At 36.2% G+C, this 72089-nt stretch overlaps 2 long non-coding RNA genes and 4 other non-coding genes across 6 annotated transcripts; 1 reads left to right on the top strand and 5 right to left on the bottom strand.

Annotated features, from left to right (window-relative positions):
• Positions 1-32405: 32405 nt before the first annotated feature.
• On the bottom strand, positions 32406-32566 carry LOC142179026 (U1 spliceosomal RNA). Its single transcript, XR_012707178.1, has one exon. It is a non-coding gene; the product is annotated as a U1 spliceosomal RNA (small nuclear RNA).
• Positions 32567-33566: 1000 nt separating this feature from the next.
• LOC142179025 (uncharacterized) lies at positions 33567-35560 on the top strand. The gene is made up of 2 exons (XR_012707177.1): positions 33567-33788; positions 33946-35560. It is a non-coding gene; the product is annotated as an uncharacterized LOC142179025 (long non-coding RNA).
• LOC142179027 (U5 spliceosomal RNA) lies at positions 33595-33711 on the bottom strand. Its single transcript, XR_012707179.1, has one exon. It is a non-coding gene; the product is annotated as a U5 spliceosomal RNA (small nuclear RNA).
• A 1469-nt stretch (positions 35561-37029) lies between the features above and the next one.
• LOC142179024 (uncharacterized) lies at positions 37030-39079 on the bottom strand. The gene is made up of 2 exons (XR_012707176.1): positions 38715-39079; positions 37030-37318 (listed from the first exon to the last, which is right to left on the bottom strand). It is a non-coding gene; the product is annotated as an uncharacterized LOC142179024 (long non-coding RNA).
• LOC142179031 (U5 spliceosomal RNA) lies at positions 37035-37152 on the bottom strand. The gene has a single exon (XR_012707183.1). It is a non-coding gene; the product is annotated as a U5 spliceosomal RNA (small nuclear RNA).
• LOC142179029 (U1 spliceosomal RNA) lies at positions 38940-39100 on the bottom strand. Its single transcript, XR_012707181.1, has one exon. It is a non-coding gene; the product is annotated as a U1 spliceosomal RNA (small nuclear RNA).
• Positions 39101-72089: the final 32989 nt, after the last annotated feature.

The following is a 72089-nucleotide window of genomic DNA, read 5'->3' as shown; positions in this document are numbered from 1 at the left end:
TATCTTTTGATTTTTTATTGACGGATTATCATGTTTGTTTAAGTCAGTACTAGTCTTCATAGTCTACCACTCAACCATTTAGATGCGCAATGTTCTGTCTTATCATTACCTAGTTAAGAAACCCTCGCTCGCCTTTGTATTACAATATTGGTCGGATGTGCACCCGTAAACTATTTTTTGAGATTTACAACAACTCCTTAATCGTAAAAACTATAGCTTCCTTTTTTTCACACAATTTGACGAAAAACACAGATAACTAATAGATGAAAGAAAGCTAGAAAGAAGTTGGATGAAGATTAATTTGGAATTTAAATAAGTTGTTTTCAGCTAATCCAAACAGGTTGTATGCTACTTTAATACTGAAAAAAGTTAAACATTTTTTCATTGTTATTCCCAAGTATTTATCTTTTGATTTTTTATTGACGGATTATCATGTTTGTTTAAGTCAGTACGAGTCTTCATAGTCCACCACTCAACCATTTAGATGCGCAATGTTCTGTCTTATCATTACTCCGTTAAAAAACCCTCGCTCGCCTTTGTATTACAATATAGGTCGGATGTGCACCCGTAAACTATTTTTTGAGATTTACAACAACTTCTTAATCGTAAAAACTATAGCTTCCTTTTTTCACACAATTTGACGAAAAACACAGATAACTAAGAGATGAAAGAAAGCTAGAAAGAAGTTGGATGAAGATTAATTTGGAATTTAAATAAGTTGTTTTCAGCTAATCCAAACAGGTTGTATGCTACTTTAATACTGAAAAAAGTTAAACATTTTTTCATTGTTATTCCCAAGTATTTATCTTTTGATTTTTTATTGACGGATTATCATATTTGTTTAAGTCAGTACTAGTCTTCATAGTCCACCACTCAACCATTTAGATGCGCAATGTTCTGTCTTATCATTACTCAGTTAAGAAACCCTCGCTCGCCTTTGTATTACAATATAGGTCGGATGTGCACCCGTAAACTATTTTTTGAGATTTACAACAACTCCTTAATCGTAAAAACTATAGCTTCCTTTTTTTCACACAATTTGACGAAAAACACAGATAACTAAGAGATGAAAGAAAGCTAGAAAGAAGTTGGATGAAGATTAATTTGGAATTTAAATAAGTTGTTTTCAGCTAATCCAAACAGGTTGTATGCTACTTTAACACTGAAAAAAGTTAAATATTTTTTCATTGTTATTCCCAAGTATTTATCTTTTGATTTTTTATTGACGGATTATCATGTTTGTTTAAGTCAGTACTAGTCTTCATAGTCCACCACTCAACCATTTAGATGCGCAATGTTCTGTCTTATCATTACTCAGTTAAGAAACCCTCGCTCGCCTTTGTATTACAATATAGGTCGGATGTGCACCCGTAAACTATTTTTTGAGATTTACAACAACTCCTTAATCGTAAAAACTATAGCTTCCTTTTTTCACACAATTTGACGAAAAACACAGATAACTAAGAGATGAAAGAAAGCTAGAAAGAAGTTGGATGAAGATTAATTTGGAATTTAAATAAGTTGTTTTCAGCTAATCCAAACAGGTTGTATGCTACTTTAATACTGAAAAAAGTTAAACATTTTTACATTGTTATTCCCAAGTATTTATCTTTTGAGTTTTTATTGACGGATTATCATGTTTGTTTAAGTCAGTACGAGTCTACAAAGTCCACCACTCAACTATTTAGATGCGCAATGTTCTGTCTTATCATTACTCAGTTAAAAAACCCTCGCTCGCCTTTGTATTACAATATAGGTCGGATGTGCACCCGTAAACTATTTTTTGAGATTTACAACAACTCCTTAATCGTAAAAACTATAGCTTCCTTATTTTCCCACAATTTTACAAAAAACACCGATAACTAAGAGATGAAAGAAAGCTAGAAAGAAGTTCGATGAAGATTAATTTGGAATTTAAATAAGTTGTTTTCAGCTAATCCAAACAGGTTGTATGCTACTTTAATACTGAAAAAAGTTAAACATTTTTTCATTGTTATTCCCAAGTATTTATCTTTTGATTTTTTATTGACGGATTATCATATTTGTTTAAGTCAGTACTAGTCTTCATAGTCCACCACTCAACCATTTAGATGCGCAATGTTCTGTCTTATCATTACTCAGTTAAGAAACCCTCGCTCGCCTTTGTATTACAATATAGGTCGGATGTGCACCCGTAAACTATTTTTTGAGATTTACAACAACTCCTTAATCGTAAAAACTATAGCTTCCTTTTTTCACACAATTTGACGAAAAACACAGATAACTAAGAGATGAAAGAAAGCTAGAAAGAAGTTGGATGAAGATTAATTTGGAATTTAAATAAGTTGTTTTCAGCTAATCCAAACAGGTTGTATGCTACTTTAACACTGAAAAAAGTTAAATATTTTTTCATTGTTATTCCCAAGTATTTATCTTTTGATTTTTTATTGACGGATTATCATGTTTGTTTAAGTCAGTACTAGTCTTCATAGTCCACCACTCAACCATTTAGATGCGCAATGTTCTGTCTTATCATTACTCAGTTAAGAAACCCTCGCTCGCCTTTGTATTACAATATAGGTCGGATGTGCACCCGTAAACTATTTTTTGAGATTTACAACAACTCCTTAATCGTAAAAACTATAGCTTCCTTTTTTTCACACAATTTGACGAAAAACACAGATAACTAAGAGATGAAAGAAAGCTAGAAAGAAGTTGGATGAAGATTAATTTGGAATTTAAATAAGTTGTTTTCAGCTAATCCAAACAGGTTGTATGCTACTTTAATACTGAAAAAAGTTAAACATTTTTACATTGTTATTCCCAAGTATTTATCTTTTGATTTTTTATTGACGGATTATCATGTTTGTTTAAGTCAGTACGAGTCTACAAAGTCCACCACTCAACTATTTAGATGCGCAATGTTCTGTCTTATCATTACTCAGTTAAAAAACCCTCGCTCGCCTTTGTATTACAATATAGGTCGGATGTGCACCCGTAAACTATTTTTTGAGATTTACAACAACTCCTTAATCGTAAAAACTATAGCTTCCTTATTTTCCCACAATTTTACAAAAAACACCGATAACTAAGAGATGAAAGAAAGCTAGAAAGAAGTTCGATGAAGATTAATTTGGAATTTAAATAAGTTGTTTTCAGCTAATCCAAACAGGTTGTATGCTACTTTAATACTGAAAAAAGTTAAACATTTTTTAATTGTTATTCCCAAGTATTTATCTTTTGATTTTTTATTGACGGATTATCATGTTTTTTTAAGTCAGTACTAGTCTTCATAGTCCACCACTCAACCATTTAGATGCGCAATGTTCTGTCTTATCATTACTCAGTTAAGAAACCCTCGCTCGCCTTTGTATTACAATATAGGTCGGATGTGCACCCGTAAACTATTTTTTGAGATTTACAACAACTCCTTAATCGTAAAAACTATAGCTTTCTTTTTTTTCACACAATTTGACGAAAAACACAGATAACTAAGAGATGAAAGAAAGCTAGAAAGAAGTTGGATGAAGATAAATTTGGAATTTAAATAAGTTGTTTTCAGCTAATCCAAACAGGTTGTATGCTACTTTAATACTGAAAAAAGTTAAACATTTTTTCATTGTTATTCCCAAGTATTTATCTTTTGATTTTTTATTGACGGATTATCATGTTTGTTTAAGTCAGTACTAGTCTTCATAGTCCACCACTCAACCATTTAGATGCGCAATGTTCTGTCTTATCATTACTCAGTTAAGAAACCCTCGCTCGCCTTTGTATTACAATATAGGTCGGATGTGCACCTGTAAACTATTTTTTGAGATTTACAACAACTCCTTAATCGTAAAAACTATAGCATCCTTATTTTCCCACAATTTGACGAAAAACACCGATAACTAAGAGATGAAAGAAAGCTAGAAAGAAGTTGGATGAAGATTAATTTGGAATTTAAATAAGTTGTTTTCAACTAATCCAAACAGGCTGTGTGCTACTTTAATACTGAAAAAAGTTAAACATTTTTTCATTGTTATTCCCAAGTATTTATCTTTTGATTTTTTATTGACGGATTATCATGTTTGTTTAAGTCAGTACTAGTCTTCATAGTCCACCACTCAACCATTTAGATGCGCAATGTTCTGTCTTATTATTACTCAGTTAAGAAACCCTCGCTCGCCTTTGTATTACAATATAGGTCGGATGTGCACCCGTAAACTATTTTTTGAGATTTACAACAACTCCTTAATCATAAAAACTATAGCTTCCTTTTTTTCACACAATTTGACGAAAAACACCGATAACTTAGAGATGAAAGAAAGCTAGAAAGAAGTTGGATGAAGATTAATTTGGAATTTAAATAAGTTGTTTTCAGCTAATCCAAACAGGCTGTGTGCGACTTAAATACTGAAAAAAGTTAAACATTTTTTCATTGTTATTCCCAAGTATTTATCTTTTGATTTTTTATTGACGGATTATCATGTTTGTTTAAGTCAGTACTAGTCTTCATAGTCTACCACTCAACCATTTAGATGCGCAATGTTCTGTCTTATCATTACCTAGTTAAGAAACCCTCGCTCGCCTTTGTATTACAATATTGGTCGGATGTGCACCCGTAAACTATTTTTTGAGATTTACAACAACTCCTTAATCGTAAAAACTATAGCTTCCTTTTTTTCACACAATTTGACGAAAAACACAGATAACTAATAGATGAAAGAAAGCTAGAAAGAAGTTGGATGAAGATTAATTTGGAATTTAAATAAGTTGTTTTCAGCTAATCCAAACAGGTTGTATGCTACTTTAATACTGAAAAAAGTTAAAACATTTTTTCATTGTTATTCCCAAGTATTTATCTTTTGATTTTTTATTGACGGATTATCATGTTTGTTTAAGTCAGTACTAGTCTTCATAGTCCACCACTCAACCATTTAGATGCGCAATGTTCTGTCTTATCATTACTCAGTTAAGAAACCCTCGCTCGCCTTTGTATTACAATATAGGTCGGATGTGCACCCGTAAACTATTTTTTGAGATTTACAACAACTCCTTAATCGTAAAAACTATAGCTTCTTTTTTTCACACAATTTGACGAAAAACACAGATAACTAAGAGATGAAAGAAAGCTAGAAAGAAGTTGGATGAAGATTAATTTGGAATTTAAATAAGTTGTTTTCAGCTAATCCAAACAGGTTGTATGCTACTTTAATACTGAAAAAAGTTAAACATTTTTTCATTGTTATTCCCAAGTATTTATCTTTTGATTTTTTATTGACGGATTATCATGTTTGTTTAAGTCAGTACTAGTCTTCATAGTCTACCACTCAACCATTTAGATGCGCAATGTTCTGTCTTATCATTACCTAGTTAAGAAACCCTCGCTCGCCTTTGTATTACAATATTGGTCGGATGTGCACCCGTAAACTATTTTTTGAGATTTACAACAACTCCTTAATCGTAAAAACTATAGCTTCCTTTTTTTCACACAATTTGACGAAAAACACAGATAACTAATAGATGAAAGAAAGCTAGAAAGAAGTTGGATGAAGATTAATTTGGAATTTAAATAAGTTGTTTTCAGCTAATCCAAACAGGTTGTATGCTACTTTAATACTGAAAAAAGTTAAAACATTTTTTCATTGTTATTCCCAAGTATTTATCTTTTGATTTTTTATTGACGGATTATCATGTTTGTTTAAGTCAGTACTAGTCTTCATAGTCCACCACTCAACCATTTAGATGCGCAATGTTCTGTCTTATCATTACTCAGTTAAGAAACCCTCGCTCGCCTTTGTATTACAATATAGGTCGGATGTGCACCCGTAAACTATTTTTTGAGATTTACAACAACTCCTTAATCGTAAAAACTATAGCTTCTTTTTTTCACACAATTTGACGAAAAACACAGATAACTAAGAGATGAAAGAAAGCTAGAAAGAAGTTGGATGAAGATTAATTTGGAATTTAAATAAGTTGTTTTCAGCTAATCCAAACAGGTTGTATGCTACTTTAATACTGAAAAAAGTTAAACATTTTTTCATTGTTATTCCCAAGTATTTATCTTTTGATTTTTTATTGACGGATTATCATGTTTGTTTAAGTCAGTACTAGTCTTCATAGTCCACCACTCAACCATTTAGATGCGCAATGTTCTGTCTTATCATTACTCAGTTAAGAAACCCTCGCTCGCCTTTGTATTACAATATAGGTCGGATGTGCACCCGTAAACTATTTTTTGAGATTTACAACAACTCCTTAATCGTAAAAACTATAGCTTCCTTTTTTCACACAATTTGACGAAAAACACAGATAACTAAGAGATGAAAGAAAGCTAGAAAGAAGTTGGATGAAGATTAATTTGGAATTTAAATAAGTTGTTTTCAGCTAATCCAAACAGGTTGTATGCTACTTTAATACTGAAAAAAGTTAAACATTTTTACATTGTTATTCCCAAGTATTTATCTTTTGATTTTTTATTGACAGATTATCATGTTTGTTTAAGTCAGTACGAGTCTACATAGTCCACCACTCAACCATTTAGATGCGCAATGTTCTGTCTTATCATTACTCAGTTAAAAAACCCTCGCTCGCCTTTGTATTACAATATAGGTCGGATGTGCACCCGTAAACTATTTTTTGAGATTTACAACAACTCCTTAATCGTAAAAACTATAGCTTCCTTATTTTCCCACAATTTGACGAAAAACACCGATAACTAAGAGATGAAAGAAAGCTAGAAAGAAATTGGATGAAGATTAATTTGGAATTTAAATAAGTTGTTTTCAACTAATCCAAACAGGTTGTATGCTACTTTAATACTGAAAAAAGTTAAACATTTTTTAATTGTTATTCCCAAGTATTTATCTTTTGATTTTTTATTGACGGATTATCATGTTTTTTTAAGTCAGTACTAGTCTTCATAGTCCACCACTCAACCATTTAGATGCGCAATGTTCTGTCTTATCATTACTCAGTTAAGAAACCCTCGCTCGCCTTTGTATTACAATATAGGTCGGATGTGCACCCGTAAACTATTTTTTGAGATTTACAACAACTCCTTAATCGTAAAAACTATAGCTTTCTTTTTTTCACACAATTTGACGAAAAACACAGATAACTAAGAGATGAAAGAAAGCTAGAAAGAAGTTGGATGAAGATTAATTTGGAATTTAAATAAGTTGTTTTCAGCTAATCCAAACAGGCTGTGTGCGACTTAAATACTGAAAAAAGTTAAACATTTTTTCATTGTTATTCCCAAGTATTTATCTTTTGATTTTTTATTGACGGATTATCATGTTTGTTTAAGTCAGTACTAGTCTTCATAGTCTACCACTCAACCATTTAGATGCGCAATGTTCTGTCTTATCATTACCTAGTTAAGAAACCCTCGCTCGCCTTTGTATTACAATATTGGTCGGATGTGCACCCGTAAACTATTTTTTGAGATTTACAACAACTCCTTAATCGTAAAAACTATAGCTTCCTTTTTTTCACACAATTTGACGAAAAACACAGATAACTAATAGATGAAAGAAAGCTAGAAAGAAGTTGGATGAAGATTAATTTGGAATTTAAATAAGTTGTTTTCAGCTAATCCAAACAGGTTGTATGCTACTTTAATACTGAAAAAAGTTAAACATTTTTTCATTGTTATTCCCAAGTATTTATCTTTTGATTTTTTATTGACGGATTATCATGTTTGTTTAAGTCAGTACTAGTCTTCATAGTCCACCACTCAACCATTTAGATGCGCAATGTTCTGTCTTATCATTACTCAGTTAAGAAACCCTCGCTCGCCTTTGTATTACAATATAGGTCGGATGTGCACCCGTAAACTATTTTTTGAGATTTACAACAACTCCTTAATCGTAAAAACTATAGCTTCCTTTTTTCACACAATTTGACGAAAAACACCGATAACTTAGAGATGAAAGAAAGCTAGAAAGAAGTTGGATGAAGATTAATTTGGAATTTAAATAAGTTGTTTTCAGCTAATCCAAACAGGCTGTGTGCGACTTAAATACTGAAAAAAGTTAAACATTTTTTCATTGTTATTCCCAAGTATTTATCTTTTGATTTTTTATTGACGGATTATCATGTTTGTTTAAGTCAGTACTAGTCTTCATAGTCTACCACTCAACCATTTAGATGCGCAATGTTCTGTCTTATCATTACCTAGTTAAGAAACCCTCGCTCGCCTTTGTATTACAATATTGGTCGGATGTGCACCCGTAAACTATTTTTTGAGATTTACAACAACTCCTTAATCGTAAAAACTATAGCTTCCTTTTTTTTCACACAATTTGACGAAAAACACAGATAACTAATAGATGAAAGAAAGCTAGAAAGAAGTTGGATGAAGATTAATTTGGAATTTAAATAAGTTGTTTTCAGCTAATCCAAACAGGTTGTATGCTACTTTAATACTGAAAAAAGTTAAACATTTTTTCATTGTTATTCCCAAGTATTTATCTTTTGATTTTTTATTGACGGATTATCATGTTTGTTTAAGTCAGTACTAGTCTTCATAGTCCACCACTCAACCATTTAGATGAGCAATGTTCTGTCTTATCATTACTCAGTTAAGAAACCCTCGCTCGCCTTTGTATTACAATATAGGTCGGATGTGCACCCGTAAACTATTTTTTGAGATTTACAACAACTTCTTAATCGTAAAAACTATAGCTTCTTTTTTTTCACACAATTTGACGAAAAACACAGATAACTAAGAGATGAAAGAAAGCTAGAAAGAAGTTGGATGAAGATTAATTTGGAATTTAAATAAGTTGTTTTCAGCTAATCCAAACAGGTTGTATGCTACTTTAATACTGAAAAAAGTTAAACATTTTTTCATTGTTATTCCCAAGTATTTATCTTTTGATTTTTTATTGACGGATTATCATGTTTGTTTAAGTCAGTACTAGTCTTCATAGTCCACCACTCAACCATTTAGATGCGCAATGTTCTGTCTTATCATTACTCAGTTAAGAAACCCTCGCTCGCCTTTGTATTACAATATTGGTCGGATGTGCACCCGTAAACTATTTTTTGAGATTTACAACAACTCCTTAATCGTAAAAACTATAGCTTCCTTTTTTTCACACAATTTGACGAAAAACACAGATAACTAAGAGATGAAAGAAAGCTAGAAAGAAGTTGGATGAAGATTAATTTGGAATTTAAATAAGTTGTTTTCAACTAATCCAAACAGGTTGTATGCTACTTTAATACTGAAAAAAGTTAAACATTTTTTCATTGTTATTCCCAAGTATTTATCTTTTGATTTTTTATTGACGGATTATCATGTTTGTTTAAGTCAGTACTAGTCTTCATAGTCCACCACTCAACCATTTAGATGCGCAATGTTCTGTCTTATCATTACTCCGTTAAAAAACCCTCGCTCGCCTTTGTATTACAATATAGGTCGGATGTGCACCCGTAAACTATTTTTTGAGATTTACAACAACTTCTTAATCGTAAAAACTATAGCTTCCTTTTTTCACACAATTTGACGAAAAACACAGATAACTAAGAGATGAAAGAAAGCTAGAAAGAAGTTGGATGAAGATTAATTTGGAATTTAAATAAGTTGTTTTCAGCTAATCCAAACAGGTTGTATGCTACTTTAATACTGAAAAAAGTTAAACATTTTTTCATTGTTATTCCCAAGTATTAATCTTTTGATTTTTTATTGACGGATTATCATATTTGTTTAAGTCAGTACTAGTCTTCATAGTCCACCACTCAACCATTTAGATGCGCAATGTTCTGTCTTATCATTACTCAGTTAAGAAACCCTCGCTCGCCTTTGTATTACAATATAGGTCGGATGTGCACCCGTAAACTATTTTTTGAGATTTACAACAACTCCTTAATCGTAAAAACTATAGCTTCCTTTTTTCACACAATTTGACGAAAAACACAGATAACTAAGAGATGAAAGAAAGCTAGAAAGAAGCTGGATGAAGATTAATTTGGAATTTAAATAAGTTGACATTTTTTCATTGTTATTCCCAAGTATTTATCTTTTGATTTTTTATTGACGGATTATCATGTTTGTTTAAGTCAGTACTAGTCTTCATAGTCCACCACTCAACCATTTAGATGCGCAATGTTCTGTCTTATCATTACTCAGTTAAGAAACCCTCGCTCGCCTTTGTATTACAATATAGGTCGGATGTGCACCCGTAAACTATTTTTTGAGATTTACAACAACTCCTTAATCGTAAAAACTATAGCTTCTTTTTTTCACACAATTTGACGAAAAACACAGATAACTAAGAGATGAAAGAAAGCTAGAAAGAAGCTGGATGAAGATTAATTTGGAATTTAAATAAGTTGTTTTCAGCTAATCCAAACAGGTTGTATGCTACTTTAATACTGAAAAAAGTTAAACATTTTTTCATTGTTATTCCCAAGTATTAATCTTTTGATTTTTTATTGACGGATTATCATATTTGTTTAAGTCAGTACTAGTCTTCATAGTCCACCACTCAACCATTTAGATGCGCAATGTTCTGTCTTATCATTACTCAGTTAAGAAACCCTCGCTCGCCTTTGTATTACAATATAGGTCGGATGTGCACCCGTAAACTATTTTTTGAGATTTACAACAACTCCTTAATCGTAAAAACTATAGCTTCCTTTTTTCACACAATTTGACGAAAAACACCGATAACTAAGAGATGAAAGAAAGCTAGAAAGAAGTTGGATGAAGATTAATTTGGAATTTAAATAAGTTGTTTTCAACTAATCCAAACAGGCTGTGTGCTACTTTAATACTCAAAAAAGTTAAACATTTTTTCATTGTTATTCCCAAGTATTTATCTTTTGATTTTTATTGACGGATTATCATGTTTGTTTAAGTCAGTACTAGTCTTCATAGTCTACCACTCAACCATTTAGATGCGCAATGTTCTGTCTTATCATTACTCAGTTAAGAAACCCTCGCTCGCCTTTGTATTACAATATTGGTCGGATGTGCACCCGTAAACTATTTTTTGAGATTTACAACAACTCCTTAATCGTAAATACTATAGCTTCCTTTTTTTCACACAATTTGACGAAAAACACAGATAACTAAGAGATGAAAGAAAGCTAGAAAGAAGCTGGATGAAGATTAATTTGGAATTTAAATAAGTTGTTTTCAGCTAATCCAAACAGGTTGTATGCTACTTTAATACTGAAAAAAGTTAAACATTTTTTCATTGTTATTCCCAAGTATTAATCTTTTGATTTTTTATTGACGGATTATCATATTTGTTTAAGTCAGTACTAGTCTTCATAGTCCACCACTCAACCATTTAGATGCGCAATGTTCTGTCTTATCATTACTCAGTTAAGAAACCCTCGCTCGCCTTTGTATTACAATATAGGTCGGATGTGCACCCGTAAACTATTTTTTGAGATTTACAACAACTCCTTAATCGTAAAAACTATAGCTTCCTTTTTTTCACACAATTTGACGAAAAACACCGATAACTAAGAGATGAAAGAAAGCTAGAAAGAAGTTGGATGAAGATTAATTTGGAATTTAAATAAGTTGTTTTCAACTAATCCAAACAGGCTGTGTGCGACTTTAATACTGAAAAAATATAAACATTTTTTCATTGTTATTCCCAAGTATTTATCTTTTGATTTTTTATTGACGGATTATCATGTTTTTTTAAGTCAGTACTAGTCTTCATAGTCCACCACTCAACCATTTAGATGCGCAATGTTCTGTCTTATCATTACTCAGTTAAGAAACCCTCGCTCGCCTTTGTATTACAATATAGGTCGGATGTGCACCCGTAAACTATTTTTTGAGATTTACAACAACTCCTTAATCGTAAAAACTATAGCTTCTTTTTTCACACAATTTGACGAAAAACACAGATAACTAAGAGATGAAAGAAAGCTAGAAAGAAGTTGGATGAAGATTAATTTGGAATTTAAATAAGTTGTTTTCAGCTAATCCAAACAGGTTGTATGCTACTTTAATACTGAAAAAAGTTAAACATTTTTTCATTGTTATTCCCAAGTATTTATCTTTTGATTTTTTATTGACGGATTATCATGTTTGTTTAAGTCAGTACTAGTCTTCATAGTCCACCACTCAACCATTTAGATGCGCAATGTTCTGTCTTATCATTACTCAGTTAAGAAACCCTCGCTCGCCTTTGTATTACAATATAGGTCGGATGTGCACCCGTAAACTATTTTTTGAGATTTACAACAACTCCTTAATCGTAAAAACTATAGCTTCCTTATTTTCCCACAATTTTACGAAAAACACCGATAACTAAGAGATGAAAGAAAGCTAGAAAGAAGTTCGATGAAGATTAATTTGGAATTTAAATAAGTTGTTTTCAACTAATCCAAACAGGTTGTATGCTACTTTAATACTGAAAAAAGTTAAACATTTTTTAATTGTTATTCCCAAGTATTTATCTTTTGATTTTTTATTGACGGATTATCATGTTTGTTTAAGTCAGTACTAGTCTTCATAGTCCACCACTCAACCATTTAGATGCGCAATGTTCTGTCTTATCATTACTCAGTTAAGAAACCCTCGCTCGCCTTTGTATTACAATATAGGTCGGATGTGCACCCGTAAACTATTTTTTGAGATTTACAACAACTCCTTAATCGTAAAAACTATAGCTTTCTTTTTTTCACACAATTTGACGAAAAACACAGATAACTAAGAGATGAAAGAAAGCTAGAAAGAAGTTGGATGAAGATTAATTTGGAATTTAAATAAGTTGTTTTCAGCTAATCCAAACAGGTTGTGTGCTACTTTAATACTGAAAAAAGTTAAACATTTTTTCATTGTTATTCCCAAGTATTTATCTTTTGATTTTTTATTGACGGATTATCATGTTTGTTTAAGTCAGTACTAGTCTTCATAGTCTACCACTCAACCATTTAGATGCGCAATGTTCTGTCTTATCATTACTCAGTTAAGAAACCCTCGCTCGCCTTTGTATTACAATATAGGTCGGATGTGCACCTGTAAACTATTTTTTGAGATTTACAACAACTCCTTAATCGTAAAAACTATAGCTTCCTTATTTTCCCACAATTTGACGAAAAACACCGATAACTAAGAGATGAAAGAAAGCTAGAAAGAAATTGGATGAAGATTAATTTGGAATTTAAATAAGTTGTTTTCAACTAATCCAAACAGGCTGTGTGCTACTTTAATACTGAAAAAAGTTAAACATTTTTTCATTGTTATTCCCAAGTATTTATCTTTTGATTTTTTATTGACGGATTATCATGTTTGTTTAAGTCAGTACTAGTCTTCATAGTCTACCACTCAACCATTTAGATGCGCAATGTTCTGTCTTATCATTACTCAGTTAAGAAACCCTCGCTCGGCTTTGTATTACAATATAGGTCGGATGTGCACCCGTAAACTATTTTTTGAGATTTACAACAACTCCTTAATCGTAAAAACTATAGCTTCCTTTTTTTCACACAATTTGACGAAAAACACCGATAACTAAGAGATGAAAGAAAGCTAGAAAGAAGTTGGATGAAGATTAATTTGGAATTTAAATAAGTTGTTTTCAACTAATCCAAACAGGTTGTGTGCTACTTTAATACTCAAAAAAGTTAAACATTTTTTCATTGTTATTCCCAAGTATTTATCTTTTGATTTTTATTGACGGATTATCATGTTTGTTTAAGTCAGTACTAGTCTTCATAGTCTACCACTCAACCATTTAGATGCGCAATGTTCTGTCTTATCATTACTCAGTTAAGAAACCCTCGCTCGCCTTTGTATTACAATATTGGTCGGATGTGCACCCGTAAACTATTTTTTGAGATTTACAACAACTCCTTAATCGTAAATACTATAGCTTCCTTTTTTTCACACAATTTGACGAAAAACACAGATAACTAAGAGATGAAAGAAAGCTAGAAAGAAGCTGGATGAAGATTAATTTGGAATTTAAATAAGTTGTTTTCAGCTAATCCAAACAGGTTGTATGCTACTTTAATACTGAAAAAAGTTAAACATTTTTTCATTGTTATTCCCAAGTATTTATCTTTTGATTTTTTATTGACGGATTATCATGTTTGTTTAAGTCAGTACTAGTCTTCATAGTCCACCACTCAACCATTTAGATGCGCAATGTTCTGTCTTATCATTACTCAGTTAAGAAACCCTCGCTCGCCTTTGTATTACAATATAGGTCGGATGTGCACCCGTAAACTATTTTTTGAGATTTACAACAACTCCTTAATCGTAAAAACTATAGCTTCCTTTTTTTCACACAATTTGACGAAAAACACAGATAACTAAGAGATGAAAGAAAGCTAGAAAGAAGTTGGATGAAGATTAATTTGGAATTTAAATAAGTTGTTTTCAGCTAATCCAAACAGGTTGTATGCTACTTTAACACTGAAAAAAGTTAAATATTTTTTCATTGTTATTCCCAAGTATTTATCTTTTGATTTTTTATTGACGGATTATCATGTTTGTTTAAGTCAGTACTAGTCTTCATAGTCCACCACTCAACCATTTAGATGCGCAATGTTCTGTCTTATCATTACTCAGTTAAGAAACCCTCGCTCGCCTTTGTATTACAATATAGGTCGGATGTGCACCCGTAAACTATTTTTTGAGATTTACAACAACTCCTTAATCGTAAAAACTATAGCTTCCTTTTTTCACACAATTTGACGAAAAACACAGATAACTAAGAGATGAAAGAAAGCTAGAAAGAAGTTGGATGAAGATTAATTTGGAATTTAAATAAGTTGTTTTCAGCTAATCCAAACAGGTTGTATGCTACTTTAATACTGAAAAAAGTTAAACATTTTTACATTGTTATTCCCAAGTATTTATCTTTTGATTTTTTATTGACGGATTATCATGTTTGTTTAAGTCAGTACTAGTCTTCATAGTCCACCACTCAACCATTTAGATGCGCAATGTTCTGTCTTATCATTACTCAGTTAAAAACCCTCGCTCGCCTTTGTATTACAATATAGGTCGGATGTGCACCCGTAAACTATTTTTTGAGATTTACAACAACTCCTTAATCGTAAAAACTATAGCTTCCTTTTTTTCACACAATTTGACGAAAAACACAGATAACTAAGAGATGAAAGAAAGCTAGAAAGAAGTTCGATGAAGATTAATTTGGAATTTAAATAAGTTGTTTTCAGCTAATCCAAACAGGTTGTATGCTACTTTAACACTGAAAAAAGTTAAATATTTTTTCATTGTTATTCCCAAGTATTTATCTTTTGATTTTTTATTGACGGATTATCATGTTTGTTTAAGTCAGTACTAGTCTTCATAGTCCACCACTCAACCATTTAGATGCGCAATGTTCTGTCTTATCATTACTCAGTTAAGAAACCCTCGCTTGCCTTTGTATTACAATATAGGTCGGATGTGCACCCGTAAACTATTTTTTGAGATTTACAACAACTCCTTAATCGTAAAAACTATAGCTTCCTTTTTTCACACAATTTGACGAAAAACACAGATAACTAAGAGATGAAAGAAAGCTAGAAAGAAGTTGGATGAAGATTAATTTGGAATTTAAATAAGTTGTTTTCAGCTAATCCAAACAGGTTGTATGCTACTTTAATACTGAAAAAAGTTAAACATTTTTACATTGTTATTCCCAAGTATTTATCTTTTGATTTTTTATTGACGGATTATCATGTTTGTTTAAGTCAGTACGAGTCTACATAGTCCACCACTCAACCATTTAGATGCGCAATGTTCTGTCTTATCATTACTCAGTTAAAAACCCTCGCTCGCCTTTGTATTACAATATAGGTCGGATGTGCACCCGTAAACTATTTTTTGAGATTTACAACAACTCCTTAATCGTAAAAACTATAGCTTCCTTTTTTTCACACAATTTTACAAAAAACACCGATAACTAAGAGATGAAAGAAAGCTAGAAAGAAGTTCGATGAAGATTAATTTGGAATTTAAATAAGTTGTTTTCAGCTAATCCAAACAGGTTGTATGCTACTTTAATACTGAAAAAAGTTAAACATTTTTTCATTGTTATTCCCAAGTATTTATCTTTTGATTTTTTATTGACGGATTATCATGTTTTTTTAAGTCAGTACTAGTCTTCATAGTCCACCACTCAACCATTTAGATGCGCAATGTTCTGTCTTATCATTACTCAGTTAAGAAACCCTCGCTCGCCTTTGTATTACAATATAGGTCGGATGTGCACCCGTAAACTATTTTTTGAGATTTACAACAACTCCTTAATCGTAAAAACTATAGCTTTCTTTTTTTCACACAATTTGACGAAAAACACAGATAACTAAGAGATGAAAGAAAGCTAGAAAGAAGTTGGATGAAGATAAATTTGGAATTTAAATAAGTTGTTTTCAGCTAATCCAAACAGGTTGTATGCTACTTTAATACTGAAAAAAGTTAAACATTTTTTCATTGTTATTCCCAAGTATTTATGTTTTGATTTTTTATTGACGGATTATCATGTTTGTTTAAGTCAGTACTAGTCTTCATAGTCTACCACTCAACCATTTAGATGCGCAATGTTCTGTCTTATCATTACTCAGTTAAGAAACCCTCGCTCGCCTTTGTATTACAATATAGGTCGGATGTGCACCTGTAAACTATTTTTTGAGATTTACAACAACTCCTTAATCGTAAAAACTATAGCTTCCTTATTTTCCCACAATTTGACGAAAAACACCGATAACTAAGAGATGAAAGAAAGCTAGAAAGAAATTGGATGAAGATTAATTTGGAATTTAAATAAGTTGTTTTCAACTAATCCAAACAGGCTGTGTGCTACTTTAATACTGAAAAAAGTTAAACATTTTTTCATTGTTATTCCCAAGTATTTATCTTTTGATTTTTTATTGACGGATTATCATGTTTGTTTAAGTCAGTACTAGTCTTCATAGTCTACCACTCAACCATTTAGATGCGCAATGTTCTGTCTTATCATTACTCAGTTAAGAAACCCTCGCTCGCCTTTGTATTACAATATTGGTCGGATGTGCACCCGTAAACCATTTTTTGAGATTTACAACAACTCCTTAATCGTAAATACTATAGCTTCCTTTTTTTCACACAATTTGACGAAAAACACAGATAACTAAGAGATGAAAGAAAGCTAGAAAGAAGCTGGATGAAGATTAATTTGGAATTTAAATAAGTTGTTTTCAGCTAATCCAAACAGGCTGTGTGCTACTTTAATACTGAAAAAAGTTAAACATTTTTTCATTGTTATTCCCAAGTATTTATCTTTTGATTTTTTATTGACGGATTATCATATTTGTTTAAGTCAGTACTAGTCTTCATAGTCCACCACTCAACCATTTAGATGCGCAATGTTCTGTCTTATCATTACTCAGTTAAGAAACCCTCGCTCGCCTTTGTATTACAATATTGGTCGGATGTGCACCCATAAACTATTTTTTGAGATTTACAACAACTCCTTAATCGTAAAAACTATAGCTTCCTTTTTTTCACACAATTTGACGAAAAACACAGATAACTAAGAGATGAAAGAAAGCTAGAAAGAAGCTGGATGAAGATTAATTTGGAATTTAAATAAGTTGTTTTCAGCTAATCCAAACATGTTGTATGCTACTTTAATACTGAAAAAAGTTAAACATTTTTTCATTGTTATTCCCAAGTATTTATCTTTTGATTTTTTATTGACGGATTATCATGTTTGTTTAAGTCAGTACTAGTCTTCATAGTCCACCACTCAACCATTTAGATGCGCAATGTTCTGTCTTATCATTACTCAGTTAAGAAACCCTCGCTCGCCTTTGTATTACAATATAGGTCGGATGTGCACCCGTAAACTATTTTTTGAGATTTACAACAACTCCTTAATCGTAAAAACTATAGCTTCCTTTTTTCACACAATTTGACGAAAAACACAGATAACTAAGAGATGAAAGAAAGCTAGAAAGAAGTTGGATGAAGATTAATTTGGAATTTAAATAAGTTGTTTTCAACTAATCCAAACAGGCTGTGTGCTACTTTAATACTGAAAAAAGTTAAACATTTTTTCATTGTTATTCCCAAGTATTTATCTTTTGATTTTTATTGACGGATTATCATGTTTGTTTAAGTCAGTACTAGTCTTCATAGTCTACCACTCAACCATTTAGATGCGCAATGTTCTGTCTTATCATTACTCAGTTAAGAAACCCTCGCTCGCCTTTGTATTACAATATTGGTCGGATGTGCACCCGTAAACTATTTTTTGAGATTTACAACAACTCCTTAATCGTAAAAACTATAGCTTCCTTTTTTTCACACAATTTGACGAAAAACACAGATAACTAAGAGATGAAAGAAAGCTAGAAAGAAGTTGGATGAAGATTAATTTGGAATTTAAATAAGTTGTTTTCAGCTAATCCAAACATGTTGTATGCTACTTTAATACTGAAAAAAGTTAAACATTTTTTCATTGTTATTCCCAAGTATTTATCTTTTGATTTTTTATTGACGGATTATCATGTTTGTTTAAGTCAGTACTAGTCTTCATAGTCCACCACTCAACCATTTAGATGCGCAATGTTCTGTCTTATCATTACTCAGTTAAGAAACCCTCGCTCGCCTTTGTATTACAATATAGGTCGGATGTGCACCCGTAAACTATTTTTTGAGATTTACAACAACTCCTTAATCGTAAAAACTATAGCTTCCTTTTTTCACACAATTTGACGAAAAACACAGATAACTAAGAGATGAAAGAAAGCTAGAAAGAAGTTGGATGAAGATTAATTTGGAATTTAAATAAGTTGTTTTCAGCTAATCCAAACAGGTTGTATGCTACTTTAATACTGAAAAAAGTTAAACATTTTTTCATTGTTATTCCCAAGTATTTATCTTTTGATTTTTTATTGACGGATTATCATATTTGTTTAAGTCAGTACTAGTCTTCATAGTCCACCACTCAACCATTTAGATGCGCAATGTTCTGTCTTATCATTACTCAGTTAAGAAACCCTCGCTCGCCTTTGTATTACAATATAGGTCGGATGTGCACCCGTAAACTATTTTTTGAGATTTACAACAACTCCTTAATCGTAAAAACTATAGCTTCCTTTTTTCACACAATTTGACGAAAAACACAGATAACTAAGAGATGAAAGAAAGCTAGAAAGAAGTTGGATGAAGATTAATTTGGAATTTAAATAAGTTGTTTTCAGCTAATCCAAACATGTTGTATGCTACTTTAATACTGAAAAAAGTTAAACATTTTTTCATTGTTATTCCCAAGTATTTATCTTTTGATTTTTTATTGACGGATTATCATGTTTGTTTAAGTCAGTACTAGTCTTCATAGTCCACCACTCAACCATTTAGATGCGCAATGTTCTGTCTTATCATTACTCAGTTAAGAAACCCTCGCTCGCCTTTGTATTACAATATAGGTCGGATGTGCACCTGTAAACTATTTTTTGAGATTTACAACAACTCCTTAATCGTAAAAACTATAGCTTCCTTTTTTTCCCACAATTTGACGAAAAACACAGATAACTAAGAGATGAAAGAAAGCTAGAAAGAAGTTGGATGAAGATTAATTTGGAATTTAAATAAGTTGTTTTCAGCTAATCCAAACATGTTGTATGCTACTTTAATACTGAAAAAAGTTAAACATTTTTTCATTGTTATTCCCAAGTATTTATCTTTTGATTTTTTATTGACGGATTATCATGTTTGTTTAAGTCAGTACTAGTCTTCATAGTCCACCACTCAACCATTTAGATGCGCAATGTTCTGTCTTATCATTACTCAGTTAAGAAACCCTCGCTCGCCTTTGTATTACAATATAGGTCGGATGTGCACCCGTAAACTATTTTTTGAGATTTACAACAACTCCTTAATCGTAAATACTATAGCTTCCTTTTTTTCACACAATTTGACGAAAAACACAGATAACTAAGAGATGAAAGAAAGCTAGAAAGAAGCTGGATGAAGATTAATTTGGAATTTAAATAAGTTGTTTTCAGCTAATCCAAACAGGTTGTATGCTACTTTAATACTGAAAAAATATAAACATTTTTTCATTGTTATTCCCAAGTATTTATCTTTTGATTTTTTATTGACGGATTATCATGTTTGTTTAAGTCAGTACTAGTCTTCATAGTCCACCACTCAACCATTTAGATGCGCAATGTTCTGTCTTATCATTACTCAGTTAAGAAACCCTCGCTCGCCTTTGTATTACAATATAGGTCGGATGTGCACCCGTAAACTATTTTTTGAGATTTACAACAACTCCTTAATCGTAAAAACTATAGCTTCTTTTTTTCACACAATTTGACGAAAAACACCGATAACTAAGAGATGAAAGAAAGCTAGAAAGAAGTTGGATGAAGATTAATTTGGAATTTAAATAAGTTGTTTTCAGCTAATCCAAACAGGCTGTGTGCTACTTTAATACTCAAAAAAGTTAAACATTTTTTCATTGTTATTCCCAAGTATTTATCTTTTGATTTTTATTGACGGATTATCATGTTTGTTTAAGTCAGTACTAGTCTTCATAGTCCACCACTCAACCATTTAGATGCGCAATGTTCTGTCTTATCATTACTCAGTTAAGAAACCCTCGCTCGCCTTTGTATTACAATATAGGTCGGATGTGCACCTGTAAACTATTTTTTGAGATTTACAACAACTCCTTAATCGTAAAAACTATAGCTTCCTTATTTTCCCACAATTTGACGAAAAACACCGATAACTAAGAGATGAAAGAAAGCTAGAAAGAAGTTGGATGAAGATTAATTTGGAATTTAAATAAGTTGTTTTCAACTAATCCAATCAGGCTGTGTGCTACTTTAATACTGAAAAAAGTTAAACATTTTTTCATTGTTATTCCCAAGTATTTATCTTTTGATTTTTATTGACGGATTATCATGTTTGTTTAAGTCAGTACTAGTCTTCATAGTCTACCACTCAACCATTTAGATGCGCAATGTTCTGTCTTATCATTACTCAGTTAAGAAACCCTCGCTCGCCTTTGTATTACAATATTGGTCGGATGTGCACCCGTAAACTAATTTTTGAAATTTACAACAACTCCTTAATCGTAAAAACTATTGCTTCCTTTTTTTCACACAATTTGACGAAAAACACAGATAACTAAGAGATGAAAGAAAGCTAGAAAGAAGCTGGATGAAGATTAATTTGGAATTTAAATAAGTTGTTTTCAGCTAATCCAAACAGGCTGTATGCTACTTTAATACTGAAAAAAGTTAAACATTTTTTCATTGTTATTCCCAAGTATTTATCTTTTGATTTTTTATTGACGGATTATCATGTTTGTTTAAGTCAGTACTAGTCTTCATAGTCCACCACTCAACCATTTAGATGCGCAATGTTCTGTCTTATCATTACTCAGTTAAGAAACCCTCGCTCGCCTTTGTATTACAATATAGGTCGGATGTGCACCCGTAAACTATTTTTTGAGATTTACAACAACTCCTTAATCGTAAAAACTATAGCTTCCTTTTTTCACACAATTTGACGAAAAACACAGATAACTAAGAGATGAAAGAAAGCTAGAAAGAAGTTGGATGAAGATTAATTTGGAATTTAAATAAGTTGTTTTCAGCTAATCCAAACAGGTTGTATGCTACTTTAATACTGAAAAAAGTTAAACATTTTTTCATTGTTATTCCCAAGTATTAATCTTTTGATTTTTTATTGACGGATTATCATATTTGTTTAAGTCAGTACTAGTCTTCATAGTCCACCACTCAACCATTTAGATGCGCAATGTTCTGTCTTATCATTACTCAGTTAAGAAACACTCGCTCGCCTTTGTATTACAATATAGGTCGGATGTGCACCCGTAAACTATTTTTTGAGATTTACAACAACTCCTTAATCGTAAAAACTATAGCTTCCTTTTTTTCACACAATTTGACGAAAAACACAGATAACTAAGAGATGAAAGAAAGCTAGAAAGAAGCTGGATGAAGATTAATTTGGAATTTAAATAAGTTGTTTTCAGCTAATCCAAACAGGCTGTATGCTACTTTAATACTGAAAAAAGTTAAACATTTTTTCATTGTTATTCCCAAGTATTTATCTTTTGATTTTTTATTGACGGATTATCATGTTTGTTTAAGTCAGTACTAGTCTTCATAGTCCACCACTCAACCATTTAGATGCGCAATGTTCTGTCTTATCATTACTCAGTTAAGAAACCCTCGCTCGCCTTTGTATTACAATATAGGTCGGATGTGCACCCGTAAACTATTTTTTGAGATTTACAACAACTCCTTAATCGTAAAAACTATAGCTTCCTTTTTTCACACAGTTTGACGAAAAACACAGATAACTAAGAGATGAAAGAAAGCTAGAAAGAAGTTGGATGAAGATTAATTTGGAATTTAAATAAGTTGTTTTCAGCTAATCCAAAGAGGTTGTATGCTACTTTAATACTGAAAAAAGTTAAACATTTTTTCATTGTTATTCCCAAGTATTTATCTTTTGATTTTTTATTGACGGATTATCATGTTTGTTTAAGTCAGTACTAGTCTTGATAGTCCACCACTCTACCATTTAGATGCGCAATGTTCTGTCTTATCATTACTCAGTTAAGAAACCCTCGCTCGCGTTTGTATTACAATATAGGTCGGATGTGCACCTGTAAACTAATTTTTGAGATTTACAACAACTCCTTAATCGTAAAAACTATTGCTTCCTTTTTTTCACACAATTTGACGAAAAACACAGATAACTAAGAGATGAAAGAAAGCTAGAAATACTTGCGAAATATTCATCATAATTTAATAGTAAAGACAGTTAAATTGTATTTAACAATCATAAAATAACACAAATTTTTATGTTATAATAAAAAAAATAAATTATAAAAATTAAATTTGATCTCAATCCAAAATTTCTATCAAGACCCAAGGCTTTTTGATTTTGCAAAAAAAAAATATTAAAAGATTTGAATTAAGAGAAATTGTTATTTTACGGTATTTTAAATATAGGAGGCTCTTTTTTGAGTGTCTTTGCTAAAGATCAGAGATAAAATAATAGAATAGATATAAACATATAAAAAATAATAAACGATAAATAGAAAATTGGGAAGTAGCCAAAAAGGAAAATGACTGGGACAAAGGAAATAAAAAGCACAACAAAAAAGGAAAGTTAGACAAGGTACAAGATAAATTCGAACTTGAATTTTGCATTCGAGAAACGCTTTCACAATGGTCTACCATCCATGGCACCTTTGTCTAGTTTGCGTTTGGGGGTGGCAAGATCAAATATTTAACCTAGTTTAAGAAAATTTCTATATAAATATATGATAATTTTACCAATCTAGCGAGTGCCATACCACCCCACCCTAAAGGGTGGATCCGCCCCTGGTTGATGGTAAGCTAATCAATATTAATGACCGCGCAAGAGTTTATGATGAGAGCTTGGAACAAAAGATGTCTACTTTTAAATCGCTCGCTAGGACATTTATTGGGTATCCATCAAAGCAAGAAATGATGAAGAAAAATGTGATGGAAGCATTAGCTGATGCACAAAGCGACCAGCCCATGTATTTCAGTAAAGCTAGAGTGCTGAAATCTGAGATAGATTTTCTAAATCGCAACTGTCCGAGTAAAGAAATTAAAATGACGCAGCAAATAGTTACAACTTGTCAAAAGTTTTTAGAAAGTGCCACTTCTTATGACCCTGAATTCACTCCATGGATGCGCCTCGCGCCTACCAAAGGCGCGGAGTCACCCACTTCTAACAAGTGGGAAGATGTTCTTGAAATGTTTCTCGACCTTAGTAATTGCTTGAGTGAAGAGACAAAAATAACTTCGGAGTAAGAAGCTTGAGGTCATGAAAGAGGGACTTCATCAGATTAGGGATGTTTCGATAGACAAAAACATTGGATATAAGGAAACTCGCCACCAAGAAAGTTTAGTGCACAAGAAATTAACTAAAACATTTGGCCACTCGTCACGATGTGTGTTCACACTTCCTCTTTATTATCTTTATGGCAGCATATGGGATATTGAAGTTGAAGTTTGTGGAGGGCTTTATGCAATTGGTCGCGGGGACAAGTTCCGTCTATGCACGGGAAAGATCTTAACATCCAATGAGCAGAATATACTGCAGAGTGGGGTAAAGCAGCTAAGCAGAGTTCTGGGGCGTTTCAAGTTTGTATGGGAAACGGCAGGAATGAAAGGCGACCTAGAAGTACAAGGCCATTTGTGGTGCATTGGTGCGGAGAATAAGTCATTTACCTATAGAAACAATCTGTTCTTGTTGCATTCTATTAGTTGCTAATGCAAGACTTTTCTCTGACAATGAGAACTAGAAAGGTTCCACCAGAGGATGATGTATTCAGCAATGAATGTGTATCGTAGGTTAGCATGTAATCAACTATTTGCTGTCATATCATTTTCAGTTTGTTATGATGGGGGAACTTTATGTCTGAGCTACAAGACAATCATCACTTCATTAGTTTGTTACAGCTGTGTGTGTCCTCACCATATGGGAGAGAATAGAAAGACAAGAATTTATAATTTCGAAGTCAACAATTGCGCACAATAAAGAATCAAAGAAGTGAACATTTTCTTAACAGTTCCATAGTCTCTTGAAGATAAGTACAAACGTCTCCGTACCGATCTGTAAGAATCTACTAAACCTGCTTGTGACTCATAATACCTATGAACCTAGAGCTCTGATACTAACTTGTCACGTCCCCAAATTCCCTCCGCAGGATGTCATGATGGCACCTAGTCTCTAAGACTAGGTAAGCCTATCAATGCGGAATAACTGAATATAAACTGAAATTTAATCCTTAATAACTGAATAAATAAGAACTGTAAATTTAACAATTACAACACCCAAAATACAGTAGAAATAAGTCACAAGCTTCTAATAACTTATCCTCAATGTCTCTATATATTAGAGTCTAAAGAAAATAAGAAAGACAACATAATAAGATAGAAGGGGACTCCGGAGTCTGCGGACGCTGGCAGATATCACCACGGGAGCCTTCACATTTAATTTTAAAGAAAATATTTTTCTCAAAATAGCATCTCGCATTTTAGCCACCCTTATCACACCGCATGACTTTTAGTAGTTCCCCTACTAGCCACGCGTATCAAGCCATCCTTATCTCACCGCATGCGTTTCAACACCCAGACCTTATACCATCGTATGCGTATCAATATCACAATATATCACAATTTGCACCTCAAGTGTCCAAATAATTCAACTTGCCAAAATAAATCAACAACAATAATATTTTCCACAATAAGGAACTCACAACTCAATCACAATGAGTACAAAATCTCACAAAATATTTAGGAATGAATAACTCAGCAAAAATAATATTTCACAAATTAAACACCTTGCCTTAATATCAAAATTTTAAATGTAAAATACTTCATTTTAATAATATCTAAATGAAGAAATCCAACCTTCAAATAATGCACGGAACAAAAGAAACAGAGTTTCAACTAAACAGGTAAAATAACTTAGTAGGAACAGGTCAGGCAAATTTAAAATATAAAAATATATTAATGATGATGAATATAACATAATAAAATAATTTAGTTAATATGCAACAATGATCCACACAATTTAAAGACATAATCTTTCACATTTAACCCGTGCACACACTCGTCACCTCGTGTACACGACTTTCAACACATCAAAATTTTTATATCAATATCAGTCCTAAGGGTAATTTCCCACACACAAGGTTGGACAAGTTACTTACCTCGAACCGGGTAATTCTTTACTCCGCTATGCCTTTGCCTCGTGAATTGGCCTCCGAAAGCCTCGTGTCTAGTCACAATTAATTCAATTCAATCAATACAAATTATTGGAATTTATTCCATATGAAAATATAAATTTTCCAACAAAATCCGAAATTTAACTCAAACATTGCCCGTGGGGGTCACGTGTCGGAACCTGATAAAAGTTACAAAATACGAATGCCCATTCAACCACGAGTCCAACCATACCAAAATTACTAAATTTCGACCTCAACTCGACCCTCAAATCTTCAATCTAAACTAAGAGGGTTTTCATAATTTTTCAACTCAAATCACCAATTAAATGTTAAAAACAACCATAGATTCGGGTAATTTGACCAATATTGAGTTAAGAACACTTACCCCGATATTTTCCTTGAAAAATCGCCTCACCTGATCTCTTAAAATCCAAAAATGAGTAAAAATTGCCAACCCCCGAATTATATGTTTTATCCAGGTATTTTCGCATTTGCGGACCAATTGTCGCTTCTGCGGAGTCGCATTTGCGACCACATTTTCGCTTCTGCGAAGCAGCACTGGACAGCTTCCTTCGCACCTGCGGACAATGGTCCGCTTCTGCGCAACCGCAGGTGCGACCTCGCCTCCCGCTTCTGCGCAACCTACGCTTATGCGGTTCGTTCCATCGCAGAAGCGACTTCGCTTCTGCGGAGCTCTTTCCGCTTCTGCGGCTCTAACTGGGTATCCCTTTGTCCGCTTATGAGAGCCACAGCTCTCTTGTGCGAGTCCGCACCTGCGGTCAGTTCCTCTACAGGTGCGATGACACCAAAAGCAGCAAATTTCAGAATTTGCCTAAGTCCAAAAATTGATCCGATTTCGATCCGGATTGCACTCGGGGTACTCGGGACCCCGTCCGTATATACCAACAAGTCCAGTAACATAACAGGACCTACTCGGAGTTTCAAATTACATCAAACAACATCGAAATTACGAATTGCACTTCGAATCGCACTTATGAGTTTTCAAGTTTCAAATTTACAAAACTCGTGCCGAAACGTATTAAATCAAGTCCCATTGACCCCAAATTTTGCACACAAGTCATAAATGACATAACGGACCTATTCAAATTTCCAGAATCGGATTTCGACCCTCTGATATAAAAAAAGTCAACTCTTCGGTCAAACTTCCAAACTTAAATTTTTATTTTAGCCATTTCAAGCCAAATTTAACTACGGACCTCCAAATAATTTTTCGGACATGCTCCTAAGTCCAAAATCACCATACGGAGCTATTGGAATCATTAAAATTCTATTCTGAGGTCATTTTCACATAAGTCAACATCTAGTCAACCTTTTCAACTTAAGCTTTCAACCTTGAGACTAAGTGTCTCAATTCATTCTGAAATCTCTCCGGACCCAAATCGCCTACCCCGGCAAGTCACATAACAGTTATAAAGTACAGAATGAGCAGTAAATAGGGGAACGGGGCTACAACTTTTAAAATGACTGGCCGGGTCGTTACAACCTCCCAAAGTACAAGGAATTGTAAAACTGCGCGGATCACCAAGTTTCTGTTGAAGCTTATTTTGAAGTATAGCACTACATTTTTCTGTAAGCTTAACCACTGAAACTTCTTCCAATTTTCTTTTACTTGACAAAATATCTTTAAAAAATTTAGCATATGCCGACATTTGCTTCAAAGCATTTGTAAAAGGTATGTTAATGTAAAGCTGTTTTAAAATTTCTAGAAAGTTTGAGAACTATTTGTCAATCTTTTCTCTTTTTAGCATTTGGGGAAAGGGGAGGGGTACTGAGTGAGGATTCGTCATCAATTCATTTTCTTGTACCTTTTTTTCCTTTATTTTTTTGTTCTTTTAGAAGTTCGTAGTCTCTTTTATTCTCACCTTCATTTACCTGTTCCATTTCTTGTGGCTTTCCTTGTCTATCTGCATATGGATTATCAAGAGTTTTACCAGACCGCAGAGAGATGGCTTGGAGATGTTCCTTTGAATTTTTCTCAGTGTTACTTGGTAGAGCACCTTTTATTTGTCCAGACATGAGGGTTGCTAATTGGCTCATCTGAATTTTCAAATTCTTGATTGCTAAATTTTGACTTTCAACTTTCTCGTCTGTAGCTTTAATGAATTTGTACATCATGTCTTCAAGGCTTTGTTGATGAGCTCTTTGGGGCTGTTGTTGATATTGCTGAAAATCTTGTTGCCCTCTATTTTGATTTTGAAAACCAGGTGGTCCCTGTGCCTGCTGCTTTTGATTGAAAAATCTTTGAGGATTTTCAGCACTATTTAGGTTACTCCATTGGAATCCCGGATGTTTTTGTGCCATAGGACTACCGAATGGATAACTGGTTCTATAACCAATAGCATTTATGTGTTCTTCATTTTGTGTTGAAGCTTGGCACTCATGATTGGGATGATTACCTCCACAAACGTCACAGTTCTCATGTTGAGATGATGATTGGGTAATTTACCTGAAAAGCCTCAACATTTTGTGTCAGAGTTGCAATTTGTTGTGCTAATGAATTCCAAGCCTCAACTTGATTGACTCTTGCTGCTTTCTTAACAATCATTTTGTCTGAGGGCCATTGAACAATATTTTCTGAATTTTATTAAGCAATTGCATGGCTTCTGTAGTGGTTTTGCTCATTATGGATCCTCCTGATGCTGCGTCAATTACATTTCTAGCAAAGGGTTTAAGACCATGATAAAAAATATATAAGATATCAGTATCTTGGATACCATGGTGTGGAAATTTTTTTAACATTGCTTTTAATCATTCTCATGCTTGGTATACAGGTTCGGAATCTGTCTGCATAAAATTATTGATTTCTTGCTTCATTTTAAATATTTTTGCAGGTGAAAAATATTTATTAAGAAATTTCTGAGTCATTTGGTCCCATGTAGTGATTGACCTCTTGGCAGACTTCGCAACCATATTTTTGCTTCACCTTTTAATGAAAAGGGAAAAAGCTCAACCTGATAGCGTCAGTTGTGACTCCATTATACCTGCGAGTTTCAACTAATTCAAGAAAATTAATTAGATGGGTGTGAGGATATTCACTCGCATCACCAGTAAACTGACATGACTGTTGAATGGTTTGAATCAAGCCTGTGCGAATTTTAAAGTTGTTTGCTGCAATTGGTGATCTTCTCACACTTGATTCTCCTTCAAAATGATTCGGCCTTGCATAATCTCTGAGTATTCTGTCACATCGTGGAGCCACCTCATCGGACTATTTTTCCACTTGATGTAATTTTTTAATTTATGAAAAGAGCTAGCTGATCTTAAAAATAATAGTATGATATTGTAGAGTAAAATAAAAATTAAAAATATGGAATAAAAATTAAAAATATGAGAGTTTCTCCAAATTTCTTTAGCAACACTGATTCAATTTTGTGAGGAGCTAAATCATTTCCTTTTAAGTAGGTGGTAATATGCTCTTGTGGGTTTGAAGTCCCGTCATACTTTGGCACTTCAGGCATTTTGAACCGCTTCGGGATTAGTTCGGGTGCCGCACTCGGCTTGTACGGGAATTGAGTATACTTCTTCGAGTCCGGGCCTTTCAATACTGGTGGCGCGCCCGAGATTTGGTCCACGCGGGCGTTTACTTCACTCAGAAACCGTAAAATTTAATTCTTGAACGGGTCGTTCTCGTTGTTGAGACCGGATCCGCTCCCCCCAGCCCCTTCGGAGCCAACTTCACCCCAGGAGTGTTGTTGTCGACTCTCTGCGTTGTTTGGTTTTTAGCAACCCTGGGAGGAATTGGATCTCGTCTGTTTGCATTATTCGAAACCGCCGATAGCGCCTGCTTCAGCTCCGTCATAACTTTATCCTGCCATGTGAGATGACCTAGAATGATCGCATGTTGCTTTTGCAGGACCCTCACCGCATCCACGACATGCTTCTCGTCAGCATCATCGGGAGTTGTCTCCCGAATCTATCGAGGGTACTGCCTGTCATGCACCAGCGTGTCGTCATTCTCCTCATTGCGGGTGTCACTGATTGAATCCTCGAAATGAGGTTGAGCCCCTCGAATTTCAGGGTTGTGCGTGTTGTTAACAGTGTTATCTGCCATTTTTTATGATTTTTTCTAAGATAAAATAATCAAATCACGTTAGTAAAAAAGGCAAGGATCAATTTAATTGCACGACTGTCTAGGCCCCACAGTGGGCGCCAGACTGTTTACCCGTAAAATGGTACAGTTAAATTTATACATGATTTCTAGAAAAGTGAACTAATTTGATCCTGAAATAATGCAATAATTAAAGAAATGTACAATACTTAGCCTTAAAATGTAGATGAAACAGCAGAGATGACAGTTCCGGGAATAAAGTTTTCGGGCACAGCAATGATGAGATTAAAAAGCGGGAAAGTAAGATTGTATTAAGCATTGTATAGAATGTAGTGTAAGTTTAGCTAGAAAATTCGTGTCTTTTACAATGATAACTGGGCTCACTATTTATAGCTATGTCTAGGGAAGGATGTCCTAGGATCGTTCCCTCCTTTAATTTCAATTATGAGGGTCATTGATGAAGATGTAACGGTGAATATAAATGCCAAATTCTCTGTAACGGGCCGTCGCTCTTAATGCTGCAGAATATTTCTTATTAAATGCTACCGGAGCAGAGCATTTAATACACCTTTATGAACGTTATCCCTTCCGGTGACAAGCGGAATGGCTGTGTTCGGTCTTCGGCCATCCCCGTATTGGGTTCCATGTGTCTTTTCTTTAGATGACCACATGTCATATCATATTTCACCTTATACAATCACGGCCCAGAAGAATTCCATGAGGAGTCTTTGCCTTCTGAATGGTATGAGAAAGCTTTCTCAAAATTAACAAAATTGAGCCACTTGCTAAAGAATGTGGACTTAGTTGATGGTAAGCTAGTCAATGTTAATGATCGCGCGAGAGTTTATGATGAGAGCTTGAAACAAAAGATGACTACTTTTAAATCACTGGCTAGGACCTTTGTTGGGTGCGTCAATGCAAGAAAGGATGAAGAAGAATGTGATGGAAGCATTAGCTGATTCATAATACGACTAGCCTGTGTATTTCAGTAAAGCTAGCGAGAGGGAATCGATTACCATTGATTCCCTCACAAAAGTGTCAAACTTCTTGATTGTGTCTGCTCAACAAAAGAAGCTTGTCAGGCAATTAGTATGTGCACAGGTCACAAAGTACCCGATATGGACAGGGGTACTCGGGGAGATATTGATTGGACTGAAATCTGAGATAGATTTTCTAAATAGTAGGTGTCCGAGTAAAGAAATTAAAATGGCGCAGCAAATAGTTGCAACTTGTCAAAAGTTTTTAGAAAGTGCCACTTCTTATGACCTTGAATCCACTTCATGGATGCGCCTCGCACCTGCCAAAGGCGCGGAGTCACCCACTTCTCACAAGTGGGAAGATGTTCTTGAAATGTTTCTCGACCTTATTAATTGCTTGAGTGAAGAGACAAAATTAACTTCGGAGGTTAAGAAGCTTGAGGCCATGAAAGAAGGGCTTTATCAGATTAGGGATGTTCTGATAGACAAAAGCATTGGATATAAGGAAACTCGCCACCAGGAGAGTTTAGTGCACAAGAAGTTGAGTAAAACATTGGGTCACTCGTCACGATGTGTGTTCACACTTCTTCTTTATTATATTTATGGCAACATATGGGATATTGAAGTTGAAGTTTGTTGAGGACTTTATGCGCAATTGGTCGTGGGGACAAGTTCCGTCTATGCATGGGAAAGATCTTAACATCCAATGAGCAGAATATACTGCAGAGTGGGGTAAAGCAGCTAAGCAGAGTTCTGGGGCTTTTCAAGTTTGTATGGGAAACAGCAGGAATGAAAGGCGACCTAGAAGTACAAGGCCATTTGTGGTGCATTGGCGCGGAGAATAAGTCATTTACCTATAGAAACACTATGTTCTTGCTGCATTCTATTAGTTGCTAATGCCGGGCTTGTATCGTAGGTTAGTACGGCACCAGATATCGTAGGTGAATCTCTTTCGAGTGGGATTCACCTCTTCATTTCCCTCATCCAAAACTTTCAAGGCTTAAATTTTTTTGGCCATTCTCATTCCCTCTTCGGTCATTGAGTTTATAGTTTGATCTCCATATGCATAAACCTCTCTACCTGCACAAGATATTGGGTATGTTGTTGTATCTCTAGATGCATAAAAGTTACTCTCCAACTGTTTTTTATTTTCTAGATAATTTCTCAAACTTGTCATTTTTATCCAAATCGTGTACTAGTCTTCATAGTCAACCAAATAGTTGATGTGCAATGTGTCTTATTGACATCATAGTTTTTAGTGAAAGGCATTTTGTCTAAGTGGTATTTCACCATACCTATGAACAAGACATAGAGTTGGGTTCTGCCATAACTGTTTGGTCCAAAAAAAACATGAGATTCTCTCAAAGACGAGAATAATGGGAAGGAAAAGGCTAAAAGTAATTAGAATAAATTTCAACAGTAGACTAAGTTATTCCATCCTCAGTCCTCACGCCCAAATATAGAAAGGCAAACAACGTAGAGTTACTTATGTCATGCAAAATCTAAATTAACAAATTGGAGTTCCACAAAACTCTCATTTATTTAACAAGTACAATAAAATTACAAATATTGGCATAAAATTGTAAGGGGAACTCAACGATTTAACAACTACATAATATTCATGCCTTGAGTGAAACACTTTTGTTGATGACTTGGGTAGGGGCCGCGCGAACGCAGGCCCCCGCTGCCACAAATTATGACGTAGGCTCGACCACTTGGGCCGACCTTAGGCGGGCACCCCTCCAAAGTGCAATGGAGGTCACCAACCTAGGCCATAGGTCTTATTGATCACCCATTGACCCCGTCCAGGTAAGTATGTTCCCTTGATGCTCCTCCCTATGCTTTTATATCCCTCCAGCTCTTGATTTTCTGTTGTGTTAGCCGATATGGGACATCTTGTGCCTAAGCTATCTTCTCTTTGAATAGGATAAGCAGTGTTTAGATCCTAGTGATACAAACTCAGTTCTTTTAAGTCCTCTATTGCCAGTATACTAACCAGTTTGGTGTAGCTAATCTATCTTTCATACCAGATGTCAAAACTTATGGAATTATAGCATTTGGTGCAATCCCCTAACCACATTGCAAGGATCCTATGTTTTCCAAAACACAGTACTAATTTTTTATGGAATTCGCTCTGCTCAATGCTAAGATCCTACGTCCTTTTTCTTGGATGGAATAGATGCTTAAATATAGGAGTTGCATTGATATGTGGTTATGGCATATGGAAAGAGGGCTGTGAGACTGGCATTGTACAGTTCTGAGACTGCAATTTCATCAACAATGTTTTTTCATTTTTATTCCTAAGTATTTATCTTTTGATTTTTTATTGACGGATTATCATGTTTGTTTAAGTCAGTACTAGTCTTCATAGTCCACCACTCAACCATTTAGATGCGCAATGTTCTGTCTTATCATTCGTGTACAAGATTGAAACTAAAATTGATGGGACACTCAGTTAAGAAACCCCTTGGAAAACTGCAATATTCTTTAGTGAACGGCAAAAAGAACAGTTAGCTCTCTACTCATCGCAAGGCTGTGTGGGATGTAGAGATGATTCGCTCGCCTTTGTCTTACAATATAGGTCGGATGTGCACCCGTAAACTATTTTTATATCCACATACAGTTGAGATTTACAACTCCTTAATCGTAAAAACTATAGCTTCCTTTCTTTCACACAATTAAACACAGATAACTAAGAAATGAAAGAAAGCCAGAAAGAAGCTAGATGAAGATTAATTTGGAATTTAAATAAGTTGTTTTCAGCTAATTCAAACAGGCTGTGTGCTACTTTAATACTGAAAAAAGTTAAACATACGCACGCAAGACTGAAACTAGAATTGTAGGGGGTTCTCAAAGAAGAAAACCCCTCCAAAAATAGGCGTATGCCACTGAATGCAGCGCACACACGGTATTCTTTAGTAAAAGGCGAAAGAATAGTTCGCTTTGTGCTCACTGCATGGCTGCGTGAGTTTTACAATAGCCAGTGCCTCCCTTTTTATGTTGTAACAAAGTCTGGTTTTACTCTTTAGGTTCGATGTGGTACGTGCATCACTCTTTTTCCCCTCAAAATATATTTCACTCTCCTTTTTTTCTTTTGTTCTTCTCCTTCTTCAGCAGTCTTGCAATTACCTACTGTATGGTTGAAAACTTATGCTATTCGGCATGATTTGTAATCTTATATTTGATTTCTCGTCAGTTTCCCGGTGATTGGAAGAGATATATGCTCACAAGCTGATCGACGAAATGCTGCACAGAAAGATTTGGACTATATATCTTGAATTTCGGATCCAGGTTGGTTTTTAATTGTATAATGGAGGACCCAATCGGCATAAGCAGAAAACATAGCAGTCTCGGTCGATTAAATTGCATTGTTTATTTTTACTTTAAGTTGGCCTTACAATGGCATTGAGTAGTATGAAAGATATTGATAGCCAACAAAAGTGGAGGGATGCGGTTTTGTCACTGCCCAGAAGAAGTCAATGAGGAGTCTCTGCATTCTGAATGGTATGAAAAAGCTTTCTCAAAATTAACAAAAATGAGCCACTTACTAAAGCATGTGGACTTAGTTGATGGTAAGCTAGTCAAAATTAATGACCGCGCGAGAGTTTATGACGAGAGCTTGGAACAAAAGATGTCTCCTTTTAAATCACTGGCTATGACATTTATTGGGTGTCCGTCAATGCAAGAAATGATGAAGAAAAGAAGCTTCAACAAAAGAAGCTTGTCAGGCAATCGATATGTACACAGGTCACAAAGTACCCGATATGGACAGGGGCACTCGAGGAGATATTGAATGGGCTGAAATCTGAGATAGATTTTCTAAATCGCAAATGTCCGAGTAAAGAAATTAAAATGTCGCAGCAAATAGTTACAACTTGTCAAAAGTTTTTAGAAAGTGCCACTTCTTATGACCCTGAATCCACTTCATGGATATGCCTCGCACCTGCCAAAGGTGCGGAGTCACCCACTTCTAACAAGTGGGAAGATGTTCTTGAAATGTTTCTCGACCTTAGTAATTGCTTGAGTGAATAGACAAAAATAACTTCGAAGTAAGAAGCTTGAGGTTATGAAAGAGGGACTTTATTAGATTAGGGATGTTTCGATAGACAAAAACATTGGATATAAGGAAACTCGCCACCAAGAAAGTTTAGTGCACAAGAAATTAACTAAAACATTGGGCCACTCGTCGCGATGTGTGTTCATACTTCTTCTTTATTATCTTTATGGCAGCATATGGGATATTGAAGTTGAAGTTTGTGGAGGGCTTTATGCAATTGGTCGCGGGGACAAGTTCCGTCTATGCACGGGAAAGATCTTAACATCCAATGAGCAGAATATACTGCAGAGTGAGGTAAAGCAGCTAAGCAGAGTTCTGGGGCTTTTCAAGTTTGTATGGGAAACGGCAGGAATGAAAGGCGACCTAGAAGTACAAGGCCATTTGTGGTGCATTGGTGCGGAGAATAAGTCATTTACCTATAGAAACAATCTGTTCTTGTTGCATTCTATTAGTTGCTAATGCAAGACTTTTCTCTGACAATGAGAACTAGAAAGGTTCCACCAGAGGATGATGTATTCAGCAATGAATGTGTATCGTAGGTTAGCATGTAATCAACTATTTGCTGTCATATCATTTTCAGTTTGTTATGATGGGGGAACTTTATGTCTGAGCTACAAGACAATCATCACTTCATTAGTTTGTTACAAATGGTCTAGTCAGATGCTAAATTTCATAGACTGATTTTGCTATTTAAAGTGTAACCAATTGTAGTGGACTTGCCTTAAATTTATGATGTTATAGGACAATTATATGTTAGCCTTTTTGTCTTCAACTTGCATAGGTTGGATCAATCCTATCTTGAAAAAGGTCAATATGAGAAAATGACAGAGAGAAAGGACTTGCCGCCATATTACACCAAGTTTTAGTAACTTAGTGATGCTGCTCAATGCTGAGCTCCTTCAACTTAGCTGGTGATCTTTCACTTGCTACTCGTCTACCCCATTTATATATTTGAGGTTTGGAAAAATATGTTGAATCTCAGGTTGCTCTACAAGCTTGAAAAGATGATGCGATTGGGTACGTTAATGATGTACAGTAAATAAATGGTAGGATGTGATCGCGATGGATGTTATAGTGTCTTATCTGATGTAAATAGTGGGTGCTAAAGTTATCTTGGTTCAAAATTTCAAATCAATGCTGGTTTTCATCGTTCAACAGTCAACTAAACCATTTATTTGACGCGATATCCCCTATTGATATTAAAATTCTTAAAGAACGGCATTCTACTATGTGGAATCTCAACCTAACTATAAAACAGAACTAGGCAAAGCATCAACCGATATTATCCTGAAATATGCAATTTTTGAAAGCAACGAAACTGCACTCCACCATCTGAATACATAATACTTGGCCACTTATTATTACCTCTTTCTGACTTAAACTATTAATAACAAGTCTCCAAAACAAGTCGACTTCCACCATGATAAATAAAATAATGCATAAAAAGCACATGATCATTCAATAAAACAAATAAGAAAGTCAGGGAGAACTACAGTAAAACAAAAGAAATATGTAAAGTTGGGAGAACTACATCTGAAAAAATATTGAGGAAGTTCCAACACCATAATTATTTAGTCAAATGACAGGCTTATTTGTATTCATCAAACATGTATTGCTAAATCAGCGTACAATTTGAGGCTTTTGGTAAATCCTTCTTTGATTTTTATAGTTTAGTTTCAATATAAAATTTCTACATTAAAATATTAGAGTATGGATTTACTTGAATTAAAAAAAGTTAAAGTTGTAAGATCATATATTTTTTATGTTTTGTAAAAGAATTACCGTTATGTTTATAAATCGCAAGAATTCCAACACGATGTTCACATGCATTAAGAGTAGGCCAGTCCAAAGTACATTTGTTGTAGTGGGTATGTGCATTGTAGAATGGCTTAGGAGAAAAAGAAACAAATACGCTTATTTATGCTAAATTTCATAGACTGATTTTGCTATTTAAAGTGTAACCAATTGTAGTGGACTGATAATTACCATAACAAAAAGGATCAATCTTAACCATAGGTCAGTGACTGATACTTTGTCATGGAAAAGACTCTAAAAGAGGATGATACATTTGTTCTCAGTAGGATATTCAGTTTCTAGAAGAAAAGGTTTCAGTTTAACAAGTGAAGTTCGTCAACATAGAAAGAGCCACAGATACTTCCACTTTGTTCTTCTACTTAAATATATCCCTATAAAACATCAAATTTGCAGGTTAAACTAGAATTGTAGGGGGTACTCTAAAGAAGAGAACCCCTCCAAAAATTGGCGTATGCCACTGAGTGCAGCGCGCACACGGTATTCTTTAGTAAAAGGCGAAAGAATAGTTCGCTTTGTGCTCACTGCGTGGCTGCGTGAGTTCTTCACTTGCCAGTGGTTCCCTTTTTATATTGGAACAAAGTCTGGATTTACTCTTTCTTTTCGATGTGGTACGCACATCACTCTTTTTTCCCTTAAGGCTTCAAAGTATGTTTCTCTCTGCTTTTCTTCTTCTTGTTCTTCTCCTTCTTCACCAGTCCTGCAATTACTATATGGTTGGAATTTACAAGTTTTTCAAAATAAAAACAACTTTTGCGGTTCTGCATGATTTGTAATCTAACTAAAGTGTATTTGATAACTATTTAAGTTGTAACCAATTGTAGTGGACTTGCCTAAAGTGTATGATGTTATAGGATAATTATTTGTTAGATATTCCTCCTTTTTGTCTTCAACTTGCACAGGTTGGATCAATCCTATCTTGAAAAAGGTCAATATGAGAAAATGACAGAGAGAAAGGACTTGCCGCCATATTACACCAAGTTTTAGTAACTCATGCTGCTCAATGTTGAGCTCCTTGAACTTAGCTGGTGATATTTTACTTGCTTCTTGTGATGAGGACTCACTTATCTACCCATTTTTATATTTGAGGTTTGGAAAAATATGATGAATCTCAGGCTGCTCCACAAGCTTGAAAAGATGATGTGATGGGGTTTGCTAATGATGTTTACAGTGAATAAAGGTTCAACACTATAGTATAATTTGGACCAAGTTAATTGCCTTCAAAAGCGGATACAAAATTTACGGTTCAATCTTTAAGGTTTTCAGTATTGAACCATTATGTTTTTAAAATTATGGACTCATATCTACTATTTGTTGCAATTTTAGTGAATTTTTAAACATAAATTTATGCTCCCCATCGAAAGTACTAGGTTCAGAATAACCCGATGCTCAAACACTGCATCCGCCCCCCTGATTGCCTCTACCAGGTTGGAAGATCCTGGCCACAATCAATGGTAGGATGTCCCCTTTTGATATCAAAATTCTTGAAGAACGGCATTTTGCTATGTGGAATCTCAGCCTAAGCATAAAACAGAACGGCTTTTATATTTGTCAATTTTGGTCAGAAAATATGAGATTCTCACAAGGAGAACCCAATGGTTAATTTCCTAGACTAGGCAAAGCATCTATCAATGTTATCCTGAAATATGCAAATTTTGAAAGCAGTGGCACTGCACTCCACCATCTGATTACTTGGCCACTTATTATTACCTCTTTCTGAGTTATATTATTAATGACAAGTCTCCAAAAATGGTTTTATTTTAAGATTGAAGCTAGTTAAATTCTAATAATTCAAGAAATAAGGTCTGACTTCCTTTGTAAAAAGTCACAATTTAGACAAGACAAAGAAGAAAATTGATCCTATATAACCACGAAAGAGAGCAGATTGATTTACTATAATTCCTAAGTAGAATTGTGTGAGATTAGACGTCACATACAATAACGTCATACTCTCTTATTCATGGAAAAGAGTAGTCTTACTTTTAAAATGTTACAAAAATCAACACTATGTCCTTTTAACAGTAGTAAATAATTTATATTTTCAATTTTTTTTATCTTGCTGAAGCTGGAATTGAGAGTAAAATAATGAATGTTACCCTCTCTTTCGAATGGAATTCACCTCTTCCTTTCCCTCAGCCAAACCTTTTAAGGCTTGAAATGTTTTGGCCATCCTCATTCCTTCTTCGATCACTGGTTCAGTTTAACTCACAAGCAGTGCCAAATGTGGAAAAAAATGATCCCTTTGTTTTCCGATGGACTCTGGGCCATTCAAAATAATAAAAGCAATAGCTTGAGCCATAAAAGTTTAGTTGAAGAATTGGATAGGGGCCGCGCGAACGCAGGCCCCCACTGCCACAAATTATGACGTAGGCTCAACCACTTGAGCCGACCTTAGGCGGACACCCCTCCAAAGTGCAATGGAAGTCACCAACCTAAGCCATGAGTCTTATTGATCGCCCATTGACCCCGTCCAAGTAAGTATGTTTCAATGTAACTCCTTGCTATGGTTTTATACACCTCCTGATCCTCAGTTTTCTTTGTGTCAGCCGATGAGGGACATTTTGCGTTTATTTTCCCCTATTTGGTCAGAAAAGTAAAAGTAAGCCATCCACTTTCTGCTTGTTTTCCCCTTGCTTTCTTTTCTTTTCCATTTATAGCACGCTTGATACATAAAAAAAATAGATTTAAGAGTAAAATACCAAAATTTCTCCTGAAACCTAATATGAGCAAATCATCTTTTGGATTAAGGGTGTTGTTTAGTACCTGAGGTCATTCTAAATGTATGATTACTGCAAAGTTGCTGAATTTACAGGGGGGAAGTAATGTGCAACACTGCAACCCTTGCTGCTGCCGGGGCGGATTTAGTGGGGCGGAAGGGAGTTCACCCGAACTCTCGCCGGAAAATTACATTGTATATCTAAGGTGAAATTCGGTTTGTGCATCTATATATTATATTTTGAATCCCCTTGACATAGCCCAAAAGCGTACCTTAGTAATCAAGGGTGTTCAAAATCTTTGTGAGGTCAATGGTTCAATTATCATTGGCGACATTTTGTTTTAATTTCTTAACTTTTTCTTGTTTGAACCCTCTTAGCAGAAATTCTGCCTTCGCCATGGCCTGCTAGGTAATCCAATATTTTGCTTTCGGAGTTAATTCATAATTACCATAACAAAAAGGATCAATCTTAACCGTAGGTCTCTAAAGAGGATAGCATATTTTCCTCAGATTGTATGACATCCAGTTTCCAGAAGAAAAAAGTTCAGTTTAATAAGTGATGTTCATTTCCATTCTCAAAAAATAACTTAGGAAGAGCCCCAAATTTATTCCACTTAGTTCTTCAACTAGTATGCCTATAAAACATCTCGTTAAAGGTTACAAACTAGAATTGTACGGGGAACAAGATATGGCACAAATCCATTCCCTTCAAACAATCTTTCATGTGTTGGAGGGTCTTCTTTGGTAGAATGTCACGACCCAATTTCACCTATAGGTCGTGATGGAGCCCAACACTTATAGCTAGGCAAGCCAACTTGTAATTTAAACCCATATTCAATTCTTTAAAAATTAACCGAGTAATTAAACTCTTCTTACTTACAAGAATTTAGACAATGTGAGAAGAATTAGTAAATTAAAATAACCAAGAACAGAATTTAAATCCAAACATTCTACTAGTGTGTATGCCAAGATCTGGTGTCACAAGTGTATGAGCATCTAGTAGATTATACAAAAAAATTATAAAAACTGTCTGAAATGAAATAGACAAAATAAAACTCTCAGAAGAGGCACTAGTTGCTGCAGAACGGCTCAGAAAGCAGCTCGCCACTAAGCCTCTGGATAACGCTGGTGCGCGCCGATAGGTCCAACAATAGTACCTGTCTCAGGTCCTGCACAAAAAGTGCAGCAAGCGTAGCATGAGTACGTAAACAACGTGTACCCAGTAATTATCAAGCCTAATCTCGAAGAGGTAGAAACGAGATGGTCGACTTTGACACTCACTAAGGGTTAATAATAATAATAAATATAATAAAAATAGAAATATTTAAATCAACATGATTCACAGAGTTAACAATAATTTTATTTAACCAACATAAATAATTAAATTCCTTCAAATGCAACAATTCCCAATCTATTAAATTAAATACACAAGCTGCAATTAAAATATCAAGGTATCGTGTAATTATTTTTATTAGGCACGATTTCTGCCGAGGTCGTACGGCCCGATCTAGAGTGTTGTGTACACTGCCGAGGGACGTGCGGCGCGATCCATAGATGCATCTATATTGCCGAGGCGTTCGGCTCGCATCACAAGAAAGGAAGACATTTTCTTATGTACCTCCGGAAGGAGAGTATATTTATTATAAGATTAATTCAAGAGGATGAACAATTTCTTTTAACAATTAATTAATTTAAGCAGAAAATTAAGTATATAGGATTTCCATCTTTTACTATCTTTCCCTAACAATTCACAATATATTTCAAATAATTTAATTAAACAAAGGATACAATTTACACACATAATTCATGCTTTGAGTCCTAAACTACCCGGACTTTAGCATAGATAGTAGCTACGTACAGACTCTCGTCATCTCGTGCGTACGTAACCCCCATATATAGCAACAATTATTAATTTAATCATCTATGGGGTAAATTCTCCATCACAAGATTAGACAAGAGACTTACCTCAACTTGCTCCAATTTAATCCATTAGTAGGTCTTTCCTTCGATTATCCAACTCTGTATGGCTCGAATCTAGCCAAAATAATTCGATACAATCACTAAAAATTATAGGAATCAATTTCATAAGAAAATACTATATTTTTTAATAAAAATTCGAAATTACGCGATCGCGAACTTCCTCACGCGATCGCGAAGCACAATTTTAACACTGCCAAAATTAACTCTACGCGATCACGGAAAGTCCCACACGATCGCGAAGCACTAACTCCGCAAACCTACGCGATCGCGAAGCATTAAGCGCGCGTGGCCCAACTCTTCCCTCCGTTCCTCTTCGCGAACGCGGCCTTAGCCACGCGTTCGCATAGCACAGCTCGCCCCAACCTACGCAATCGCGAACTTGCCCACGCGATCGCATAGAACAAATTTCCAGCTGCCCAATTAAGCCTACGCGATCGCATCCCAATTCACGCCATCGTGTAGAACAAAGTCATCTCTGCCCAAATTACCCTACGCGATCGCAGACAAACTTACGCAATCGCGTATAAGGAAATCAGAAGAAAAATACCAGCAGCTATCAGCAATCTCCCAAAGGCCAAAAATGATCCGTTAGCCGTCCGAAACTCACCTAAATCCCTCGGGACCTCAACCAAATATACCAACAAGTCCTAAAACATTATACGAACTTAGTCAAAACCTCAAATCACATCAAATAACGCTAAAACCACGAATCATACTTCAATTCAAGCTTAATGAAACTTAAAATTTCCAACTTCTACATTCGGTGTCGAAACCTATCAAATCAAGTCCGGTTGATCTCAAATTTTGCACACAAGTCATAAATGACATAATGGAGCTATAAAAATTTTCGAAACTAGATTTCGACTCGGATATCAAAAAGTCAACACCCCGGTCAAACTTCTAAACTTAAATTCTTGTTTTAGCCATTTCAAGCCTAATTTAACTACGGACTTCCAAATAAAATTTCGAACACGCTCCTAAATCCAAAATCACCATACGGAGCTATAGGAACCGTAAAATCTCGATTCCGGGGTCGTTTTCTCAAAATATTGATCGAAGTCAAACTTAGTATTTTAAGGCTAACTTAGGGAACCAAGTGTTCCGATTGCAACCCGAACACTTCTAAATCCCGAACCAACTATCCCCGCAAGTCATAAATTAATAAAAGCACATACAAGGAGTTTTATTTAGGGGAACATGGTTCTAAAAGTCAAAATGACCGGTTGGGTCATTACATAGAATCCCCATCAGGGAGAATATCAGTAGGTTGGATTCTCAAGAAACTGAGGGTTGTAGATATTGTCCAACACCTGTTATGGAGACCTTGCTATTAGGGATATAATAGATATGCCCTAGATCCAATCTCATATTTGATGATTGAAACATATTTTTGTAAACGTTATTTGATATAAAATATATATGACATTTGATATTCTTATATCAAAGTTTATTAATTACTTGATAAATTTAATAAGGTCCTTGATTAAATTTTGAGACTTGTCATCGTGATGGAGATCATGATAATGAGAGTAAAATCTCTTACAATTTAATCTAAATTTTGTCCTTGATCGTAGGATTATTAATTTGGACATTAGTAATCCGGTTAGATCAATATTTATGTGATCGTCTTTATGTGATAAAGATTAGTTGATATCATTAACTAAATTACATATATAGATGATGCATATAGAGATATGATCATTGAACCGACTCATTGGATAATTCTTAATGGTTAGAATTACCATAAACTGTCAATAGGATATTCTCTTGAAGAATGTGATGTAAGATCCTTTGACCTGAGATCGTCATAGTAATTGACAAGTTATTTATTGTGCTTTGATACTAGACACATATGGCCCTAGGACGATAGTTAAAAGGATATTGGATATAATTAAATACTTGTAGAATTAGTGTTTGATCAAGATGGAATCTGTCAACTCTTGGTAATAAGTTTAAGCTCTGTGTTGTCATGAATTATAAGCGACCAAACTAAGACTTTGGCCAGGGCAATTGAATGAATAGAAGAAAAGAGTTTCTTAGGTCGTTCAATGGTCGATTATATTTGACATGCACACATAGTTGGTCGCCTATTAGGATTTGAAAGTTGAACCATATCCTAGGGTGACTCAGAGCTATAAAGACAAGATAATATTAATTATTCTTCTACTGGTTCGTGAGAGTAACTTGTATACTTTATTCTATCCGGCCGTTAAGGAGTGTTGCTAGACGCCACCCTTGATTAGTATATTGATATGATTAATTTACTACCAGTTTAGTATTGAACCTATGGGGTCGCACACTAACGAGTATTCTGATCTTTGTTAAGGATTAGTTAACTTATTATTTGACAATTGAATTAAAGAATTTAATTAGTCAAATAAATAAAGTTATTAGTCCAAATAAAATATTATTATATTCTTTGCTAGCACAGAGAATATAATTAATATTGTGAACAAATTGAACTTTTTTTATTTGAAATAGAAAATTAAATTATATCTCTTGGTTGAAATATATATATAAAAGATTCATAAAGATTAATTTGATCAATCCAATTAAGAACTGGATTGACGTGAAAGTCAACGTCGGTTATTTTATCCCCATAAGAATGGGATTGGTAATTTTAATAATAAATAATTACTTGAAGTCCAATTTGGAATTGGACAGCATTTTCACGTCAAAGTCCTTAAGGACGTTGGTCACGTCGTTAATCCCTTTGGAAGGGAATTTGATATTTTGCAATAAAATATTATGGTAAAGTTTAATTTTGGAATTAAACTTGCACCCCAAGTAAATCATCACCCCAATCAAATAGGAAAAGGGTTTATAGGTCATCCTATATAAAGGGTGATAGAGAAAATTTGGCACATGAAGTCTTGAGAAGAAAAATCACTTTGTGAAAGTGAAAATACAATACAAAGCCAAGAGAGAAAAATACAATTACAAGAAAAAGTGTTTCTTGTTTTTTACCTTTGAGTTGAGATTTTTGAGAAAAATTTCAGCACATAGTTTCATTCAATTTATTCGCGGGTTTCATTGATCAAATAGTTGATAGCAAGGATCAGTCTCGATGTGGATACACATAGAGTCTTCGCACTATCGAAGAATTTTGAAACGAGACTCTATTCACTAGGTATGTCTCAGATCCGATCTTTGACATGTAAATAAATTTTAAACACGAAAAAATCTGCCTAGGATTGTTATTTTCTTCCGCTGCGTGTTACGGACATCTATATGCAATCCTTCAATGGTATCGGAGCCATGGTTTCTCGTGTCTAAAATTTATTTACGAAATATTTTAAGATTATATTTGAATGGTTCAAACCATAATACATGTGTCTTATGCAATAGTCAAATTGTTTGAATGCATATGGATTAATATTATTTTATTGTGAATAAAATATGTATACATATAAGTTAAACTATTGAGATAGTTCATAACTTGAATTTGAAATTTTGTATTATATACGACTGTAATCTATAATAGGTTATTAGATTCTATTGTTATTTTAATTGTTCTTCGTTCATGCGATGTTAATTAATAATAATATTCTGGCATGAATTATTTTTATGTGATATATAAGATAAACATGTTAGAAGAATGTTGATTCGTTTGTTTATGTCACGTGCTTGTTCGTTACATAATTTTGAATTATTCATTACATGCAATGTAAATTAATTTATGACTAAGCATGTAGACAACTTGAACTAAATTCAAGTATTATAAAAGCATTGATCATCATGTTATTAAAAGTTGGTTTAATAGCAATTCCCTCCTACTAAAATTTGAGTTCTTAAAAAATAAAATATAAGATATTTATTGTAAAGCTATCCATAAAAATAATAATTTTATTTATTTCTTGTTTATAAGGAGCGGCCTGACAACCAGAAAACTTATAGTTCGAGAATATGTTAAAATTATTTATTGCACTAGATGCATGGATTTGAAGAATTATTTAATTTTATACTAGACGTCTGGACTACCCGGGGAATATAAAATTTAATAAGTTCTTTGTTATCATGATGGTTGAACTCAACTATGCCAATAGGATCGACCTGACTACCAGGGGACTATTTGGCATAGACCTATTTAAGAAAATTGTATGGAGATACAATTGGTAAGAATACCTATCTTTGAAATATATGTGAGAAACGACTTGACTTCCAAGGGGCTCATATATATTGTTAAAGGATTACTTTACTCCACTAATAGAAATAATGATTTCTTAGACTATAATGAAGGTAAATAGTTTAAAATAATTAGTGAAAATATTATTTAGATAAAAGTCCATGTCTTTATGATATATACAAATATGTTCTTATATTATTGCATTTTAGATTTCTCAATATGTCTGTTATATCATTGCGTGAAATACTTGAGACTAACAAGTTGGTAGGACCAAACTTTAATGACTGGTATAGAAATTTGAGAATTGTTCTTGTGCATGAAAAGCTCATTGATGTGATCGATAAGACTGCAAAGCTAGTCCCACCAGAGAATGATGTTGAAGGCACCAAGGTTTATCAGAAATACTTGGAAGAATGCCTTGTTATTAAACGTATCATTCTCGTTTCTATGAGTTCTGAACTCCAGAGGAAACATCAGAATATGGATCCAACTGCAATCATTGAATATCTTAAGAAAATGGTTGATACACAGTTGGACATTGATAACTCCCCAGTTGGACCCCATGTCAATCTTGTGATTGATCTTACCGAAGAACTTGAGAAGTTGGGGTACAATCTTGGTAAAGAGCTTTCTGGAGATTTGATCTTGAAGTCAGTATATGATGCTAAATGTTTTCATTGTAAGAAGAATAGGCACTGGAAGAGAAACTGCAAGGAGTATCTTGTAACTCTAAAGGATAAGAAAAAATGTGAGACATTAATGAAAAATATTTTCAAGGTTTCTTTAGCTACTCCTTGTCACGACCCAAAATCTGACTAGTCGTGATGGCACCCAACCCGACCCGCTAGGTAAGTCAATTAACCACTAATCAATTCCAATAACAATTTATAAAGCAATTAAGTAATGAAATATCATAATCTTATACATTTATCAAGAACTGGTAGTATAAATCATGAGGTTCTAAGAATAGAGATTACAAAGCGGAAATGAAATAAATACACAGTCTGTTTGAATAGTACATAAACAGAGTTTTACAGATCTAAAGCTACCACGAACAAGAGGCAGCTACAGCCGGGACGCAAGTACATCTTCAGTCCAGCTCCCATCGATCATAGCAATATCAGCAGCCAACATCTGTATGCAAGGTGCAGAAGTGTAGTATGAGTACAACCGACCCCATGTACTCAATAAGTAACAAACCTAACGTTAGGTTGAAAGTAGTGACGAGCTTGTACCAAGGTCAGAGTTCAACTCCCATAACCAACAACAGTTCATAACAACATAAAGCAAGTAATACCAGAAATAACTCAACAATCAAATGCTCAACAAAACATGATTTCTGAAAATAGTTCTTCCTTTGCAGTACATCAATGAAAACCCAAATCGTATACCAGAGTTGCCAAAAATATGAATAAGTTTGAAAACAATAATTTTTCCAAAAATCCTTTCAATAATAAATAAGATGTTTCATTTTCTTTCCAGATAACCAGTGTAAACAAATGTATCACTATGCCCATCTGCCAATATGTGTGAGAAATCATGAATGATGTGATACCGTACAACATGAGGAAAATACATCTCTATGCATGTATGTCATGTGTGCATGTCAATGCAATGTATCTAAGAGATGAACTCATGTACTCACACTCTCAGAATACTCAATCTCACTTTCTCACACATTCCATTCATCATGCCCAATCACTCAGTACTGTATATGGCCAATCCGGCCCAGGAAAGATCCATTCCGGAATATACACATCAACTAATCATTAGTCACTCAGTACCGAGTAGGGCCAATCCAGCCCGTGAAGAAAATCCATCTCCAGGTATATAATACCGGATCCATCTCCAGGTATATAATACTTCGGACAAGATCCATGTCTAGGGAAGATCCATCCCTCAATAATATCAACCACGCTCACTGGGGGTGTACAGACTCCGGAGGGGGTCCTTCAGCCCAAGCGCTATAAATCCCACGGACAACTCACGTGCTGCACGGACAACTCATGTGCTATATAAAGCCTATAAGGCCTGCTGCAGGCGGGCATCCCCGATCCACATAATAATATCTTCACAGTCAGGCTCTCGGCCTCCCTCAGTCATCAATCTCTCCAGTCTCTCTCTCATGGGCTCACAATGTCATGAAAATAGCCCAAAAATGATGATATGATGTATCAATAAATAACAGAGACTGAGATATGATATGCAATGAAATGAATATGACTGAGTATGAAATTTCATTTTAAACAAATAATTCACAGTAATATGACCTTTATGGGTCTCAATAATACTGGCACATAGCCTCACATGATTTTTAATATGATTCTCAGCTCAATTTCTTTAACACATAAAACTACATGGAAAATGCCAAGATTATGACTACAAAATTTCACGGAACCAATTTCGTCACAATTTCTATGGTGCACGCCCACACGCCCGTCACCTAGCATGTGCGTCACCTCCCAACAATTCACATAATACATATATTCAGGGTTCATACCCTCAGCTCCAAGATTAGAAGAGTTACTTATCTCGAACAAGACGAATCCAATTCCGAGCAAGATCAAAATGCTCTAGAAATCCCATTCTATGCGTATCAACTTCTGAACGGCTCAAATCTAGCCACAATAAATTTGATTCAGTCCACACAATTATAGGGATTAATTCCATATCAAAATACTAATATTTTTCCACAAAATCTGAAATTACACTCCAAATATTGCCCGTGGGACCCACGTCTCAGAATCCGACGAAACTCACAAAATCCGACAACTTATCCAATTACAAGTTTAACCATACTAATTTCACTCAATTCCGACTCCAAATCGATGTTCAAAACTCAAAAAGTCATTTTCTGAACTTTAGGCCAACACCCCCATTTCGTCTTTAAATTGATCAACCAATTGCTAAAAATGAAGATAGATTCATGGAATATAATCACAAGGGAGTCAAGAACACTTATCCCAAGTTGTGTGGAAATATGGTTATATGAATTGACTTTGGGCTTCTCTATGGATTCTGGGGTTGTGTTGATGAATACGGCTCCTTGTTAGAAGTTTGGGTATGCTGTGTGAGAATTGTTGAAGGCCCAGACAGTGCTGGGTATTTCATTTGGGCCTACTGTGAGCCTATTGTCATTATTTGTATAACATTTGTATCTTAGTCATTAATGGGCCTGTAATAACTTTGACGATTGGGGTGTTAGTGAAGTGGGGAATGGGTAGATTTCTAATATTTGCATACCAAATGGGTAGATAATATGCCTATAGGACTCAATGATTTACTTGTTATATATATGCTATTCCATCACTTTGTGCACTATAGAAATCATGCCATTAGGGGAAACACACACACACACACACGGTCTGCTAGCAAACATGAATTCAAAGTGCTGCAATTATGCTTACTGCTATGTGTTACTAGAAATCCTGCCTATAGGAATAAATGTCATTGATTTCAATTCATTTCAGCATATTCATTAGAAATCATGCCTATAGGATTTTGATCATCTCATTTGCTATTATCTCGTACTGTTCACTAGAAACCATGCCTATAAGAGTTTAATCATCTCATTCATTACTGCATCGCACTGTTCACCTAGAAAACATGTCCATAGGGTTGAGTGTAATGATAAAATCAGCTCCAAGTGCTAAACATTAGAGATCCTGTCTATAGGAAAACACTGTTTCGTCTTAATAAGAGTCAATGATGCACCTCTCAATATGGTTTATTATGCACTTCTGGGATCTCCCCAATGGTCCTTTCATTATTCCTTACTGCACGAGTCACCTAGACACAGCAGGCTTAATAACCAGAAATCTATAATTTCATTAATCAGCATGCAAATCATATAATCCTATCAATGAGCAACGCTTGGCCTTCGAAACTATAACACCCCGGAAAATTTCAAAGTACTTAAGCGCTATTTAGAAAGTTGATGTGCGCTAATTATATTATTTTATGTGTAGACAAGGACTATTATATGAATGATATCAATTGATCATTATAATATATGTATGATGTGCATTAAGAATGGTTTATGGTCTAAGAAAATCCCCAAGGCTAAGTCAAGTTGAAAATTTTATGATGGAATAAAGTTTCAAGTGAGTTCCCACAAGATCCTACTTCAAACGCATGATGCTACCAAACTAAAACTACTTAGTAGAATCTCTACCTATAAAATTAAATCTCTTTGAGTCTAGTTTCCAACGCTTCAAACCATTTATCATTTGGACACTCCTACAAGAAGTTATGACCAAATTACCAAAGGCTGGAAAAATGAGATTCTGCGACAATTCTGCGATCGCGAAAGTGCTTCTGCGACCGCAAACTGGTCGCAAAATGGACCAGAACAGCTAAGTTCTGGGCACTGATTTTTTTGATTATTTTTTGACTTGCATACCCATTCTGCGGTCCATTATGCGACCGCGGACCTGCTTTCGGAGGGTTAGTTTTTCTATTTTCATAACCCGACCCCATTTTGATAAATAGGCTTTGGGGTTTATTTTGAGGCAATTATCTGAGGTTTTTTAGAGAGAAGTGAGAGGGTTCTAGAGAGAGGAAGTAGATGAAGTATTTTGTTTATCAAGATCTTTTCCAAACTTTGAAATCCAACAAGGAAATCTCACAAGTTCTTCATCTAAGAGATAAGGCTCCATACCCTAGTTTTCAATTTCGAATTTGGGTAGAAGATGGTTGATTAGGAGTATGATTCGTGGTTATGAGAGTATTATTTATACATGTATGTACCAATAAGATTTGTGGAAAGATTGTTGGGCTAAAATAAGTAAAGATTGGGTTGAGGAGTGAAGGAAATCTTGTAGCCAAATTTGCACACCTAGTGTTTGATAAAATGCTCAAATGAGCTAAGACCATGAATATCTTTCTAATTATGGTTTAGTTTTGTTATGTATCAAAATAGATTGGGATTGCTAGAATTTTTGGAATGTTGTAGTAATTTAAGGAAAGCTCAAAGCGAGGTATGTTGGCTAAACTTCCTTCTTAGAATTGAATTCAATGATGTTCCCATAAGTTTCAAGTATGGATGTCTCAAGTTCCTTATTCTATGTTTCGGGTTGTTCCCAATAAATTTGAATGTCCCAAATAAGCAAAGTGTCGAGACTTATGTATTCAAAACATATTCTGAATGTTCCTATCACATTATGTTATCTTTTGGGAATGTGTTCAAGAATGATATGTGTGTTAAAATGCTATGTCTTTGAGTGGTGTTTCAAAGGAAGGTTATGATGTCAAATTGTGCGAGAAAACTCAATATGCTTAAGACTCTTAATTGCTCATATGTGTACCTAAAGTATTGATTGGAAATGTCTTATTGTTGATAACTTATAAAGATGGTTGGAAGTGAAATAAGTGAATTGGGGATATAGAGTGTGGCCAACGTGCCAAGAGTGAAAGTTATACTTGTGGCCAATGTTACCCATGAAATGAGATGATGTGAGAAAGATTATGAAATGAGCTTTGATTCAACTATTCAAAAATTGACTTTGAAAATAGAATTGCCTAAAAGCTTATGAACCCAAGTGATGCCCATATGTGGTTGTTTTAGCTAATGCTATGTTTAGTGAGCATTTTCAATGTATTTTGCATTCTTACATATTCGTGAGTGGAAATTGTGTATTGTAATTTTAGGGAAAAAGTAATTCAAGAAGAAATCCATTGTGTTTAAAGTCTTCATTACTAATGAACCTAAAGTTATGATTTCTGGGATATTGTATATGTTGATATTTAGGATTATGATCCATGAAAGGAAAGATATGAAAGTGTGGAATATGAAATACGTCCATTATACCATGAAAGAAGAATCATATGTATGGCCAAGAGAGCCAATGAAATAATAATGTTGTAAGTGGTTGAAAGTACGAATTACGTGATATAGGGTGTGAAAGGTTATGAGATGTACGTATTTGTACTTTTGTTTCCAATATGTTATAAGCCCCTGCGTTCTTGCGAGTAAAGACTATGATGTTCCTAAATGTTCTAAATGCTCTTAATGTTCTATGATAACCCATGGCAAGTACAAGTAAGTGATAGTATGAACATGAAATGTGATCGTTGCCTAAATGAGAATTTCGAAGTGTTGTATGTCCCAATGGTTTCAACTATAGTTCTATGCTTCTGAAATAATATATGCAAATGACTTTGATTGTTAATTCCCCAAGAGTCATGAACCTAGATAATGACCTCAAGAGGTCAAGGGAGTGAATAATGAGATGGAAGGGAGATGTCGTTTGTTAAATGACGATGAACCTTAAGAAAAGGAATTGGGCCCATGTGCCATTGAAATCGACATATTGATTTAACATGCATGAGCTAATGTAATGAGTTATGTTTCTCCATGATGAGCATGAACATGAAGTATTCCAATGATATGAGTAATTACAACGTTAAATGTAATGACAAACTATGTTGCTTTGAGTTTATATATGGTATTGTGATTGGGATTACACCTCCACCTGCATATATTGGGGTGAGGCGGTAGGACCGCTTTGTGTAGGGATTGTGGTATTGTGGAATACACCTCCACCCGCATATATTGGGGTGAGGCATCATGACCGCTTTGTGTAGGGATTGTGGTATTGTGATACACCTCCACCTACGTATATTGGGGTGAGGCGGTAGGACCACTTTGTGTAGGGATTGTGGTATTGTGGAATACACCTCCACCCACATATATTGGGGGTGAGGCGGCATGACCGCTTTGTGTTGGGATTGTGGTATTGTGATACACCTCCATCCGCATATATTGGGGTGAGGCGGCATGACCGCTTTATGTTGGGATTGTGGTATTATGATACACCTCCATCCGCATATATTGGGGTGAGGCAGCAGGGCCACTTTGTGTTCGGATTGTGGTATTGTGATACACCTCCATCTGCATATATTGGGGTGAGGCGACAAGGTCGCTTTATGTAGAGGTTGTGGTATCGTGATACACCTCCACCCACATATGTTGGGGGTGAGGCGGCATGGCCGCTTTGTGTGAGGGTGGTTATAAAGGATCCCCAAATTAATATCGATAAATTTGAATGGAAGCTCTTAATAAATTTGCTTGACGTTAACGGCTATCTAAGCCCATTTATTGTTACCATAATTTATCATATTCATTTTGTATTTCCAAGCCCTTGAATAGGTGTATTTGTATTGTGTAAGTGAACGCTGTGAACGGTCTATGAGATGCATAGGTGTATACTATGATATGTAAACACTAAGGACGGTCTACGAAATGTATATGTGTGAATTAAGGGAGGAAGGTGACACTTTCGTTGGCATTGTTTGTACACGTTGTTACAATTACATTATATTATATATTCCAAGTATAGTTCATATGGCGCAGTTGATCCTAAAAGAAGGTTAGAATGATGCAAGTATAATAAGACTTGAAATGTGATTTTATTGGATGTTTCGTAGTTTCTTGATGTACTTTATTTGCCTCTTATTTGAGTTACCATATTTTCATATGTTGTTTTGACTGCCTTACATACGAGTACTATTCCACATGTACTCACGTCCCTTTTGCCGGGGGCGCTGCATCTTTTAATGATGCAGGTATACTTTTACAGGATGATATGGATCTTTGATAGGGATCTTCTTCACTACTCAGCTTATGGTGAGCCCACTACAGTTCTAGTAGGTGTTTGGGTCTAGTTCGTTTTATGTATATAGGTATCCATTGTCGTAGAAGCTCCATGTACACTGTGGGTCATGTAATTAAAGATTTGAGTTTTGTCATTTACACTGTGGCGACTCTCCTCTTTTAATACCTCCTTAAAAGAGTTGTCACATGTCGAAGCCCTATTTCGCGAGAAAAAAGGGGCGCGACATATACAATTCCAGAAAATAAACATTTTCTTTTCAAGTATAACAGAAAAACTCAAATCCTTTGCCGAAAATCACTGAAAATATGAGTAAGTCTGAAATTTGTGATTTTTTTCAACAAAAAAAAAACTTTAACAACAGATAAGAAATTCCATTATCAGATGGCATGAGGAAAAATACTTCTCTATGCCTACATATCAAGTATGCCTGTCTAATGCAATGCAATATAATGATGAACTTATGTACTCCCACTCTCAGAGTACTCAATCTCACTGTCTTGCATTTCCACTCATCACGCTCAGTATTCAGAACACTGAGTCACTCGGCATTTTACAGGGCAGATCCAACCCAAATATAAATATATAATAACTGACATTCAGTCACTCAGTACTGTATTGGGCCATTCCAGCCCAGGGAAGATCTATCCCTCAATATAAATAATTAGGCAAGATCCATACCCAGGGAAAATCCATCCCAAAAATATAAATGATTCGGCAAGATCCAAGCCCAGGGAAAATCCATCCAAAAAATATAAATGATTCGGGCAAGATCCATGCTCCATCCCAAAAATATAAATGATTCGGGCAAGATCCATGCCCAGGGAAGATCCATCCCTCAATATAAAATCAATCGCGCTCACTGTGTGGGGTGCAGACTCCGGAGGGGCTCCTTCAGCCCAAGCGCTATAATAAGCCAGATCCAGGCATAAATAAATAAAAACGTGTTGCGGCGTGCAGCCCGATCCCATAAATATCACTCACAATCCGGCCCTCGGACTCACTTAGTCAATAATCTCTCCAGTCTCTCGGGCTCAAAATGTCATAAAAATTGGCCCAACATGATGATATGATGTATCAATGAATGGCCACAGAGACTAAGATATGATATGCAAATGATAGATGTGACTGAGTACAAAATTGTAAATTTAAGCATAATTCAATAGCAATAAGACTTCTATGGGTCCCAAAAATATCGGCATGTAGCCTAAACATGATCTTTAACATGAGTCTCAGATCAATTCCTCTAACATGTGGAGGATATGTGGATAATGACATGATTATTTGATTATGCAACTCCACAGAATCAATTAAGTCATAATTTCTATGGTGCACGCCCACATACCCGTCACCTAACATATGCGTCACCTCCAAACAAATCATATAACACGTATTTTCAGGGTTTATAACCTCAGCTCCAAGTTTAGAAATGTTACTTACCTCGAACAACCCGAATCCAATGCCGAGCAAGATAATCAATACTCCGGAAATTCCATTTCGCGCGTATCAACCTCCAAACGCCTTCCTATCTCCTCAATTCAAGCCAAACGATTCGTATCTATTCAAACAATGTGCAAATTAATCACAATTTACTCCAATGCTTATAATTTAACAATTTACAAAAAATTTCAACTCCGCTCGAAAAATTGACAGTGGGGCCCACGTCTCAGAACTCGTCGAAACTCATAAAATCCAAACTCATTCAATTACGAGTCCAACCATACTAATTTTACTCAAATCAGACTCCGAATCGATGTTCAAAACTCGAAAATTCATTTTATGGAATTTTAGAAAATTCTCCGATTTCTCTTGAAAAATAAATAATATAGCGCTGAAAAAGAAGCTTAATTCATGAAATATAATCACAAGGGAGTCAAGAACACTTACCCCAAGTTGTGTGGTGAAATTCCTCTCCAAGGTCGCCCAAATCGAGCTCCAAAATTAGAAGAATGGGTAAAATGTTGAACCCTCGAACATAAGGCATTCTGCCTAGCGTTTCTGCATTTGCGGACAGTAGGTCGCATCTGCGACCATCGCTTCTATGGAAAAAGTTGCGCTACTGCGCACACCACTAAAGGCCCGTCCTTTCGCTTCTGCGACCAAAAGCACTGCATCTGCGGTCGCGCATCTGCGGCTCCTGCTCAGCAGTGCCCAGTCTGCTACTGCGATGGACTGCTCGCTTCAGCGGAGTATCTTCTGTGACCAAGCTTCCGCATAAGCGGTTGCATCAGCAAATCCCAAATTCCAGCAACTTCAACAAGGTTCCAATCAATCTGAACCCCGTCTGAAACTCACCCGAGCTACTTGGTGTTGATACCCGATTTTGCCCTCATATTTTTTTAATAGTATATATACTTTCAAAATATCATTTTGCATCATTACTTAATTTACAAGAGTTATACAAGTATTTTCTATAATATTTATAATTTTTAAAACTTTAGAATTGATTTTCTTGCATTTTAATTACTTGAATATACATTAATTACCCCTTAAATTATTTTGTGATGACTTAATCATCCAAATTTATCATTTACACCCACATATATGTTTTACAACATTTTTACTTCATTGCATATGATTACATTTGCATTTTTACCTATTTACATAATTTTTGCAAGAATAACCTACATTCTATACATAATTATATTTATTATATTATTTATGTTAGAATAATATTTTATATTTTTATAATGTTAAGCTATTATTTTCCAGCATTTTACTGCATAAATAGTATTTTTAGTTTTTATTAATCACTTTTATAAATTATTATTTCATAAATTTCGTATATTTAATTTTTATAGCCCAATGAAGGGCTAATTTTCGGACCAAACAGACCCAAATCCCTGGCCCAATCCCTTTAGCCCAAACCAAACGACCCTTTTAATCCAACCCAGTCACGACTCGTTGAACCGACCTGCCCCGCTCGAGTTTTAATCTTGGCCGTTGATCTCTCAAGATCAAAGGCTCACAACTACCCTACCATTTTTAATAACCCAACCCCAAACCCTAATCCTCATTCTCCAATAGACTGCCACCCCCGTTTCCCTCGTCTCTCTTCCTCCCTCCTTCAAAAACCCTAGCCGCCTTCACCAACCTTCTCTGAATCCGATTAATTCATGGATTCTTGTCATGATTCACTTACCTTTTATGGATTATCTCATTGTTCTTTACAAGATTATGGTATTACATAGTACTTGCCCCATATTTGGCAAGCACCAATCTTCTGAATCAAGAGAAATCAGACTCCTCAAGATTCAGACAATTTTTTATCTATATACACTCGTGGCAAGATTATATGGGTCTTATTTACCAAGATTCTTCGGCAATCTGAGATTCTGGGCAGAACTAGGGTTCGCCTGATTTTTCTCCTAATTTGGTTCTAAATCGATTCTGCATGCCTTTCTTTCCTTATTTGTGTTTGATTGATTATATTTCTTTTTTTTTTGTTCAATTTCCATTACTATATAAACCCATCCCCTAACTCCCCCAGGAGATGGAGAAAAATCGCAAAAGAAAACTACTACTGATCTCTTATTCTTTCTTGTCCTATACTATTTTGAGGCTCAATTTTTTGGCTGGCTGAAAGCCAAGGCCACCGTAATTCAATTCTTGAACCTTTCTCAGTGTGAGCACAGTCCGGGGTTCGTTCGAAACCCTTCGGAACTCTGACGCATTGAGATTCTTGGGTTCTACTGCTCGTTTTGCTATTGACATTGAAGTGTTGCTGAAATTACTCCCCTTGTTTACTTGTTCGTCTGTAACTTGTATTGTAGCTACGACTCTTGCAATTTCATTTTTTGTTTCTTCTCGTTTAAATTCCTGGTTTGCATATCTATGTCTCTGAGAATTTTTATGAACCAATATGCCATTATATGCTTTGAAACTCTTCTTGAGGCTCTATACCTTCTAGTAGCCTAACTTGCATATTTGTTGCCTTGATTCTGCCTTCTTAAGCCTACTTGCTAATGTATGTGCTCGAATGCTCATTACTGTTGCCTATTCTGAGTGTGGTTCCTTGCTTTGTTCTGTACTCTTGTTATGATTCAAGTCATGCCCAGAACCTGTTCTAAGTCTTGAGTCATTCATGCGTGACTTGATACTTTTCTAAGAATTAACTCCTGATCATGTTATTAGTCCAGGCATGCTTTCCCTGCTACTTGTGAACTAATGCTCGTTCCCTGCCTTGTCCTGTACCTTTGTGATGAATCCATGCATATGTTTTAGACCTTGTTAAGTCATTCTTGTCCAACCTGCTAAGTTTTGATGTTGTACTGATTAGCTAGGGCCTGCTTTCATGTCATTTAAGCTCTAATGTATGCTTTGACTTATGCAATCCTATTTGAGACCTTAGGGAAAACCTCATGTCTAGCCTCTTCCCTCATATGTGATTAAGCCTAGTGCAGGCTAGTCCTGTTAACCTATATTTGACATATCCTTGCCCATTGTGAGGTAAAACTTCGTGTATGATTGATAATGTTAAAGTCTCCATGCCCAGTTGACTGGATTATTACAGACTATGTTCATTAGCCTGTTTTTTTTATCATATTTGCACTAGACCCTCATGCTAGAAATCTTACTTGTTTCCGTCTGTGATTCTGCAAGATTCCTCTGTCAAGATTATGTTTAAGTTAACCTTAGATCATATTATATCCTGAAACTCTATTTGGGGTTGTCTGTTGGTTTGTGATGTTCCATCTTGTCTTCTGAACTTCTAGCATCTTATGTATATAACTCTGTGTGATCTCATCTACCTGCTCTGGTTTAAACTACTGTTAGTTGCAGTCCTAAGAATTAAGTGTGTGGACTTCGAGTAGTTTGATTAATTTATGAACAACTTGTTACTTATGTGGTGAAGTCTGGCATTGCTGGGTAAGTTGATTCCCCCTTTCAGACTTGGTATTGGTTTGGGTTCGATTCATGTAGCTGATACACTCTAATGTCCTGGGGTGTACCTATACTTGGGTTTACTATTTTTTGTGTGAAGAATGTGATCACTGAAGTCCTTGAGGTTGTTGGGTTATTCCTCTTTGGGCCTGCTCTGATTATTGGGCCTGTACTCATTTAGCTTGTAATATTCGAACACGTACTCTTCATTTTAGGACTGTAATGATTTGTAAACAAATAATTGGGGCGTTAGTGGAACTGGAGAATGGGTGTGCTTTATTATTACATAAGGGGTAGAGAACATGCTTATAGGGTCTACGTGCTTTATTTGCTACTTTGTTTAACTTGCTCTACTTCTGCATGCTACTAGAAATCATGTCTATAAGAATCGCACACACCTCACCTAATTTGTCTAATACTCCCACACAATCTCAAACCTGTTAGTAATTGCTATACTTGATTTCCATATTATTACTATGCGTTTAGACAGCATGCCTATAGGATGTATAACACATGCTTTGTCAAACAAGAAACCATGCTTATAAGACTTCAAATAATCAATTGGTCTATTGCTTCTATTACTTTTAGGGTACTGTCCATCTAAATATCATGACTATAGGACCCTAATCTTTTAATCAACTACTTTTGTTGTTTTCATTACACTGCCCTGCCTAGATGACATGGCTATAGGAGTAAAGTGTTGTAAAATCAATTTCAGTTATCAACTACTAGAAATCCTGCATATAGGATGTCGTCACCTGCCTAAGAAGTATGTCTATAAAATCAGCACTGGTAATTCGGAATTCTGAGATCGTTTCATTGTCTTATTGCGCAAACAATTAGAAATCATGCCTATAGTACTTGCAACGCCTTTAATCTGCAAGTTCGTTAGTTTAAAGTTGCGATGCTGCCTATCCAACGCTGGAAATTAGAATCACATAGAAACTATGCCTATAGGACTCAATAGCTCTAATGCGTTTGAAATTGTCTACTGCCTAATTGCCCGCGTGCTTTAATTGTACTCATGTGTAGTCCTATATGTTTTTGAATGTGCGCTAGTTTTATCATTTTGAGCATCCTAAGTGGAGTCTAGAACCACCCAAATAGAGGTCCAAAGCCTCCTGGAACATAGGTATGGGATGGGTAGTGCACGCATAGGGTACGACTTAGAATTGAATTAGAACGCCTTTAGGTAAACAACTTTAACATAGTAATCGGGTAGCAGGAGATGATAGTCTGTGCCTGCTGAATAATATGAGCAACCCCTATCTCAAAGGAGTTGCGAAGTATTATTTATGTTGCACGGGGTGATCCTTTAAGCTAAAAAACTTAGGACCCCCCTTCTTTTCTTTATGTATTTGTTATTTACACTTAGTCAATTAACATAGATCAATGTAATTGTATCTTTGTAATCATTAAGATTTGTGCTGATTCTCACGTGTTCTAATAAGACTCTTCGGCTTCTAAATTTCCCTTTATTTATTTGATCACCTAGCCTAATTACGTAATCCACATAATTTAAAGTTCGGTCGGGACCCACAGTTTTGGACCTCGAAGAGTGCCTAACACCTTCTCTTTGATGTAATTTGAGCCCTTACCCGATCTTTGATGACATAGACTAGTCAAACAGAGTTATTTGCAAATAGGTGCCCTAACGCACCTCAAAATCGTTAGGTGGCGACTCTTCTCTTTTAATACCCGTTTAAGAGAGTTTTCACACGTCGAAACCCACTTTCTCGAGAAAACGGTGCGCGACAGCATGGCGACTCTGCTGGGGATATACTTAGGCTTTTACCATAATGAACTTGACTTATGTGGATTACTTTCTTTGTCTTAAACTGCTATTACATGCACATCCCTTCCCTTATTCTCCTTTATTTGCTATGACATGTATGATCTCTCTCCATCTCTTTCATCTTGTCTAAGACTGCTATATTATGATTCTCCCATCCATATTTCCCTACCTGCTTCATTACGTTCTCGCACATTTTCATGTCTAAGACTGACTTCTCTCTTTTGTCTTTCTTTTCTTTTCTCCTCATGTTCATTTTACTATTCTATTTACTGCTTTTACGTACTTTTATCATGCAAATATTTGGAAACGTGTTATTATTTTTGCATAAAGCATGCTCCGCATCATACTCCACTCGTGCCAATTATCAACATAGTGGCGCTTGATGAGTGTCTGCGCTTTCTTGAAATCACCCTTTTAAATCGGAAAGGCTTATTTGCGGTAGACTAGTCGATCAGCGGTGCAGTCGACGGTCCCGTGCCTTTTGTCACGACCCAATTTTCCCTCTGTTGGGTATCGTAATGGCACCTAGTCTTAGGGACTAGGTAAGCCAAACAATAATTCAAACAAAAACATTATTTAAATAGAATCTCATAAAAATTCTCAAAACCGGTGGTACAAGTCATAAGCTCTACAGAGTGTTTGCTAGAAAACTTTTAAATACAATTGTCCAGAATTAAGGATAAACAGTGCAAAACGGAAACTGGAAGGTGACTCCGAAGCCTGCGAACGCAGCAGCAGATTTACCTTGAGTCTCCACAGCAACAGTCCACACAGCTAGCTAACGAACAAGTACCTGGATCTGCAAAAACAAATGTGCAGGAGAGTAGCATGAGCACACCACAGCGGTGCCCAGTAAGTATCAAGACTAACCTCGGTGGAGTAGTGACGAGGAACAGTCAAGACACCCACTGGTCTAATAAACTGGACAGATATAAGCACATGAATAACAGAAGTATGATGTATACATAAAGACTATGCAATATGGCTCACAATACAGTAATGGCATTAAAGCAAGAAAACAACAAGTATCAGCGGAATATCATGGAAATGACACAGACAAAGTAAATGGAACACAACCTAAATCCGGAATCACGAATACAGCAAGGACAAGTAATAACTCAGTAATTACAACAGCTTTTACATCAGGTTTTAGTCAACAACTCCATGAGGTACCAAACCTCGGACAATTCACAACTCACGGGTCTCAATACCTGAACCCTAACACTTGGCATCCTATGCCCTCATAACACCTCATGACCACACTGACGACTCACGTGCCAATAGAGCCATTCTCACATAGAAGACAAGTAAACAAGGGTGAGCATCTATGCTCAACAATATCAAGAACACTTCTTATCCGATAAGAGTGCTTAACTACGTGTATGCTTGTGCAAGTGTCCTACCATAGTCCATATCAGCAAATAAGCATAAGGAAAAAGAACGGACAACACATAGAATATTTTCTCACAGCTTTCACAAGATAAAGCTCACACAGGTATGTATACCACTTCACAAATATCAACAACAAGAATGCCCCCAGGCCACAAATCATCACAAATCAATCCCTGACACAGCCCACCTTGTCTCGCCACGTGTGCAATAGTAACATAAATGCTCGCCTTGTCTCGCCACACGTGCATAATAATGTTCCCACCTTGTCTCGCCACATACGCAACCCACACATATATATATCCCACATTGTCACGCCGCATGTGCAAATATATATATATATATATCCCACCTTGTCATGCCGCATGTTCAAATATCAATAGTAACAACAGCATGGCAGAAACTGCGTGCATCACAATAATAACAACCGCACGGCAGAAACCTCGTGCATCACCGCAACAAATACAACAACAACAATGGCAATAATACAAAGTACGACAAGTAAATCAACTCAAGAACTTTTACATCACAGGAAAGTGTGGGACCAAATCACAAGAAACAACCACAGTAAAGAATGATAGGCGTAAAGAGAACAACTCAACAAAGGGAAACTAAGGTGTATCAACGATCCCACAATATACATTTCAACAACAGGGAAACTAATACGAGTCAAATAATTCCAAATAAAATAAGTCGACTACGATATAGGATATCTAAAACTTCTTTTAAGGTTGAGGAATTTCTAAGGATTTTCAACAATTTAATTAAGGATAAGCAGCGGAAAGATAATCATAACCTCAATTTCATACTGAACAAATTATAAAATGATACAATAATAATTTCAAATAAGGATAAGCAGTTATGAAAAGATAGCATGACAATAAGGGAGGTAAAATCTTCAGTTAAGTCAAATAAGAGTCAAATAGGCAATAAGAGCGAATCCTGAAAGCAATAAATTTTAATTAAAGCATGTAGAGGCGAAACTAGTAATTAGGAAATTAATCATATCAAGAACAACTTCATACTCAGTGAATATAAGGACCTATGGATCCTAGAAGGCCAACTTTCCACAAATAAGTCCGTGCACGCACTCGTCACCTCTTGCACACGGGCTACAATCAACATAGAAAACTCAAATCCTAAGGGGGAAATCCCCAACACAAGGTTAGGTAAGATACTTACCTCGAACCAAGCTCAAACAGTCCATAATAATGCCCTTTCCTCAATTATCCGACTCCGAATGGTCCAAATCTAACCAAACACAATTGCATATCATGAATACAATGATAATAGACTCATCTAATTAATGAAATCAATATTTTAACAAAAATTCTGAAATTTTTCCTAAAAAGTCGACCCGGGCCCATGTCTCAGAATCAGGTAAAAATTACAAAATATGAACACCCATTCACTCACGAGTCCAACCATATAAGAAATACTCAAATCCGACTGCAAATTCCATTTCAAAACTCGAAATCTTTATTGAAGAAGTTCTTCCAATTTTTCCCAATTACAACCCCAAAAATCTGAAACTAAATGGAGAAAACAACTATAGATTAATGCAATACAACCAAAAACGAGTTAGGAATCATTACCCCAAAGCTTCCTCTGAAAATCCCTTGAAAAATCGCCAAATTTCGAGCTCTCAAGTCCAAAAATGAAGAATGAAACCAAACCCTCAAATTTCTCTTTTCTGCCCAGGCGTGACCGCACCTGCGCATAATTAGCCACATCTACGCGACTGCAGGTGCGCACGTCCAAACTGCACCTGCGCTTTCCTCTCGCTTCTGTGCGCCAAAATCCAATTCTGCGGAGCCGCTGATGCGCACAATTTCTCCGTCCATGCGGAGACTGTCAAGTCCAGCACTTCTCGCACATGCGCCTCAATCTTCGCATCTGCGGGCATCACAGATGAGGAATTTTACTCGCACCGGCGACCCCTAGCACTCCTCCACTTTTCCGCTTCTGTGCTTGCGTCTCCGTACGTGCGCTCTCGCACCTGCGGTCTCTTCACCGCTGGTGCGAAAATACCAGAAGCCTGAAGACTTAGCAGTAACACAAATCAAACTTTTAGTCTGTTAAGCACCCGAAACTCACCCGAGGCCCCCGAGACCTCAACCAAACATACCAACCTATCCTAAAACACCATACGAACTTAGTCGAGCCCTCAAATCACATCAACTAACGTTGAAACTACGCATCGCACCATGAATTAAACTTATAAATTTCAAAATTTTCAACTTCTAAAACCCATGCCGAAACCTATCAAATCAACCCGGAATGATGTCAAATTTTGCAGGCAAATCCCAAATAACATAACGGAGTTGTTCCAACTCTTGGAATCGCATTCTAACCCCGATATCAAAAAGTCCACTTCCGGTCCAAATCTCCAAAAATTTGACTTTCACCATTTCTAGCCTAAATCAGCTACAGACCTCGAATTTTCAGTCCGGACACGCTCCTAAGTCCAAAATCACCCAACGGAGCTAATGGAATTGACGAAACTCCATTCCGGAGTCGTCTTCACATAGTTTCGACTACGGTCAAAATCCTAAGACTTAAGCTTTCGTTTTAGGGACTAAGTGTCCCAAATCACTCCGAAACAATCGGTAACCTAATTCAACCACGCACGCAAGTCAATACACATAATATGAAGCTGCTCAAGGCCTTATGCCGCCGAACGAGACTTAAATTCTCAAAACGACTGGCCGGGTCGTTACACCTTTCCCTCTCAAGTTGTCCACTTGGGAATACCAGTCTATACACTTCTAGAAACCCTACTCCAATTTGAAATGTACATGCGTCATGCTAAACCTAGTACGGGTTGAAGCGTTGTTAATGTAACAACCCGCTAATATGAGCCTTGTCCAAAGTCCGACGGGATTTCCACAGTCCCAATGGACACTATCATATTATGTGCATTACTTTGAGAAAATGTGCCAACGTGTTTATCATTATTTCGTAAGTAGTCAAATCTGGAGGGGGAAAGGGCTAACCTTTGTTTGTTTGCAGAAAATGAAGCACGAAATCCCCAGGTTCGGTATGGTCCAGAATATCCTGCCTTTGCTACTTGACTGGTAGAAAGACCTTGCGCTTTGTGACAAGAATCATGTAAGGAGAGTACTTGGTGACCTGACATCTTTGTTGAATACTCAACCAAATAGGGAGCTGATCGAGGCCACCACTATGTTTTGGGACGAGAAAAGAGTTGTTTTCCGATTTGGCAATATAGAAATGAATCCTCTCCTAGAAGAAATAGGAGGTTTCGCCAAGTTGCCATGGGATAGTCCAGGATTAGTGGTACCAGAGAATCGTACTCCCCGTGGTTTTATGAAAATGTTGGGTTTTAAGAAGAATGACGAAATGCTCTGTCTAAAGAAATTATACATCCCTTTTGAGTTTCTCTACGAGTGATATGGGCATAGCAAGTCATATCGTCTTCACCATGATGAACAAGCCATTACTTCTTTAGGATGGGTGAACCACCGAGTTTATGTGTTCATTGTCTGCTTCTTGGGGTTGTTGATAATTCCAGTGAAAGGAGGAAGGATCCATACTCGCTTAGTCTTGATCGCCAGGACCTTAATGGATGGAATCGAAGGACAAACTTATGCTATCATCCCAATGATCTTAGCTAAAATGTACCACGCTCTAGATCGATGCAAGCAGGGATTCGGACACTTTGAGGGCTGTAATCTATTGCTACAGGTCTGGCTGCTTAACACTTTCAGATGGGGTATCGTCAACAACTTCTACGAAGGCCACTAAATGACTACATAGCCAACCATCACCCAAAGAAAATGACATTTGTTCCAGACAGGTTTGCAAAGCCTGGAAATGCTGAAAGTTGGGTGCGTTTCTTCAACAATCTGACAGACGAGCAGGTGCATTGGATATTCGAATGGTTTCCTAGTAATGAGTTCATCATCAGATCGAAGGGGACTACTCACTTGGTGTTGATTGGGCTGCGAGGTATCCACCCTTACGCTCCTATAAGGTTAATGAGACAAGCTGGAAGAAAACAAGTCATACCTCGGGTTTACAATATGGTCCAGTACAAGGCAAATTTCAAGGGAGATGTCATTCCGTTCAAGTTCGAAGCGCAACACATGTGGAACTAAAAGATCATTATGGAGGGGGAAACTATTGAGCCAGATAGGTATCATGACGGTCATATATACTACTATCTGTCATGGCTAGAAGATGACGTAGCGGGGGACATCAAGCCGGGAGTCAATCTGAAGGATAGGGTCATAGATAAAGTGGCTGAGGCACAGGTTAAGTACAAGAGGCTACGCAAAAGGGTGTTCGAGTCCGATGCTAAACATCTGGTGCAACACAAAGTAAACATGGAAGCAATAAGGGAATGGAAAGAGATTGCCACTAAGTCAACAGAAAGATTGGAATGCCTGGAACAAGGACTGATGGATTTAGAAGGGAAGATGAGAAAGAGACTCTCGGATTGTCAATGCATGGACGACGATGAAGGAGGAAATCTGGCAAAAGCTTACTTACTGTTGGATATGCGCGATCTGGGAAATCTGATTGATGGGGTCAAAAGAGCCAAGCATGGAGAAGGTCCTTCATGGACCCAGTAGATTAGGAGATGATGTCCTTTACTGCTTTCTAGCTTAGATTGGATTTCGATGTAATAAGGCTAAGTACCATTAGTAACTTTATTATATTATTGTTGATTTAGTGAAAGTTTGTTTTGGCTCATTTTCACATTAATGAAATGAAGCAAATGTTGGCACCAATTTTCTCCAAGTCTATGTGTCGCTTAGGCCTACCTCAGGCACAATGCGGTGCCCAAATTAGGACGTGAATTATTGCATGACTTTGCGAAACATGTTTAAATATTGCGAACACTCTTTTATTTCACCTAACTGACTTGGTTATCTTTTGCTTTTTTTCTTTCTTTTTGATTACTCCGGTTCCCAAAGGTTAGTTCGTGCATACTGGCTTCATCAGCATACCACACTAGCTCCAGAGGACCTCCACATCCTCCTCCACCGAGCGACCAGAAAAGCAAAAGCAAGGGTAAAAGGAAAATGGATGATTTAAGCGGTATCCGGAAAAACAACGCTGTTGTGGCGGAAAATGTTGAAACTTTAGGGGAAGAATGAGTTGGTCTTATGTTTGGAGCAGAAAATCTTGGAACTACAGGGCGAGCTTGAGCGGGTCCAAAATTTGGCAAACCTCTCCCTTACTCTCAATGTTCCCGACATCAAACAGCAAAACCTGACTACCCAGAACCAAACACCACCACAAAATGCACAAAATCAAAATCCACCGCCCATAATTCCAAATCCTCCCGCACAACACCAGTATCATAATACCGCACCTCCCCAGAACCTTAACCCACCACCAGTGCAAACCCCTCAATAACATCACCAACATCCAGCTCAATACCCGCAAACCATCACTTATCACACTCTCCAAAATGCACCACAACCTACTCTCGATCCCCAAAACTCGACCAACGGCCACCCGTATACCCAAGTTTCAGGAACTCATCAAAGCAATCCGATATATGTGGAAACCTTACCCCACACCCTATAGAAAACCCTATACATACCTAAACCAACTGAGAAGAACCTGCTCATTAGAACATGGAAGAGGAAGTCAAGAAGCTCACAGGGAGAGTCCAGAATGTTGAAGGTGGGAAAGGCATTGAAGGTCTAAACTATGAGGACATGTGTATTCAGCCGGATGTGGAATTGTCGGAGGGTTACAAACCTCCCAAGTTCAAAATGTTTGATGGTACTGGTGATCTGAAGGTGCATCTGAGAACATACTGCAACAAGTTTGTAAGAGTGGGTAAAAATGAACAAATCCACATGAAACTGTTCATGCGAAGCCTTACTGGAAACGCTTTGTCTTGGTATATCAATCAAAACCCAAAGAAGTGGGTTAATTGGGTGAGTATTGCATCAGATTTCATGGATAGGTTCAGGTTCAACACAGAAATGCGCCAGACATTTTCTACATTCAAAACCTCAAGAAGAAGCCGACATAAACCTTCTTGCGAGTATGCTACTCGTTGGAGATCAAAGGCCGCAAAGGTAAGGCCAGCACTCGAAGAAGAACAAATGAACAAGTTCTTTGTTAGAGCACAAGATCTGCAATATTATGAACTACTGATGGTTATCAAAAATCACAAGTTCTCAGACATCATCAAGTTAGGGGAAAGAATAGAAGAAGGAATCAAGAGCGGGGTGGTAACTAATTTTGAGGCGCTGCAAGCCAAAAATAAAGCCTTGCAATCAAGAGGTATCTCAAAGAAGAAAGAAGTGAGTGTCGTGATGGTAGCCCAGGCCCTAAGTCTCCCCTCACATACCAAACATCTCCACCCACATATCAACCTTCACCACCAAAATACCAATACCCTGCCACCACCTACCATACCGACAACACTCAACATGCATATTACCATTCACCTCCACTCGCCCGCCATAACTACCCAAAGCCACATCCAAATTTTGACCGCAGACCACCTAGACAATACACCCCAATTGCTGAACCCATAGCCCAACTGTATGAGAGACTGAAGGCTGCTGGTTACGTCACCCTTATTCCTGTTATTGTTGTGGAAAATCCCTCCCAATGGATCAACGCCCAACAAAATATGTGCTTATCATTCAGGCATGAAGGGTCATATCATTGAGGAGTGTCGCATGTTGAAATACAAGATTCATACACTGATCGACACTTTATACAAGCAAAGGAAGTTGCACCAAATATTCGCAATAACCCTCTCTCGGATCACATAGGTGAGGGAGTGGATGTGATAGAAACTGATGAGGAGTGGGATCAGGAAAGGTCCATTGGACGTATTCGAGAGAGAGATGCTTCTAAAACATCTCCGGTCACCCTCACGCCAGTTTTGGTACAAACCCAAGCCCCATTTGAAGTTGAGGTAGCTATACCCTTCACTGTAATGGTAGCTCCCACACCATCTTACAAGTTTGGTGCCATCCCTTGGGATTATGTTGCAGAATCCAGGAGAAAGGGATGACTAGGACTGGCAGAATTTACACACTTGAGAATCTGGGAGGAACGAGCAAGGAAGCTGCACCTAAGCTGCCTGTTGTTGAGACTGGCACGGACGATCTCTGGAGGAAGATACAAGCAAGGGAGTACTCTATTGTTGAGCACCTGAACAAGACTCCTGCTCAGATATCCATCTTATCACTGTTGCAAAACTCAGACGCGCACAAGAATGCTTTGATAAAGGTGATAAGTGAAGCTTATGTACCCGCCAACATCACTAGTGGAGAGATGGCTAACATGGTCGGACTGGTACTGGAGAGCCACAAAATCACTTTCCATGAAGATGAGTTACCACCAGAAGGACTGAGTCACAACAGGGCATTGCACATCACAGTGCAATTCGAGGATAAGTTCATCACCAGGGTCTTCATAGATGGAGGTTCGAGTCTGAACATATGCCCACTGACCACTCTAAAGAGATCGGGTAAAGGCATGCGCGAGATACGAATGGGAAGCATGAATGTGAAGGCGTTCGATGGATCTCAGAGAGCCACTATCGGAGAAATCAACCTCGATCTACAGATGGGTCCAACTTGGTTTGATGTGAAGTTCCAAGTGCTAAATATATCTGCTACTTACAATCTATTGTTGGGACGGCCATGGATACATGCAGCCAGGGCAGTGGCTTCAACTCTGCACCAGGCTGTGAAGTTCGAGTGGAATCATCAGGAGGTGATCATTCATGGAGATGGAAGCAACCCCATCTACACCAATCAGACCGCTTCAGTCATCGAGAACAGGAGAAAGTTGGGTAGAGAAACATATCACCACATTGAACGAGTGGACGCAATTGAAAAGGATCGATGGTGGAGCAAGAAGATAGAAAGTATATTATTGTGGACAGGATATGAACCAAGCAAGGGTCTTGGTAAAAAGCTTCATGGGATCACCAAACCCGTACAACCACAGTATCATGGCACGACCTTTGGACTCGGATATGAATATACATGGCAAGAATATCAGGATTGGACACCACCGTGGCGTGCCCCTTATTATCTGCTGGAACAACCTGTACCACCTTTGCACCAGACATTCCATCAGGCTGACATGATGTGGGGATCTGAGGAAGATGAGGTTTTGGCTGGCATGAGGAAGTTGTTTCTAGATGAAGAAGACATGGGCTGCAGTGCAATTGTTGAGGAGGAGGAGGAGGACCTTACTATTCAGACAATGGAAGAGGGAGCTGCTCTCAAAAACTGGACCGCTGCACCGTCCTGGGCTCGCCGAGTTCCTAGGTAACCTGGCAAATTAGCATGAATTATTTTCAAATAGTTTTGAGCATTTAATACATTTTCAGTATTTTGTTTTGAAATAATTACTCGAGACATCGAGTCATATTTGTTGACATTTAAAGTTTTAATGCATTACTGCTTTCCATATTTATTATTATATTTCTACATTCTTTTTAGCATAATTATTACATATCCTGATGAGCCTACAACTGTGATATGTAATGAGACAATGCATCATAAGGATAGTGATTCGGAAGATCTGGAAGATGATATAATACTTGAGGAAATTTTCAAAGAAGTAGAGAACTTTGAAAACAAACTGAAGTCTAATTTGGAAGAAACTGAGGCCGTTAACTTAGGGGATTCTGAAACAGTCAAGGAAACTCGTATAAGCACTCATCTATCACAGTCAGAGAAAGAAGGGTATATCAGGTTCCTAAAGGAGTATGAGGATATCTTTGCATGGTGCTATGATGATATGACTTATTTGAGCACATCCATAGTAGCTCATAAGCTACCCATCAATCCCATGTGTCCACCGGTAAAGCAGAAGCTCAGAAAGTTCAAGTCAGATATGAGTTTGGAGATAAAAGAGGAGGTCACCAAGAAAATCAAAGCCAAGGTTCTCCGAGTGGTCGAATACCCAACGTGGTTAGCCAACATTGTGCTAGTTCCAAAGAAGGATGGGAAGGTTAGAGTATGTGTCGATTACCGAGATCTGAACAAAGTAAGTCCTAAGGATGATTTCCCGCTGCCTAACATACACATAGACAACTGCGCCAAGCATGAACTCCAATCCTTTGTGGATTGCTTCACAAGATACCACTAGATTTGGATGGATGAGGAGGATGCCAAAAAGACCGTCTTTATCACACCATGGGGAATATATTGCTATAAAATGATGTCATTCGGTTTGAAGAATGCTGGGGCCACCTACATGAGGGCCATGATGACTATCTTCCACGACATGATACACAAGGAAATAGAGGTGTACGTGGATGATGTTATCATCAAATCTAAAAGGAGTTTGGATCACATAGAAGACCTTAAGAAATTTTTTTATCTGCTTCGAAAATACAACTTGAAGTTGAACCCTGCAAAATGTGCCTATGGAGTCCCTGCTGGAAAGTTGTTAGGCTTCATCGTGAGTCACCGAGGTATCGAGTTAGACCCATCAAAAATCAAAGCTATCCAGGACTTGCCACCGCCAAAGAACAAAAACGATGTGATGAGTTTTCTAGGGCACCTCAATTATATCAGCCATTTTATAGCACAATCAACGGTGATATGTGCGCCAATCTTCATAATGCTGAGGAAAGATGCTGCAACAAGATGGACTGAAGAATGCCAGAATGCCTTCGACAAAATCAAAAAGTATTTATCCAAACCCGTGTTGGTCCAGCCAGAACCAGGGAAACCCTTGCTGCTTTATCTGTCTGTGTTGGATGGGGCCTTTCGTTGTGTTCTAGGACAACATGATGAAACTGGGAGGAAGGAGAAGGCGATATATTACCTGAGAAAGAAGTTCATGCCTTATGAAGCTCGGTATTCTTTATTTGAACGCACCTACTGTACTCTGACATGGACAGGCCAGAAGTTGAGACATTATTTTTGTGCGTACACTACATATCTCATATCAACGATGGATCCGCTAAAATACATCTTTCAGAAACCCATGCCTATGGGTAAGTTAGCAAAGTGGAAGATATTACTGAGTGAGTTCAACATCGTCTATGTAACTCAGAAGGCAGTCAAAGGGCAAGCATTGGTGGATCACTTGGCAGAAAATCCCGTGGACGGAGAATACAAACCATATTAAACGTATTTTCCCGACGGGGAGGTATCATTTGTAGGAGAAGATATTATCGAGGCATACAATGGTTGGAGGATGTTCTTCGACAGAGCAACAAACTTCAAAGGAGAGGGTATCGGAGTTGTCTTAGTATCAAAAACCGGTCAACACTATCCAGTATCGGCAAAACTCAGGTTTCCGTGCACCAACAATATGGCGGAATATGAGGCCTGCATCCTGCGACTCGGGTTGGCCATTGATATGAACGTTCAGGAGTTGCTGGTAATCGGAAATTCCGATCTATTGGTGCACCAGATTCTAGGAGAATGGTCTACGAAGAACACCAAAATATTGCCATACTTGCACTGTGTACTAGAGCTGATCAAGAGATTCATAAAGATAGAGTTCAAGCATGTTCCAAGGATTCAGAATGAGTTTGCAGATGCATTAGCCACTTTATCTTCCATGATACAACAACTAGACAATAATTTCATTGATCATATCCCAATAGGATTTCATAAGCAGCCAGCTTATTGTGCGCACGTTGAAGAAGAAATTGACGAAAATCTGTGGTTCCACGACATTATAAAATACTTAGAAAAGGGAGAATATTCAGAGCACGCTACACACACTTAGAAGCACACGCTTCGAAGATTGGCCAACTATTTCTTTCGAAGCGGAGGAATTCTGTATAGAAGGAATCCTGATTTGCGATTGTTGCGATACGTCGATGTGAAGGAGGCGTCAAGATTTCTCGAGGAAATACATGACGGAACTTGCGGACCCCACATGAATGGTTTCGTTCTGGACAAGAAAATATTAATAGCGGGATATTTTTGGATGACTATGGAAACAGACTGCATCAAATATGTTCAAAAGTGTCACCAATGC

This window comes from Nicotiana tabacum, unplaced genomic scaffold (assembly GCF_000715075.1).
Source record: "Nicotiana tabacum cultivar K326 unplaced genomic scaffold, ASM71507v2 Un00175, whole genome shotgun sequence".
Classification (NCBI taxonomy): Eukaryota; Viridiplantae; Streptophyta; class Magnoliopsida; order Solanales; family Solanaceae; genus Nicotiana; species Nicotiana tabacum.
The sequence above is the reverse complement of the archived record's forward strand: the minus strand, read 5'-3'. Positions and strand labels throughout refer to the sequence as shown.